Source organism: Enhydra lutris, unplaced genomic scaffold (assembly GCF_002288905.1).
Source record: "Enhydra lutris kenyoni isolate GAN:26980312 unplaced genomic scaffold, ASM228890v2 scaffoldscaffold9, whole genome shotgun sequence".
Taxonomy (NCBI): Eukaryota; Metazoa; Chordata; class Mammalia; order Carnivora; family Mustelidae; genus Enhydra; species Enhydra lutris.
In genome coordinates this window covers 45,627,012-45,699,100 of record NW_019154093.1, presented here as the reverse complement: position 1 = coordinate 45,699,100, position 72,089 = coordinate 45,627,012, and the positions used below count along the sequence as shown (strand labels likewise).

The following is a 72,089-nucleotide window of genomic DNA, read 5'->3' as shown; positions in this document are numbered from 1 at the left end:
GTCACTCTGTTGGGGCCTGAGAGGCTGCTTCACTCTCTACTTACTACTCTAGGGAAGCCCATGCTTAACTCTTTGAAGACCTTGGAAGGCAAACTATCGTCAATCTCTTTAATTCACACCAGTAAATTTTCTGGGTGTTTTGCAATCTCTTTAATGTTGAGGAAAACAAGCTCTCTCTTTTTCTGGGTGGAGTCAAGATAGCATACCGCTGATGGAAGTGGGACCTGGCGTCACAGCGCCGAGGGCCCCTTGCTCACTCAATTTCTCATTGGTGGACTGAAGACAACAGGAACACTGACCTCATAAGTTTGCTGTGAAGATTTAATGAGATAATAGATGTAAAAATTTGCTAGCAGTGGGAAAACAAAGAACCACAAACTGGGGGGTCGGGGAGGTGTTATACAACATTATTTTCTCACAGTTCTGGGGCCTACAACTCCAGAATCAGGGTGGTCCCTTCTGAAGGCTGTGAGGGAAGAATCTGTCCCAGGACCCTCTCTGCAGCTCTATAGATGGCTGTCTTCTCCCTGGGTCTTCACATCATCCTCTTTCTATAGATGTCTCTTCCTGCCCACGTGGCATTCTTTTTAGAAGGACGCTAGTCCTATTGGGTTAGGGGACCGTCCCGAATTACCTCGTCTTAATTAATTACATCTGCAATGACCTTATCTTTAAGTAAGGTCACATTTTGAAGTACTGGGGTTTAGAACTTCAACATACAGATTTTGTGGAGATAAAATTCAACTCACAGCAATATATATAAAGTGCCTGATTCATAATTAAACCCCATTAAACATTAGGTACTTAAATTTTTAGTATCTCTCTCTAGCCAATAGGTTCTATAAAGTGTGGGTTATAAAAGCTATCAACATTCCTCATTACTCTTCTTTGAGGTCCACAGGACATCGATTCTTCTCTCCAATAGATTTTCAGTCAGCAATTCAGAAAGTAAGAACTAGAAAAGTTTGAATCTAATCATAATATTTTATCAGTTGCTCTGAAGTCAGGCAATTGAGAAAAAAAGTGTAGGGCACCATATTCTCTCTGTGTAGACTATGGATGTGTGTGTGTATCTATACATATATACGTAGTGTGCATGTGCATCCATGTTGTATGGACAATGTGTTGGGTTCACCATCAGGCTGACCTGTGCTCAAATCCTGGCTACCTGATTTTTAATTTTTTTCAGTGTCAGGTTCATCATCTGTAAACTGCTCAACAATCCCTATCTCAGGGTGTTGCTTTAAGTATTAAATGAAATAAAATATCTAAAATACCAGCAAAGTTCTGGTGAAGATGAAGCCACTCGTTAAATGGAACCTACACTAAGATAATTATTAATATTACTTCAATGGGAGCACCTGGGGGCTCAGTCCGTGAAGCTTCTGACTCTTGATTTCAGTTCAGGTCAGGATCTCAGGGTCGCAAGATCCTGCCCCCACATCAGGCTCCATGCTGGGTGTGAAGCCTGCTTAAGATTCTCTCTCTCTCTCCCTCTTCCTCTGCCCCCACCATAAATAAACAAATAAATAAGAAAGTATTTAATTGGAGTCACATCATTTGAACAGTTAACCTGAGATTGAACTGCCTGCTTGGTAAAAAAAAAAAAAAAAAAAGTGAGAAAAAGTGTGTAAATAGTGATGAGGATTATTCTGCCTATTAGTCTTCTTTATTCTGTAGTTCTATATTCATGATATATACATATTACACTGTATTGTTGTATACACAAAACCTCATATACTGGGCTTCATAAATGATACAACACTTTGTCAGGAATAATTCTCCCTCATTACCACATGGGCTGACTTCAGAAACTAACCAGCCCTTCCCGAGCCACCACTTCATGTTATTACCATCATGATATCAGACTCTGTGCCATTGTTTGCCAAGTCTCTGAGTTTTCTCCCCATTTGAGAGTAAACACTTAAAGAAATAAGGAATAATCCTGGACTTGGTTTACATTTTGCTCACTCCTGCCTTTCACTGGAGTCTTAAATATCATCAAATTTGGTGAAAGCCCTGAATTAACATAATCCCCAACACTGGTTGAGGTAAGGCACTCTCCTTTTCTGCTTTAAGTCCTATTTCTCTCACCTTCGTTAATTTGTGCTGAGGGGGGTGTCCTCATCACTCCTTCTGGGGCCCAGACTGTCCTCCCAGAGCACAGATAGGTTGAATTCTTTAATCTGCTGGATTTATGGAATTTTCCACATACTTGAATTTGATACATTTCTGTGTTAATTTCAGAGATGGTTCCAGTTCTAGCTTTGCAGACACAAGATCCTAAACCGTAATTTAAGATTTAATAAACACTTATGTTTATCCAAACAGCTTGAGTTTCTCCCACCTGCAACAGCATCCCTGGCCTAAACTGTTAAATAATTATTATTCTTTAGTTTTTATTTATCTTATCAATGCACAAGACTGCCAGTTTGTAAATAAAAACATATTTCAAATGAATTTGCTGCCTTCAATCCCACTTTTAAGATTTTCCACATTGATTTCTAAAGTTCTCAGTATGATATTTTCTACCTAGTGAGTTCTGTAATGCACTGGGATGATTAATTGATATTGAAGAGGTACACACCAACAAAATTGGGTTGATTTTATTACTGATTAACGTACTCAGTTACTCTGTAAAGCATACGCCTGCTGGGACCCTGATATTTTTAAAACTTCTTCAAAACATCACAAGCATAGTCAATATCTCAAAAATACCAACAACTGTGATTCCAAGAACATATTACTGAGACATTTAACAGATGAGTGGCCAATGACTAAAAATCTTTAACAAAATATCCTCCATAACAGGTTGTATTTAGCCAACTCCAGGACACAAGGGAGAAAAAAAAATCTTCTGTTTGCCAAAAGCGTCTCATAAAGTCAATTGCCTTAAAAGTTCATGACAAAAACTGTAAGACTAAAGCAGATTTTCTTCAAATATTATTTGCAGGATAAACAGGCTGTAAGAGTCGAAGAAATAACGTGTTTAACCACACAATGCAGTTTTTTTCTTTCTCCTAGCAATGTACATTATCTGAGGATTCAACCAAGACCAAAAAAGGTATTTTAAGGAAAATGAAGAGGGAGGGTATAAAAAAAGAAAGATACAAAAAGAGAACAAGGAGGCAGTTTTGTTTTTCTTCTAGAGTAAGAGGGGGTAAAGAAAGCAGAAAGGCTGAAAAGTTGGAAATAGGTAATGGGCAGACCAAGGTCGTCGGAACAGGGCCCCTCACCATGCAAGTCAAACAGGTCAGGCCAAAAGCAACATTCTAGCTGCAGCCCAGCTTCAATCCTGGAATCTTGTAAATCTGAAATTTTTTTCATCCTTTGTTTTTATTTCACTTGATATCCCATCAACCTTCTTACTTCACTGATTCTTCCAGTATCTTTGACAAGTACCAGGCTTTTTTCCTCAAACTACGAATATCTTTTGAATGGTAGATTTGATTTCTGTGAATTCATTTTTCAGTAAAAGCATTTGTCTATATTCTTTCTAGAAAGAGGAAAAAATTACTAGTTCATTGATACTATTGAATCTTCTGGTAAATATCTCTGCCCAGACACCTGGTGCCTTGATATCCATGCAGACGTTTTGCTTTCTACTTCACGGGAGGCGTGGGAACGACATGATAGCTAATCGTGTTTCCAGGAAAATTCTGAAACCCTAACTCAGAATCTTTCAATCCATGGAGGACTATCTTGTGTTTTAGCAAAGATACCCTTCCCCTGCAGTTTCTCCTTTGCAAATTCCCATGACCCATACAACAACGCAAAATTGCGGCTATAGTCACCCTGCACCCTACTAACCAGACATGACTCTAGTTGAAATCTTTGTTTGAAGTATGGGTTAAGTTGTGTTTTAAAATGTTCTGTCATGAGTCAATAAAGTCACTATTCCTTCAAAACTCCTCTGTGACTCGTATTGAGCAACAGCAGTGTGAGGTACTGTGGAATTACTGGTAGACCACCACAACTGGAAGACAAACGCCCTTATCTTTCAGTCACAAAGAAACCTACTCCAATTGTTGACTGAAATTTCCCACTGGGTAGGGAAAAATTTTCCTCATCTTCAGTCATCATTGGACAAGTGACTCACTTCTGAAACTCTCAGTCCCATGGGTTTACCCATCAATGTCATGACGACACTGTATCCATTCCCATTTTCTCTTTCTGCTTCAGCCTCATGGAGCAGAGTCAGTGATTAAGTCAGAAACAGCAATAACCATTTCTAGGAAACAGTGCAGAACTTCCTTCAAAAACCTCAAGTGATACAATAGGCTCCAATCCGCCATTCCACGGTTCTAAGTAACTGAGATAGCAACATGACAAATTACAATCAAGATGGAGATTTTATTTTGTCTGCTCTAGATGATTTTCACACATTTCCAACATCCGGTAAAATTTAATCTGCAATATCTCCAGGGATTCATATCCTAAAAGAAATAAAATAGGCCTATAAGAGAAACCAGTTAGCCTGAGAGAAACATATTACACCCAAAATACTCTTCCCATTTCCTTTGTTCTACTTGCTATTTTATTGGTTAAAGACACATTGAATACCCTGCACTTTTCTGCTGGGCTATCCTTGGTTATGACTAATCTTAAGAACCTGATTTCATGGACTAATTCTACATTTCTCACTGTTAACTAATGCTTGCATTTACTTTGCTGTAGGAAGAACACTGGAAGAATTAGGGATGGCTAAGAGTCAACCATGGATTGTACAGATTTGGTACTGGATAAAAATGTGCTGCAGGCCAGAAGAAATTTCTTAAATCCATGTCAAACTTTTTCTTCTCAGCTAACTTCTATTTAACACCTTCTCACTTAGTTAATAACTGTCTGAGACATTAAAGGATGAAACCATATCAAACATTACTTTGGAATGTGACAGCAGAAATATCTCTATCTTGGAACAAGCAAGTAAACACTGGAAAATAAGGAAACCATGAAAGCATTACTTCATCTAAGGGACTACACTTGATCCTTTCTAGTCATCTTCCTTTACAATAAATATGAATGTTCAGAAGTCAGTAAGCCATCTGATTTATTATATAAAAGATCAAGAATACATAGTAGTGGGGCACCTGGGTGGTACAGTCCGTTAAGCATCCAACTCTTGATTTTGACTCAGGTCATGATCTCTGGATCGTGAGATTGAGCCCTGAGTCGGGCTCTGTGTTCTCTGCTTAAGAATCCTCCTTTCTCTCTCTCTCTGTCTCTCTCTGCCCCTCCTCCTGCATGCACAAACATGTTCTCTCTAAAAATAAATAAATAAATCTTTTTTTTTTAAAAGAGAGAATACATAGTAGTATTGATGATTCTTGGAATTTTTATTTTATAGCTTTCTGCTCTAGAATTTTCCTTATGTAATTAATATCTAAGCTAATAGGACTCAGAGGAAGATCACAAAGTATAGCTAAGAATAGCAAGAAACTTTGTTCTTCTTATCAAAAACCGTGCTTTTCAAAATGGTTTCAAGGGGTTCCTGTAAGATTCCATGCAGTTTTTGTCCTAGCTAATACATTTTTAAAACCATTAAACTAATTAAATAGGTTTTTAATCTTATTGTAGATTTTGGCATGCCTTGGAAAAGATTTAGAATAGGTTTCTCAAATGCATTCGACCAAGGAAAACTTTGTTTAAGCAATATCAATTAACAGTTGATCTGTTATACATTACAGTTTTGAAAGAAGTTGGTACAGGAATACGGAAATCCTGAAGGTACAAAATACCAAAGTCAAAGAGAAAACATAACTATTGCACCACAGCCCTATTCTAGTGTACCAAAAACTTCCCAAATGTATAGCATGGAGTGATTTCCTGCGGTTGTATCTTCTGCTGCCTGCCCCAGTGCGGAACTAATCCGTTCTTCCTGATTTTTCCTTAGATGACCTTCTTTATCTACACCAGAGAAAGAAAGTGATACAGATAACTGGTAAAACTGAGGGTTTAACAATTTCTAGGATCACATTTGCTTGCCACAGTTTGGCAATTCTCAGAGTAAAATCATTTCACATTCCCATGACCAAAATGAAACTTAGATCTCACCGGAGATGGACTGTCTTAGATTTTCTCTTCTCCTGCCAACCAACACCCTATCAGAGCAATTGTCCTAACAGATTTTTTTAGATTTGGGTGGGTTTTTTTTCCTAACATAATCCTCTACAACATTTAATATTTAACAGTATGGTTGTGATATGATAAACAAAGCCTTTTAGAAATCTACAAAGTGCTTTTTCTTTACTTTGGTTTCATTGTAAAATAATGATAACAATATACACCTCATGGGGTTTCTTGAAGATTCAGAAATGTGTATCAAGTACAATGACTAGGATAGAGTACGCTCAAAAAATGTATTTCCCCTTTTCTGCCCAATTGATGCATATATTCCTCCTTTCCCAGCTGGTCTTTTGCAACTGGTGTAGAAATACATGAGCATCAGGAATGCCAAATGACTGTATTGCCCCCCCCCAATTTTTTAAACCCAATTATCAATTGGAAATAAATATTTCTTTCTAAAATTTACATTCATTCTGAGTATTCATTTATTAAATATACTCAAAATCAAAATATAAATGGTTAGGCATGGTTCTGGAAAAACAAAAACATTATTTTTTTAAGATTGATTTATTTTAAGAGAGGTGGAGACAGTTTGTGCATGCATGCGTGAGCAGGGGAAGGAACAGAGGAAGAGGAAGAGAGAATCTTCAAGTGGACTTCCTACTGAGTGTGGAACCTGACATAGGGCTTAATCTCATGACCCTCAGATCATGACCTGAGCCAAAACCAAGAGTCCAGACACCCAACCAACTGAGCCACCCAAGTTTCCCAAAACAAAAATTTAATGAGTAGTATTTGGGATAGATACACAAAACATAGAATTTTTTTTTTTTACTGTTTTTTAAAATTTTGTTACTTTAAGTTTTTATTTTAATTCCAGTTAGTTCACATACAGTGTTATATTAGTTTCAGGTGTACAATATGGTGACTCAACCCTTCCGTACAATATCCGGAGCTCATCTCAGCAAGTGCCCTCCTTTATCCCCATCAGCTATTCTAGACATCCTCCCACCCCGCTCCCCTCTCAAAATCATCAGTTTGTTCTCTTTAATTAAGAGCCTGTCTCTTGATTTCTCTCTCTCTCTTTCTCACGTTTTCCCCCTTTGCTCATTTGCTTTGTTTCTTAAATTCCACATACATATTTCACTTAGCATTATACTTTTTAGCTCCATCCATGTCATCTCAAATGGCAAGATTTTATTCTTTCTATGGCTGGGTCATATTCTATTGTGTATGTATGTACACATCTTCTTTATCCATTCATCAATCAGTGAATACTTGGGCTGCCTCCATATCTTGGTTACTGTAAATAATGCTGTTATAAACATAAGGGTGCATGCATCCCTTAGGATTAGTGATTTTGTATTTTTGGGGTAAATACCCAGTAGTGTGATTGCCAGATCATAGAGTAGATCTAATTTTAATTTTTTGAGGAACCCCCATACTAGTTCCTCAGTGACTACACCAGTTTGTATACCACCAACAAGGTAAGAGGGTTCCTTTTTCTCCACATTCTCACCAATACTTGTTGCTTCTTGCATTTTTATTTTAACCATTCTAACAGGGGTGAAGTGATATCTCATTGTGATTTGATTTGCATCTCCCTGATGTTGAGTGATCTTGAGCATCTTTCATGTGTCCGTTGACCATCTGGATGTCTTCTTTGGAGAAATGTCTGTTCATGTTCCTTTAATCACTGTTAAATAATATTAGACAAATGGCATTCTCACTAATGATTATGTCCAGTCTTTCAAATTAGGTAATCTATGTGGAATTGTAATTATACAAATGCATTTAAAATTTTTCTCATGGCAGCAATGTAACCTGGATTATGAGAGACCGGTGTTTTAATCCTCTCTATGAGCTTTTTTTTTTTTTTAAGATTTTAGTTATTTATTTGTCAGAGAGAGAGAGAGACAGAGGCAGGCAGGGGGAGAAGTAGGCTCCCTGCCAAACAAGGAGCTTGATGGGGGACTCAGTCCCAGGACCCTGGGATCATGACCTGAGCTGAAGGTGGACACTTAACCAGCTGAGCCACCCAGGCATCCCTGTCTATGGGCTTTTAAGCAAATAGCTTCTTCAAACTATAGATTGTGTCTATTTAAAATAATATAATAATATAATGGAATAATAATATCACAGTAAGGATCAAATTATATAATTAATAAGCTCCATGAATCTAAAAATTCCACTCAAAAGAATCTGGCTTTCACAACTTGATAAAGAGAACTACTCATGGTGAAATACAGTAGTTCTTAAGATACAAACATAGTTATTGGTAAATAAGTGCCCTTGATAATGATAGAAGGAGATTTAGAAATCTCCAAGAATGGAGGATAGAATGCTGCTCAGACTTTCGAGAGAAGATCCACCACAGACAAGACAATGAAGACCTTTGTCATGCTGAATAGTTTGGATCTGATTTTGTTTTTTTGTTTTTGTTTTTGTATTATGTTAGTCACCATACAGTACATCATTAGTTTTTGATGTAGTGTTCCATGATTCATTGTTTGCGTATAACTCCCAGTGCTCCATGCAATACCTGCCCTCCTTAATATCCATCAATAGACTCACCCTTCCTCCCATACCTCTCCCTTCTAAAACTCTCAGTTTGTTATCCCTCAGTCCATAGTCTCTCAAGGTTCATCTCCCACTCCAGTTTCCACCCCCTTCATTTTTCCCTTCCTTCTCCTAATGTCCTCCATGTTATTCCTTATGTTCCACAAATAAGTGAAACCATGTGATAATTGACTTTCTCTGTTTGACTTATTTCACTCAGCATTATCTCCTCCAGTCCCACACATGTTGATACAAAAGTTGGGTATTCAACCTTTCTTTTTTTTTTTTTTTTTTTTTTTAGATTTTATTTATTTATTTGACAGAGATCAAAAGTAGGCAAGAGAGGCTGGGCAGGGGTGGGAGGAGGCTCCCTGCTGAGCAGAGAGCCCAATGCAGAGCTCTATCCCAGGACCCTGGGATCATGACCTTAGCTGAAAGCAGAGACCTCAACCAACAGAGCCACCCAGGCGTCCCGGGTATTCAACCTTTCTGATGGCTGAGTACTATTCCATTGTGTATATGGACCACATCTTCTTTATCCATTCATCCAATGAAGGGCATCTCACCTCTTTCCATATAGTTTGGCTATTGTGGACATTGCTGCTATGAACATTGGGGTGCCTATGGCCCTTCTTTTCACTACGTCTGTACCTTTGGGGTAAATACCCAGTAGTGCAATTGCTGGGTCATAGGGTAACTCAATTTTTAATTTTTCGAGGAACATCCACACTGTTTTCCAAAGTAGTTGTGCCAACCTGAATTCCCACCAACAGTGTAAGAGGGTTCCCCTTTTGCCACCACTTCTTCAACACTTGTAGTTTCTTGCCTTGTCAATTTTTGCTGTTCTAATTGGTGTATGATGGTATCTCAGTGTGGTTTGATTTGAATTTCCCTTAATGCTAATGATGATGAATATTTTTTTCATATGTTATTATTGACAGCTATACAACAATAAATTTAGCAACCTGAAAGAAATGGATGCATTCCTGGAAACCTATAAACTACCAAGTCTGAAACAGGAAAAAATTGACAACCTGAATAGACCAATAACCAGTAATGAGATTGAAGCAGTGATCAAAAACCTCCCAAAAAACAAGACTCCAGGGCCTGATGGATTCCCTGAAGAATTCTACCAAACATTCAAAGAAGAAATAATACCTATTCTTCTGAAACTGTTTCAAAAAATAGAAACAGGAAGGAAACTTCCAGACTCTTTCTATGAGGCCAGCATTACCTTGATCCCAAAACCAGGCAAAGACCCCATCAAAAAGGAGCACTTCACACCAATATCCATGATGAATGTGGATGTTAAAATTCTCAACAAGATCTTGGCTAATAGGATCCAACAGTAAATTAAAAGGATTATTCACCACGACCAGGTGGGATTTATCCCTGGGATGCAAAAGTGGTTCAACATTCGCAAATCAATCTGTGTGATAGAAGACATAAATAAGAGAAGAGACAAGACCACATGGTCCTTTCAACTGATGCGGAAAAAGCATTTGACTAAATATAGCATCTTTTCCTGATTAAAACTCTTCAGAGTATAGGGATAGAGGAAACAGTCCTCAATTTCATAAAATCCATCTATGAAAAACCCACAGTGAATATCATTCTCAATGGGGAAAGGTGAGAGCCTTTCCCTTAAGATCAGGAACATGACAAAGATGATCCTCTCACCACTATTGTTCAACATAGTACTGATTTTGAAGGCAATAAGGAAAGGAATAATTTGAAAGCAGGTACATAAATTCATCATAACTATTTTTTAGGAAGAAAATTACAAATTCATTATAAAGAGACAAAATGGTGACCCTTTGCTAAACAAAGTGGTGAAAAAGAAAACACTTAAGCAGCTACACATCAGGAAAAGCTGATGATGCTTGACCTGCAGTGGCAATTACAAAGAACAGCAAAAATATTAAGTTTACACACTGGGACTCAACAGCCATGTGCCATCTCTTAATCATCAGAGCAAGAAATGACTTCTATTCCATAAAAAAAAAAAAAGTGTCATTAAGCAAGTGAAGGTTAAACCACAAGCTTTTGCTCAGATGGTAGTAAGAGTTACAAATTTAATAATGACACTCTTACCTACTTGCAAAACTTACTCAGAATTCCAACTGAAATGTGGAATTTCAGAGTGTGGTTATAATCTTGTAAGGAATTACTGGTAATGCTTATGAGAGTTGAAGTATTTCCAAGAGCAATACTGTAGTGTGATGGTACATCATCTTCCATCCTTAAAATCTGCAGAGATCTTTCTTCTGAGGCTAGAGATGCTAAAATCATTCCCTCTTAATCCCACTCCATGATTACTCCTCACAAATCAGGAATGTGGAAAGTTCTTAAACACATGTACAAGTGAATGACAGAAGTGCCAGCCTGTAGGCTAGTCTTGATAATGCTTCATTAGGTCAACGTTAACTGCTACCTCCATTCTGGATTGAATCATGATCCACAATGGGTTCTTTTCACACATAAAGGCAAACTGGTCTAAAATACATTTATATTTTTGTTGGACATAAGCAGTAATGGGCATATAGGGGACCAACAACCTATCTTCACAGGCCTGAAAGATGGGCTAAATGTGTTGAGGGAATGTAGGAGACAGAAATCAGCTGATACCTGTTTATTATATAGCACAAAACCACAACTACCACACAAATTAAGCTCCTTTTCACCTCAAAACCTTGGCACATGGGGTTCTTCTTAGAAAATTCTTCCTGGTGATTATAAGTTGATGATTAGTGCAATTAATAAGGGCTTAGGGGGTGTGTACTACAAATCAGAAAAAGGGTAAAATCCAAAGAGCTATACCTAAATCTTCTGGAGAATTCTACCTCATGGAAAGTGCCATTATTTTCCAAGGCATCACTAGAAACATCACTACAGGACAATTTTAATATCAGCCTAACCACAATTTAGAAAGCAAATAGCTATGTAGTACTTCTAATTTTAGCTTCTTTAATTCTCAGAACATTTTTGAGCTCTCTGTTTTGCATTTTCTTGTGAGTATTGCTCTGAGGAAATCACTAATCTTATAAAACCATAATCGCAAGTGATGACAAATGTGACAATCATCAGGAAACTATATCCTGTTTCTGTTTTCAACTCTTCTAATAGTTGAAATTTTACAAACTGGTATACTTTACTCTGAGATTTCAGAACGATATATTTAAATAATTGACTACTTGGGTGCTGGGTGGCTCAGTCAGTTAAGTGCCTGCCTTTAGCTCAGGTCAAGATCCAAGAAGGAGCCCTGCATTGTGCTCCCTGCTTAGCGGGGAGTCTGCCTCTCCCTCTGGCCCAACCCCCTCTCATGCTCTCTCTCACTCATTCTCTCTCAAATAAATAAAATCTTTGATTTAAAAAAAATGATCAACTACTTACAACATTTTTATCTATGTTTATGTTTGATATTCTTTGTAAGCTTCCCAGAGACCAACAACACACTCTCCGTAAGAGGGAAAAGAATTTTCCTGAGTGAAACCATGTCTTGAAAAACCTCAGCCTGGGCTTTTTCTTCTGTAATTTTTTTTTTCCCCTGAACTTAGAAATGCCACTTACTTGGATTTATACAAAAGATGCTGTATTTTTAATGTCTTTAAGAATGAAATTTTGAGTTCAAGTATTTTTATTTAGTTTGGGTCCTTTTATTCTCTACTGTCATTCTAATTGTTTTGAATAAAATCCACTATAATAATTTACTTTTCCCAAAAGTATTAGTATTACATTTTATTTGGAAACTGAAAAAGTTGCACTACTCCCTCCTCCCCTTGGAAGCCAACAACCAACTCAAGATTTATTTTACTGAAGTAGGAAATTATTTTAAGACAAACTAGGCTCAAATAAGAATGGAAAACATAAGAATCAAAGAAGATTACAAATATTGGAAATGTAAGGGAGGAAAATGTAAAGTTAATCCAAACAGCCTTGTTCTTTTTCTTTAAAAAAAAAAAAAAAAAAGAGGTTTTGGTTAATGGTAACACATAAGCAGTATTTCCAGACTTCCATAGGAATGTTGTCTGTCTATATGACAACAAAAGTCTTTTAGACACCAGTAAGAGGTATGTGAGCAGCGAAACTCGAACCTCACTTACATCTGCTTTGTCTTTTTGTATGTGACTCTTACTGTCATTCTATAACATCCTGCATTCTAGTGTCTTCCTGAACAGCTCTGACATTTTTTAGGTCCAATTTGTTTCAGGTCGGAGCAAAAACAGTCCTTAGGGAAGTAATTAAATTGCCAACACCAAAATAGTGGTACAATTTTGTGTAGTGTAAAAGTTTCACTTTTCTTTGTATGTTTCATATCATGCCACCTGTGGCTGGTTAACAAGGTTGATTAATGGTTCTCAAAGTGTGTTCCTCAGATCGGCAGTGCCTGGGACCTTCCCTGGGACCTTGTTAGAAATACGAATTTTCCAACCCTACTTAAGACTGACTGACTCACTCCCTGCGGTGGGGCCCAGCAATCTCATTTAGCAAGTCTTTCATGTAAAACAGATGCATGGTAATATTTGAGAACCGCTGGATAATAAACCTGTGATAATAAGCTTAATCCCCGAATGGGTCAGTTACTCTAACTGTATCTCAGTATTTATCTCAGTATTGCAGACTACACTCTTGTTAAGGCTGAATCATGTCTCTCCAAAATTAATATGTTCAAGTCCTAATCCCCCAGTTCCACTGAAGGCCACTGGATTTAGAGATAGGGTCTTCAAGGGGCAATTAAGGTTAAAGGAGGTCACCCCTTTAACTCTTGTTATCACAACTCTTGGGCCTTTGTCCAGTGTGACTGGTGTCCTTATAAGAAGATGAGATTAGATATTGATGAAAGGCCAATTGAAGACAAAGGGAGAATACAGCCACCTAAAGACAGGGAGAAGGGCCTCAGAAGAAATAAACCTTACCACCATCTTGATTTCAGACTTCCAGCCTCCAAAATCGTGAGGAAATAAATCTCTGTTTTTTAAGCCTCCCAGCCTGTGGTACTTTGTTAGGGCAGCCCTAGCAGATTAATACAACACATAATTAACCCATTTAACCATCTGGAAACTGTTGGTCACAGCAGACATCTTGCAAAAAGGGAAATAGCATTACATAAAATTATGTGGCATACACATAAAACTTCTTTACTAAAAAAAAAGCATTTCAAATCCCGTGTCCTACTGGTGATAGGTCTTAGGGTCATTGGTGGGTCCCAGGAGTAGTATTACTTTTATAATTGTGTGGTGTAGACTAGTATTCCCAAACTGAATTAGTAACAGAGGCCAGGTGAGCTAAGCTCAATATTTCAAAAAGCCTAATATAGAGGTACCCCAGATAAGGTTCCAAGAATATAATGAAAAAAACTTTTTTGTAAAACTGCTGTCATGATGTTGGGTCTATTTGTTACACATTTGATATTAAAAAAAAAAAAAAGTTAGGTCCTTATCTTACATGGCACCAAAAAATAAATAAATTCCATGACAGCTACAATATCTAAAGTTAAAAAACAAAACTTTAAGTGTAGAAAATGACATGGGGGATATATTTGTAATCTTTGAAGACAGAAAGTCTTTCTAAACAAGAAACAAAATAAAGAACCCATTCAAAGTTATTTCTGCCTAAGTAAAAAAGTAGAACACATCTAATATGGTGAAAGATACCTTCAGCACAGAAGAAAATGGCAGCCTTGGAAGAAAATTATTTGTAACATTCATAAAAAATAAAGTCCGGTATGGACTGAATTGTGTCCCCCCTCAAAATTCATGTGTTTAAGCCCTATTCCTCAGTGTGATGGTATTTGAAGTTGGGATCTTTGGGAAGTAACTAGGTTTAGATGATATCTTGAGGGCTGAGATCTTCATGATGGGATTTGTGCCTTTGGGATGAAAGAGAGTTCTCTCTCTCATTCTCTCTCCTTTCCCCTCTATCTATTCCCCCTTCTTCACTCCCCATCCCCCATCTCTTTCTCCACCATGTGAGGAAACAGCTAGAAGAGGGCTATGAAGAGAGCTCTCACCAGGTACCTAATTGGCTGACACCTTGATCTTGGACTTCGAACCTCCAGGAACTTTGAGGCATCAATTTCTCTTGTTTAAGCACCCAGTCTGTGGTATTTTTTGATAGCAGCCCAAGCTAACTAAGACAATATCCTTAATATACACAGTCCTCCTGAAAGTCAGTAAGAAAAAATTAACATTAAAAATAGATAAAGGTCAGGAACAGAAAATTTACAAAGGAAGTGGAAATGACTAATAAAGGTATAAAAAGTTGCTCGGCCTCATTAGTGATGGGAAATACAAGTAACATAACAAAGCTGATATTAAATACAATTTATTTTGCCAATCATATGGCTCACAATAAAAAGATTGCTGAAATAAACACAGGAATAGGGTCTTTTCTTAAGAAGAGAAGCCAAGTACACATGTAACAATGGGGCAGTTTCTATGGATATTGAAAATGTGTGTGCCCTTAACCCAGCAATCTCACAGAACACAAGAAAGGATAAGGATGTGTATATTGAAATAACACAATTGGAAAGAGAGAAATGACCAAAAACAAAAACAGCTCTGCTTCGGTAGGAAAATTATTATTTAAATTATAGTACACTTCTTTTATGTAAGAGCATTTAGTTGTTAACAGGAATGCTCTGCATGTACCAATGTGGGTTATTGAAGAACGAAAGTTTTACAGCACAACAGTATGTCTAGTAGAATCTCCTTTTCTTAAACTAAAATTATTTCTGTGTATACTGGTATAGGATTGCCTTATTTAACACAGGAAAGTTAGCACTACACCAAGAGAAAGCATTTTGTTAATTTGGGGTTTTACCAATCAGATATGTAAAGAACTCAAATAGTATTAAATACAAAACTCTAAGAGTTCATATGCTTGTATAAGTGGAAATGTAAAGCACACTTTATTTTTTTTAAAGATTTTATTTATTTATTTGAGAGAGAAAGAGTATGAAAGGGAAGAAGGTCAGAGAGAGAAGCAGACTCCCCGAGGAGCTGGGAGCCCGATGTGGGACTTGATTTCGGGACTCCAGGATCATGAGCTGAGCTGAAGGCAGTTGCTTAACCAACTGAGCCACCCAGGAGCCAGTAAAGCACACTTTAAAGCCAAAACACAGTTCCTTTATATTTCAGTCATTCTGCCTCTACTTTGCTATGAATAAGGATATATATAAAATGCTATTTTCGGGGCACCTGGGTGGCATAGTTTAAGCATACAACTCTTAGTTTCAGCTCAGGTCGTGATCTCAGGGTTGTGAGACTGAGCCCCATGTCGGGATCGGTGTGGGCGCAGAGGCGGCTTGGGATCCTCCCCCTCTGCCCCTTCCCCTACTCATGTGTGCACGTGCTCTCTCCCTCTCTCAAATTAAAAAAAAAGAAAAAAGAGAACAAGTTTTTTCACTTCTTATTCTATATTGACTTTTTAATCTTCCAAAATTCCTATTAATTGCAAACAGCGTATGTGGCATTCATTCTGTCTTATAATCTTATCGATTATAGGCTAGTTAGAAAAATGAATTCTAAATGCTTTCATTCCATGATTTTCTTAAATAAATAAAAACTTTAAAAGAAAGAGTTCTAGTTTGAATTATGTTAGAAAGGCAAGCACGAAAATATTTGACCTAATAGGGAAATCTTTCATGCTGTCCACCAATTATTTTCAGTTCTCCTCGAAGGCATATCATAGTATTACACTAACCTGCTTCCTTGAAGGTAGTAGGCTATCGCTTGCTTTGGCCAGAGATGTGTGAGCAAAAGGAACACGTCTTACCTCCAGGTGGAAGCTCTAAGAGCCAGTTCATGATTTACCATGCTTTTTTTCCCTGTAGCAAGGCAAAGAGCAACATAGAAGACGGCAGCAGCTTTGTCACCTAAAGTCTGAGTGATTACAAGGGGCAGAGCTCCCCTTCTGAGTGGACATGAGCCATGGGTGAGACGTAAACCCTTTGAGGGTTCACGGCATGAAGACTTGGGCGGCCATTTTCACAGACATGTCTCTGCTATCCTGACACATCTAGGCCAGTGTGTTTTGGAAATTATCAGATTCCCATTAAAATTTACGACCTGCCTAGGTGAACCACAACAAAAACAAAAAAAAGAGGCAGGAAACAGATACCAAAGGTAATAAAAGAAAACAAGTGGAAATTCTTCCCACCAAAGAGATAAAAATGGAAGTTTATGTTTGAGTTCCAAGCTTTATATGACCTTCCTAAAAATAGCCACTCTTGGTAAATACTAGTCCAAGTTTATTGTAAATCATTTGTTGGAAGTTTTAAACTAGTCAAAACACTAAAATTCCATGAGTTGCACATGGATACAAGCCACAAAATATACATATCACTGTTTAATTTCATACAGTCCAGCAAGTATGAAGAACACAAAATATATTTATTCACATAACACATTGTATCTACCATTAAAATACCTCAGTAATAAGCTGAAGTCCAACATTATTTACCACGTGGTAAAATATTTGACACCCAGATGAAGAAGTGAGAAAATGTGTATTCCCATCCCATCTTTCATATTCTGACCTTTGTTTATTAATTTGTAGCAATGGTGGTGATACAGGCAAAGCTAGCAGCCAGTTTCAAAAAAGTTCATCTATGTGTTTAGCAAGTGCTCTTACCTGGGGTCTAAACTCAGATTAGACACAAAACTAAAGCAGGTTTTTCTTTTAAAGACTGAAAATGAGCAAACAAGACTATTTATTTCGTAAGACAGATGCGTGTGTGTGTGTGTGCGTGTGTGTGTGTGTGTGTGTATGAGTTAACTTTTAGGTATTTTGCACTTCAGCAATGCAAATAATTACATGGAACTTTCAGCCTTTAGGAAAAAATTTAGAATATTTGTGTCACTTAGTTAAATCCTCAGTAAAAAGTGTGAAACAGTAGGATGTACCTAGAACTAATTATGAGTCAGTTACCTGTCTTTGTTCATAATTCGTAAAAACCCATTTGCTGTTAGCTATTTTTTGTCTCAGTTTTTAAGTTCACCAACAAAAGAAAAACACCTGCATTTACAAGTCATTTGCCTAGAATAATCAATTTCCCCAGAAGTAATATGATCAGATAGTATGTGAAGTTGCTCAGATACTACTTTACCCAATGAAAAGGATAATTCAGTTGCTCGGATGGTCTAATTATAAATTTTAAACAGACCTTAAAATTCCAAAATTGGTTAACCTGGTGAACACTATTTGTACTACTTATTTCTAGTAATCGGAACAAAGTAATTTTCACTTTAAACATTTCTGTGAAATTTGTCGCTGGCGGCTACGTTCTATTATTCAACATACAACAAGATGCCAAACTACACTGAAATATATATAATAACAGAAATAAAATTCTGAAGTCAGATATATGTATATTGTGTTCACTTTATTTTCCTTGGACAAAAGGTCTAACACAAGAAGAAAACACATATTCTTCTACGACATTTTTTTTCAATTTTTGGTGTCTACTTGGGTTTAACCTCATTATAAAACCAACTTAGTTGCCCTAAACCTGTGCTCAGATAATGAAGTGAATCCTTCCAGGATATGCAGAGATTGACCGTCCTGTCGTTCCCTAATACCTTACATGCCCATGCATTCCCACATATGGTAAGGTCACAGTATCTCCTCGATATAGATGCTCATGGCCAGAGTGATGTCATAAAAACCATGACATCATGACATCAGAAAAACCATGATGCCATTTACCTAAAAGCCTTAAGGAGAAGAGACCTGGAGCCCTGAATGAGAGTTTCTCTGCACACCTCTCCCAGGTCACAGTACATGGAAATTTTGCTGCAACATCCTATCCAGCCTAAGGAGAAAGGATGAAGCTATGGTTCCTTGTGCCTCAGCTCCCAGGACACCAACACTCCCTTAAGTAGCTGTGGGAAATAAATGTCTCCTCTAAGCCAACTAAACGTTCTGGGCTTTAAGTGCCCTTGAAACACATGAGAGCATTCATGTAATGTAACAGCAATCAGAAATTGCAATGGCTTTTTTTTTAAGTATATACACTGGATATTTAAATATACATTTACACACATATACATATCAAAATAACCAATATGTAATTGCCATTTTAAATAAAAATGCACAAAACTTTGCAATTCCATGCTCATTTTGCACCAAAAAAAATCTTGTCTGTAACTCAATTTGGCAAGTATATCATGAGCATCTACTATGTGTTCTATATATGAGAATAACCTAACTTTGTGTGATTCATCATTTACTATTCTTAAATTAAGAATATCATGTGTCCCTGTGTGTGTCCCCTCTTTAAATTCACTGGGAAAAGTGTTTCCTTTAAAATCTTCAATAAGGTTATTTGCTTAACTTCTTTTCATTTGTTCATAAGAATTTACCAAAATTCACAAAAGTGGACAACTTCCAATATGTAATACCAGTCAAAAGCAAAAATTTGTGAATGTAATAATTTAAGTCTAGCTGAAACACAGAGATTTCCTGGAGAATGTGGAATCAGTCTCACAGAGAAGGTTAATTTTTTAAAATGGACCACAGGTAATGAAAGCAAAAATTCTTTTACAGAGGCAGAACTACCTACCCTATGTTCTGATGGCCCCAGGCCATTTTCAATGATCATGAAAATCGGGGCGTTGGATTATACAAAGAAGCAAAGAAGTCTAAAGTATTACTAGAAATTTGGGGAGAGATCATTATGCCCTGATCTCTTGGTTACCCATAATAATGATCGCCAAGTGCCTGACTAATTGCCAATTTTCCCCTTGACACAGGTAGCATAGGCTCTAGAAGATGCTGTCATACAGATTTAATGAACTAGCTTTCAATAGAAATTTTTGATATGCGTATGTGTCTATGCATGTGTGTGTATGCATGTGTGAAGAAACCACAAACACACTAGCTGCAGATAGTCTTGGAATATTATATATAGACTGTGTTTCTTTTGTTCTCTAATACAGCAATGGCAGTTCAGAGTAGAGCTCCTTTGCCAACATGCTTTGTACCTATCACAGGGGTTTAAGCTCTGTCTGTTCGCATTATCCTTGGCATGCTTCACAGGAACTGCTACCAGGCAAATCCCCCTATGTAGAGCTTTGGTTTCTCTAAAAATCATTTACTGAATTTTCAGAGGAAAAGATTATGTGAGAACGGTAAATCTATGACTCACACAAGGAAACCTTCAAATAATCTGCCATCACAATAATACAAGCAAGCAGTCATATTTGTCAAAATGACAAGAATAGGCTCATTCTAAGGAGGCTCGTGAGGTCAGGCAACCTGATGTCCACATCTGGTGTCATGGAGGTCATTGTAACAAGCCACAGTGAACCCCATGAGACAGGACCATTCATACATTGATTGAAGGCACATACTGAGTGGTGTAACAGACCAGACCCAACAGTGAGGCCACTCCCCTTCACTGAGCCTCATTTATCAGGAACAGCTGCAGAGCAGTGACCCCCAAACAGCTATTTCATTGTGCAGGTAAGTATTAAGATGCTGTTGGACAAATAAGACACACAAAGGCTTTAGGCTTCAACAGAGTCACTCATTCCAAAAGCGTGAATAACACAAAGAAGCCCAAAACACTTTTTCAGTGTGACTCCCATGCCATTATCATACTATGTTTACCTCCAGTTGAAAAAAAAAATAATAATAATAAGGGAAAAGATGCAATTGCACAGTGAATTTCACAAATTTCAACAGCTGAATCCGACAAAAGTGCCTCCAAACTAACTGCTGAGGTCTGAATTTTCCAGTTAGGCTTTCTGTTTCCATCCAATTAACTGAAATACTGACTAAACTTTCCTGAATGTTGATTGCCCTAGACCTACACTGCCTTACTGTCCTATTAAACCAGGTGCTGGCTGATTTATTTTCTCTGCAACTGGGGACTCAGAAATAGCAGCAACCTTTAAGGAATTTTTAATGGAGCTAAGCTCCCACATGTGCAAGCTAATGACATGGACCCCACAGCAGCGCCGAGAGAGTTTGTAGAGATTCTTCAGGACCGCCTTCCGAAGCAGAATATACACCCAGGGATCTAAGATTTGATTCCACGTTGCCATTCGGAGAGCGAAAATTGTTGTTTCACAGGTCTCCCGAGAATGATCTCCGTTTATTCCAATGTTGGCCATTGTCACCTGCAGAATAAGCAAGATAACAAAATCCATTGATACAGATAATTTCTCAGTCCTAGAGTTGTTTAACTTAACTAGCTAGGCTACAAGGTATCCATTTCACTTTCCACAAAGTGATGTTATTTTGCAAAACACTGACATAAAGAAATGAACAGTAGCAGCAACATTGACGTAGATATCTGGTTCTTTTGAGTTTATATTGACATTAAAACTACAAAAATTATAACTTATATGGCAAGTCAAATGTGCACAAATAGAATGACCCAAGAAAGGACAAACACTGATATAAGTAACTGATATTTTTCTTACTTTTGGGAATGGTAAATTCAAAGCCAACACACGTATGATGTTTCCATGAAAAAAAAAAAAAAAACTTAAGTTTATTTGTAAATAAAAGTACAGATAAACTATAGATAAGAGGTTTTTAGAATGAATTCAGAGTATCTGATACAATTTGCACATGGAAATGGTATTGTTCCAGAATGTTACTTTTAGAGTTTTCTGCTTGGTAACTACAATACCAGTTTCTTCTTATTTCATATTCCCTTCTCTGCATCCCTCACCCTTTCCTCAACTTGCCTAGAATATTCCAAAAATGCAATGGAATTTTCTAAGGGTTTTGAGGAAATGACTCCCCTTTATAGTACCCTGGAGTTAACAATAACAATGTATATTTTGGTCCCATGTATCCATTTCCTGACCACCCATGATGTTAAAAAGGAATAATTTTGTGGAATAAGTTCCGTAAAATGTCCCAGCTACAACTTAAAACTGGCTTAATCACTGAGCCTAGCTTTGTGAAAACAGTTGCAGAACAGACATACAAGAAGGCTTTGAAAACACCTTGGTTATTAAAAAAAAAAAAAAAAAAAGATAAGAATAAATGAACAAAAGGTGAAACTGAAAAATTAAGGGAGGTTTGGACCATTACACCACCAGCATTAAGAGAGGATATAACAGGGACGCCTGGGTGGCTCAGTTGGTTAAGCGGCTGCCTTCAGCTCAGGTCATGATCCCAGAGTCCTGGGATCGAGTCCCACATGGAGCTCCTTGCTCGGCAGGGAGCCTGCTTCTCCCTCTGCCTCTGCCTGCCACTCTATCTGCTTGTGCTCACTCTCGCTCTCTCTCTCTCTCTCTCTGACAAATAAATAAATAAAATCTTTAAAAAAAAAAAAAAAAAAAAAGAGAGGATATAACAAAGCCTAAAATCTAAAAGAAAAGAAAATCAAGTCTTTGTCTTCTTAATCGACCATTATCAGAAGGAAATGTCTTAATTTGGCCGGTTGATATTAATGGCTGAAGGATAAATGTCCCTTATCAAAACCTTCATTATCTACACAACAAAGTACCAGCTCCTTAGCTGGTTCCTGGATGACACATCTGAGGTCTGCCACAATCTCATCTCCCGGCACATACCCTATGCTCCAGCCTGCCCTGAAGGCCCTCACCTGTCCCAGTTGCACTGCGTCCTTCTCAGCTTTGGCTTTTTTTTGAATGCCTATTCCCCCTTCCTCTGCCTGGTAAATGCCTATCCATCCCTCAAGCCCCATGTAAAAATGGGTTCATCACCATGAAAGTTTCCCCAACTTTACCAACAGGGATTAGCAAGTTGCTCTCTCCTCTGTGTCACCACAGCCCCCTGTCCACAGCCAGTTACATCACATCCCACACCGTATGATAATTGTGCATTTGTCTCTATATCTATATGCATCTCTTTTTTTTCTAACATCCAGTACAAAAGTTGACACCTAGGATGTACTCAGTAAGTGTTGGAATGAATAAAACTATATTATTTTCTATTCATTGAGACTATTTCTAGAAGCATAGGAACTAGTCATCAGAGGAACATCTGATCATCCACCATAACTGTCTAATATTTTGAGGCTTAAAATGTTTCTGAAAGCTTTAATACAATGTCACCCACTAGTAAAGGATTCCAAAGTGGTTTATTATCACTCAAAAAAAAAAAAAACAAAACCAGGATCTTGCAATCCATGCAAATTCCTTGGGAAATGGTTCTTTGCTTCAGGGTTCATTTCCTAGGGAAATAATGTATCAAACTGCAGGTTGAAACATTCTGTAGCTCAGTAAAACCAACCAAGTTTCAACATAGAAAAAAAAAAAAAAAACACAGTCCTCACCCAATAGTACCTGGGTCAGGTATAGACACTATGTCCCTGTTCCCCAAGTTAACCATTAGGATAGAATAAATAAACCTATATGGCCCAGTTTCTCTTAGAAGAAAGCAGAGCCAAGACCCAATGGCAGTTGGAATGAGATATTTTCATTTTATATCTTTCTTTATTCATCAAATTTACTCATCAAATATATATTGATTATCTGCTATGTGCTAGGTAATGTGTTAAATGCTGAAGATATAATGGGAAACAAAGTAGGCATGTGCCTGCCCTCGAGTTACTGATAATCTATTTGCTGGGGTTAAGGGGGGAGATGGGGATTGAAGGATTCAAGGATGAATGAACAAGTATTTATCTTGCCTGGTGAGTATTAACATGAATGTATTTCCTATTAATGACTACATGTGTTTCTAGGAATCTCAGGCCCCAGCCAAGAACCTGCTCTGTATAGTTTGGAACAAAGATGCTTCCTGTAATTGCCTGGAACAGCTGGGCCTGGTTTAGAAACATGCAAATTAAAAACACCTGAGTTACATGGTGTGCACTTCTCTCTCCCTGCAAACAGCTGTGTGGTCACCAACTGTGCAAAAACATTGTGTCCTCTACAAGGGCAAATGTATTAGTATACTTTTTAGTATAGTACTGATAATGGTATATCATTGAAAATTCAGGACAACCTAAAGTATCCAACAAAAAATAAATTGTGGTAATTTCATGTAACGGAAAAGTATGTTAACATTAATGTTTGGATTGCTAAACTGAGTGATCCCAATTTTGGGGAAAAAAAACCCAAGTACATGATTTTGTGCATGTATAGAGAAAAGACTAGGGTATGTATCAGTAATTCAATTAGTTAACTCTAGACAGTAGAATTACAGAGGATTTTTATTTTCACCTTTGGTTTATCTCTAATTTACTAGTTTTTTTCAGATAGGTCATGCTTTGCTTTTATAATTAATGCATTTTTCCAAGTGATTTGTTGAAGTACTAAAGAATCAGAACTAATGTGGATTATTATGCGTGTCTGTGTGTATGTGAATGAGGTACCACAGAATTGCCTAAACAGTTTAAGCCCTTGATAAGACTGGCAGGAGAAATGTGGGGGCTGGGGTAAGAATGAGGAAGTCTGCCATTTTCCCTGGGCTCTGTCAACAGTCACCTCACAAGCCCTGAGAGCATTCTTCTCTGGTCAGCCTACCCAAACTTGGATTCCAAGGAGTTGTGTACAGATTTTCATCAGACACTCAGCCTTTTATCTATCTGGTTTCCAAGAGCTATCCAGCACATGGAACCAGAGAAATATTATGTGTTATTTTTTGAAAATATCTTCCTTTGGACCTTGGCATGTTACACTTGTTCATCCTGGCTAATGATTAGAATTCTAACTGAGAAATGCGCAGGACCAAGCATTTGGATATTCTATGGAAAAGTCAATTAATTAACCCGACACCTCTACACACTCAGCACTAAGATGAGAGAGAAATAATAAAGTCAAAGAAGTATATGGGATGAAGAGATTATGTTCATTGCTGGTCACAAAAAGCAAAATAGGTAGATGGTGAAATAAAATACCCATTCATTTGGGCCATCTGATACAATTATATCCATTGTTAAGGCCACCAAAATTAATAAATCTGCCAGGCTACTTGACTCATAGATAAGTTTTATTTTGGAAGTTATTCTATACATCCTCTACAATTAAGTCTATGTATATCTGTGGGCCACTGTCAGGAATCCAGTAACTGTCCACATTTAAAAGCAAGGATAATTTTAGGGATGCCTGGGTGGCTCAGTGGGTTAAAGCCTCTGCCTTCAGCTCAGGTCATGATCCCAGAGTCCTGGGATTGTATCCCGCATCAGGCTCTCTGCTCAGGAGGGAGCCTGCTTCCCTCTCTCTCTGCCTGCTGCTCTGCCTACTTGTGATCTCTCTATATATCAAATAAATAAATAAAATCTTTTAAAAAAATAAAAGCAATGATAATTTTAAAAATTATGCTTTTGTTCCTCTGCGTAATCATAAAAGTATATTAACCTACATCTCACTCATATGTGGGATCTAAAACAAACAACAACAAACTAAACTCACAGATACAGAGAACAGATTGCCGCTTGCCACAGGTAAGGGAACTTCGTGGTGACATTAACTAGACTTCTTGTGGTGATCATTTTGAAATGTACACAAATATCAAATCATTATGTTGTATACCTGAAAGTAAGATGATGTTATATGTCAATTTTATATCATAAATCAATCTAGCGGCGAGTAGCTTTTGAGTGTTTACTATATCCATGTATTGTGTTAGATACTAGTGAGGCAGAGGTGAATATTTAGAGAAATCTCATCTAATATATGATATATGTTGCTTGTTCTTATTTCTATCTCTCAGACTGAAATAGAATCTTCTTGAAAGCGTATATTTTCCTCTGATTGGTTCTCTGTTGTATCCCCAGCACCTGGCATAGAGTAGGGCAATCAATATTTGTTGAGTGAATTAAATGAATGAAGTTCCTATGAGGAAAGCCCAGTAAGAAGGTAGTTAAATGCTGTAGCATAAGACAGGCATGTAAAAGATGCCATAGGCCAAGCTATTTACTGACACATGATCTTAGGTGCAGTCATTGAAAATCTGAAGTTTTTGCAATTTTTCTATTATATCAAAACGTCAGTTATTCATACTTGACTAATTTTGAATTCATTGTGATTCTGCTGTAGTTTGTCTGAATTTTCCTTGGCACTATTTTTTTAAGGAAATTTAAATGAATACATGGTGAAAACTATTTCTGGTGGACTGTCCAACTTCTTTAGACACCAAATAATTTTCTAGAATTTTATCAACATCTATTTGCATACAAACAATATCTCTGACAATATCTCTGACTCGGTTCTCATCTAGTCACTGAAGCAGGTGCTTTCACATGTTGTTCTCTTATTCTAAGAAGCAGACCATTCCTTCCCTCCTTTCTGTCAACACAGAACAGTAGTACAGAGACATTGACTTTGGGGAATGATAGGGTACACAGAAGTACAATCCACTGATTTGCAAGTTACTGTCCCCTAGGATATTATCATCCAAATACTGATCTTTGAGTCTGACACATAAATAACCACAGAGATGGGGGCTAGTTGTAAATATGCAGTTACAACCTAGCCTTATTGGATGGTGAAAAAGTCCCACCTAGAACCTTTGCTAAGGAACTGTTCCTTTCCATCTCCACATTTGAGAAGTTAAACCTCTGTTTATTTGGATGACTGGTGACTAAGGAACTAGGTACAGATGATAGATTTTTAAATGCCATAGCACCTAAGAGTATTTGCAAATGAGAAATTTCATTTTGTTTTTTTAAGGAATTTATGTATTCATTTGAGAGAGAGAGAGAGCACATGAGCAAGGAGGTGGGGGTGGAAGAGGCAGAAGGAGAAGCAGACTCCCTGCTGAGCAGGGAGCATAACCTGGGACTCAGTCCCAGGACCCTGAGATGATGACCTGAGCCAAAGGCAGATGCTTAACCAACTGAGCCACCCAGGAGCCCTGAGAAATTCCATTTTAATTGAATTGCAATGGCAGTTTTGGAAAAGGAACCTTATGTAAGTTACTGAATCCATCTCCAATAAACAGGTGACTTTTAGAGTTAAATATATTTGTGGTGATTGAACCATACAGCGTTTGTGAAATAGAATATTTTATCTCTGCAATAGTGACTGCAAAAAAACTTCAGGAGAAAAAAATTACTCTTATGCAAATCCAAAAATATAGGTTTTAAAAAAACTGTAAAAATTGAAATATAGAGGCTCTAAGAGGATACTTCTTTATAACTATTTTTTCCATACTTAAATTGTATAAATGTCTACTCCATTAAATATAAGCGGTAACAATATTTCAGTCATTTTCCACTTACTGACTACTCATTAAGATTTTTAAAATAGTATTTTGAGCATGGTAGATGATTTAGAGATAAGTAAGACAAAAATACTACAATGGGAGGAAGACAAAAACGTATGGTATTTCTTGTACCCCAACTGTAGAAAAGCTGCAAAATATTGCCACAAAATACAAACATTTGTACAGAGTAACTTTTTATTTTCTACTGGATGTATTGATAGAAGACTAACCAATGACCCAGTTGACAGCACATTCCTGCCTCTGCTGAAAGACTCTCAGAGTTGCAAAGAAATGAGAAAAGTTGAAAGAAATGAGAAAATAGGACATGCTGGGTAGATTCCGTCCCCTTTGGAATGGGACAATCCCAACTATATGTGCATCTTTGCTCTTCACACCAGCTGAAGAAATGATGTGTAAAATGAGCAGTGGGGAAAATTTTAAACTAAACAGCACATAGAGAAGAAAAAATGTATTATACCTGAAAAACCAAAAAGTTCACCAGGATCAAGAAGGTTCATTCATAGAATCCATGTATTTTCATTTGCTAATCCAATCTCTTCCCCCAGGCCAGCATTGTTTTTGTTTTTGGGTTTGTTTTTTGGTTTTTTTTTAGTCTTTTTAGTGAGAAGATTTATGCCAGAACTCGTAGGAATAACCGTTCAGATGGTCCTCAGCTACTAGACTTACAAAATAATGTCGTAACTTCCTTTTCTGACACTTTTTAAGGGAATAAAATATAGTCATTTATTCCGAGATACCAAATATAACAAAATGTAAAATAAATAAAATGTATATATGTTATGTCACATGTGATCACTTCTTTAAGAAAAACTACAGAAAATGTAAAATAAATACAATCAAAAGATATACACTAGAGACCAAATAGAGAAAGTACTAAGTCACAATAAGATAAATTATTCCTAACTGAATGAGAAACTACACAGTTAAGAAAACATCCTTATGACAAACCACAGACCCCTCATAGAACTTGACCACTATGAAAACACAGGCCAGCATGAGTCCAGAGAACCGGTCATTCCCGCAGTTACGGGATCCTGAGTCATGTGAAAGGCAGAAAGTCTCCTGTAAACCAAAACATGTCACATGGGAGTGAGACACAGCCAATAATACTAACAACAGAAAATAGAGCTGAGTATTCCCTGTGCTAGGAAGCCTCTTCTTACCTGTAGGTCAAATAATCATCCTAGCAACGCTGGGACATTTGCATTGTTATCTGCATTGCAGATAAGCAAAGTCTGGTTCCGCAAGATAAGGGACCAGTCCTTGGGAAACATCAGAGCCTGTCCAGGGCCTGTCCTTCAAATGACTCCACTCTACTGCCTACAGGCCCTGCAGTGCTCAAACTTCCTACCAAATGACACCCAGAAAAGAGTAGAGAAAGCCTTCTGAGGAGTGGGAGACACTATGGGAAGCAGTTGCCTGAAGGAACAGAGACTTCAACAGCAACCACAACGAGGGAAGGACACCTTTAGAATCTGTTTCAGCACAAGAAAAGGGCATTTCCTGGCCCTGTTCTTGCCACTTCTCCTGCCAACATCCCCACCCACCCTGAGGCAATGCTGGGATGGAAAGAGAAAACAGTGCGGAATGGATGCCCTGTTCCCACCGTAAAAATGCCTGAAGAAGCCTTTCTCTTTCTCCCTTTAGATTAACACAGATACACATACCTTGCCCCTAAGACAGGCCAAGGATGACAAGACAGGGGCAACTAACGAGGATTTAGGACTGATGTCTCCTAGTCAGAGGGACCCAGGGAATTCTGTTCAAGTTTCTTAGCCCAAAGCTAGAGATGATATCAAGTAAACAATTATGTGTTCATGTGATCACTACTAACAAGATACAAGTTCATACCTCAGAAAGTGAAGCAGGAATGTAACTAAACAGATTCTAAGAGCAAAGGGAGACAAAATACGATTCACTTATCATGAACACACAGAAGTCCACATCGCCTCCTATGAGAAGACAGGATCACCATATCTTAGAGAAAGCAGGAAAGTTTCCATTACCCAGTCCAGTCCTCTTTATAAAACAGAATTCCTTACAGCTGTCTTTGTGTATCTGATGGAAAAGATTCAGCACGATCCATGGGACAATCTCTTCCATTTAAACTGTGTGAGTTATTGGGACGCCTGGATGGCCCCACCAGTTAAGCATCCAACTCTTGATTTCAGCTCCAGTCATGATCTCAGGGTCATGAGATCAAGCCCTGCGTCAGGCTCCGTGCTGATCATGGAACCTGCTTAATATTCTCTCCCTCCCTCTTCTCTGCCCCTCCCCTCCCCATGTCTGCAAACGCAATCTCTCTCTCTAAAAATAACTTAAAAACTGTATGAGTGGTTGAACATTCTCTAGTATTATGAGCTGAAATTTACATATTCTAGTTTCGGCCTCCAGAGCATCCTGGATTAAGTGCTGTAAGCTCTTCACATACTTTAAAAATAACACTAACTTCTATCTATTTCTCCATTTCTTCTACTGCTCGTCATAAAACATGGCTTGCAAATGCCTGGCTGTCCACTGGTTTCTTGATCTTCCTTTAAAAAATGCACTTGTCGGAAATAAAATTTACACTCTCTATATAGTCAAATAAGGACAGAGCTCAGTGAATAAATCATTGCTTAAAAGCCAGACAAACCGGGGCGCCTGGGTGGCTCAGTGGGTTAAGCCTCTGCCTTTGGCTCGGGTCATGATCCCAGAGTCCTGAGATCAAGCCCGGAGTCTGGCTTTCTGCTCAGCGAGGACCCTGTTTCCCCCACCCGCTTCTGCCTGCCTCTCTGCCTATTGTGATTTCTGTCAAACAAATAAATAAAATCTTTGAAAAAAAAAAAAATCCAGACAAACCACTCCTATCTGTGCCTCCAGAATTACCTCAGCTAGTTTCTCCTTTGAATAAGTCCTAGCTCCTAAGACATTATAGGAAATAAGCTTCTCACTTATGAGATGTACTTCTAGTGAAACAAGACAACCTTCACATTTCCCTGCTTTTTTCCAAAAATTTTTTTCCAAAAATTTTTTCCAAATTATTTACTTCCAAATAACTTCCAAATTATTCAGAATTATATGTATGGATATATAAATATTTAGACATAACTATGCATGGTTAAAGTCCCATATCTGTGGTTCGATCTTAATGGATTTGCATTGTGGTATAAATATCCAATTCTGGGGGTGCCTGGGTGGCTCAGTGGGTTAAGCCTCTGCCTTCAGCTCAGGTCGTGATCTCAGGGTCCTGGGATCGAGCCTCATGTCGGGCTCTCTGCTCAGCGGGGAGCCTGCTTCCCCATCTCTCCCTGCCTGCCTGCCTCTCTGCCTACTTGTAATCTCTCTCTCTCTGTCAAATAAATAAACAAAATGTTTTTAAAAATAAATAAATAAATAAATAAATATCCAATTCTGGAGCCTCAGATATGGAACCCAGGGCAAGACCCTGTACACTCTATCCACTCACAGGATGTCTCTTAAACCCACACCCTGTCCACCCAAGTTTGCTGTCTTATCACTTAAAAACCAGATCTATTCTATTACAGGCTCCTAACTGGTCCTCCAAATACAATATACTTATTCACTTCTCTTATTTCAACTTGTTCATTATATTTGTCAAATATTTCATAAGTGCCACAACATGTCATTTTCTCTGTCCTTTTCCTCGCCAGGAAGGACCTGTCTAAATCCTCTACCCTTCCCATCCTTTCTTCTCTAAGAGGCCTTCCCTAACCTCTCTATAGCTCATAATCTCTCATTCTACACTTCCATCACACTTGCCACCATTCCACTAGCATTGATAGACACCGTTATCAGTACCATGTGAAAAATATATTATAATGAAAAAATGTCAGCATAATAGTCCTTCATATTGTGAGTGCCTTCTGTCTTTACCTTCTTCAGATCTTTCTCCTTTACTTTTGACAGGATAATTGGAAAAGACTCCCACAGCTGACATGAGAAAGACAAGAACTAACAGGTAATTTCAAGCACAGAATTTTGGAGGGCTAAGCAGAAAGTAGGACAGACAGCCCCAGATTCAAGAAGTCAAGAATTCAAGGTGAAAAACAAGAGAAGTAAATAAAAGTTTATGTTAGCTCCTGTTTCAAAGACAGCCTCTGACTCTGAGACCATTCATCTCTAGACTGCCCAGAGTGCCTATGTACTTAAGATTAAAAGAACCTGCTACAATTAAAATTAGTTTAAAATTTTTAGTTTTTTAAGGTGATAAACATGTATTTTTACTGTTTACAGGGAAGGGTCCCTAGTCTGGTCAAAACTGAGAATCGTTGTGGATGATAAAGAACAAAGGCACAGATGCAGAGATTCTTACCTGGCCAGATCCCAGCAGGGCTTGGGGGCCTGGAAAGGGAAGAGGGCAGGGAAGAATAAGTCAAAATGCTACAACAGAGATTTCTCTGTCTTAGCAGCCCTAATCTCGGCTAAAGGGCTTCTTCCATCCCTGTACCTTTTGTATAATAAGTTGTTAGACTCAACAGCTAACACTGAATAGTCAGTGTGTTCGATTTGACTCTAGAAAAGTTTTGGCCTACCTACAGTTGGCCATTGACTATTCCTGTCAGTGTGTGACAGGTCCAGCCACAGAAGAGAGTCAGGAAGACCAGACCAGTCCACTGGGGTGACTTGGGCACTGTAGGAAAAATGGAATTCCTTTGCCCTAATGTGTCTTCAAGAAAGGAGAGAAAGGGAGGGAAAATGTTGGCATTTCATATCCTTTAACTATTTCATCCTCACAAAACTCCCAGGGGTAGTTACTATTTTTCTGATACTGCAGATAAGAAAACAAAATCACAAAGACATTAACTTGCCCAAGTTCCCACTGCTGGTAAGTGGCAAAGGTAGGATTTAAACCCATCTACCTGGCTTCAGAGCTTCTGATCTTAATGGTTTACTAAACCATTCCCAGTAATGAGACCAATAATCTTATGTTAGATTTATGAACAAGATAACAAGCAGAAAATAATAACAAGCATTTATGAGTACTTAGTATGTTCCAGATGCTGTTTTATTTATTTTTTAAAGATTTTACTTATTTATTTGACAGACAGAGAGAGCAAGCAGAAGCAGGGGGAGAGACAAAGGGAGAGGCAGAAGCAGGCTTCCCGCTGAGCAGGGAGCCCCATGCAGGACTCAACCCCAGAACCCTGGGATCATAACCTGAGCCAAAGGCAAACACTTAACAGACTAAGCCACCCAGGTCCCCCAGACACTATTTTAATATTTTACATCTATTATCGTATTTAATTCTGTTAACAACTCTTCGAGGAAAGCAGTACTTTGCCTCTGTCAGAAAGAAGGAGCTGAAGCATGGAGAAAGAAGTTAAGTAATTTTCCTGAGGTCATGGAACTAAAAAGTGGTGGGGTCAAGAGTTGAAGAGCTGGAGACAGTGAGTGAGGGTGCATGTATTGGCCTCCTTGGCATTAGTAGATCTCATTTTTAACTCACTAGGTTTTGTTTTTTGTTTTTGGTTGTTTTTTTTTGTTTGTTTTTTTAGATTGTATTTATTTATTTGACAGAGAGAGAGAGAGAGATCACAAGTAGGCAGAGAGGCAAGCAGGGGGCAGGGGGAAGCAGACTCCCTGCTGAGCAGAGAGCCCGATGTGGGGCTCTATCCCAGGACCCTGGAATCATGACCTGAGCTGAAGGCAGAGGCTTAACCCACTGAGCCACCTGGGCGCCCCAACTCACTAGGTTTTTGTTTCTTTCTGCCTATATCTGGTGTTCTTTCTAGCTGATTCTAGCACTTTTTCACCCAGTATTTCTATTAATGCACTTTCACTAAAATCTTTTGTTAAAATCAGGAATATATGCTATTAAATATGTGGCTCCAAATCTCTCGTGTCCATAACAACAGATTTAAGTGACAGGTCGGTCAGTTGGGTCAAGTACCACCCAGCTGAGGGGTCCTTCAGAAGCATGGCTGTCACAAAGACACAAGGGTAAAGGAAACCTACCTGTCCTGGAAGGGAAGGATTTCTTTATATTTACTAAAAGATAAAAAGTGATGCAGACAATAAGACAAAACTCAGCATCCTTTTATTTCTTTCTTCATATCTATCCCATGATGAATGGCATAATTTTCCTTTTAGTATCCTCTTTCATCATTTGACTGGTCTTCAGATGTCCTATTGGATCCTGTTTAATTTTTTTAATCCCCACTTGTAATTGTTACCCTTATTCCATCCTTTCTGTTCTGAGGAAAATAAGTGTTCTGCACTGATGAAAATAAAAAATCAATAGGCAGAATTGTTAGATCTTATAAGAAAACATGTGTATGAGAATATATGTGTTTGCTTATATGTCCTGCCTTGTTACAAAATAGTTTGAGGCATTTTACTTTGAACTATGCTTTTAACAGCACTATAAACTCTAGTTCTTTCTAGTTGTGGTTATCTATCACAAACCCATAGTTAAGCTAACAAAACATGGACTATGCCTTAAGCATTGGCAATGATAGATGCAGAAGACATTTTCATCCTAATCAAGAATTTTAACTTAACATGTCATATCTAAAGTAATTATTTGCAACTCTATGAGTTAGAGAGAAAAGACTTAGTTGGAAATTAGTCATGGTATTTGGGCCACCCTGTTTCAGGAACAAAAGACTACTTTGTTGGTGACACTGTTTCAACAGTAAAAGGAGACTGGGGAAGGTGTTTCAGTAAAACATCTGCTCTGAAACATACTATGTTTTTCCAAAGAGAAACTTCTTTAACTGGCAAAGTTCATTTATTATTACAAAAGTTCAGAAAGAATTTCTCAAGTATTCTCTACGTTCTAGGACAATAATTCGTTAGTTAATGAGAATCTTCAATGAAATGAGTGTCCCTTTAAAAATAAAAAGATAACCATGATCCATTCTTCAACTGTCTCAGCAGCAGATACCACAACTCCATAAACCCCATCAAGACTTTGTGTTGTGGCCTCCTTTATCCTCAGTGCCACGCTCCATACTTGGTACATAATAGGCACTCAATAAATACCAAATGAAGAAATAAATCAGTAAGGAGTTTTAGGGTCCATGGAGGCCACAAACCATGGCTATTGTTTTATACTGTGCGGGGCACGTGGTGGGTGCCTAACTATTAATTGGCATACAACCTTCTCTATAATGCATAAAACTATCCCAATTTACTTCAGTGGCCAATAGTCATCATAAATGAATAGCTTTCATCAAGTTCATGATACCATTATGTTCAACACCCAATAGAAGACAGATTTAATGGGTTGTGGGATCTTAAGTGGGAGTTAGGACATCTTTTCAAATTTATTTTACTTTAATTATTTACTTCTTTATTTTCGGTAAGAGACTAAGTTATTTAAAGTGGTAAACTTGGACCTTGAAAGTTTAGCATAAGCATACCACCGATGTATGTTTCTGGTATGATTTTAGGGATGCAATTATGATGGCATTTTTGAATTCCATTAATCATCACTTCCCTCAGGCTCCAAAAAGTCAATCAGATACTGTCATATCAGCATAATAATAATAATTTTAAAGATTTTTTTATTTATTCATTTGGCAGACAGAGATCACAAGCAGGCGGAGAGGCAGGCAGAGAGAGAGAGGAAGGGAAACAGGCTCCCTGCTAAGCAGAGAGCCTGATACGGGGCTCAATCCCAGGACCCTGGGATCATGACCCGAGCCAAAGGCAGAGGCTTTAACCCACTGAATCACCCAGGTGCCCCAATAATAATTTTAAAATAATAATAATAAGTTGCACTAAATCCTTTTGTTAGAGTTAAGACTGAAAGACCAGCAATTATTGTCTAAAAATCAATTTTATTAAAATACAAAAACTTACTACTTTATGCCATCTAAATTGCTAAATAAAGATCCCCATATCTTTTTTTTTAAATGATAAAAATCCAATTTTTAAATAAAAAGAGAATTTCTACAATGCAAATATATAGTTATCAGGTAGAGCTGATGTTCTTTCTGCAAAAAGTACTAATTGTCAGATTTCTTTTACCTAAGAACTCACAGTTGCTAATATGAATTATATCTGCTGTCACTGTAGCTGAAGCCTAGGGCTTACAGTAAAGCATAAGAAAACTTTTGAGAATGTTTCAAATGGTCCACTAGAGAAGATACATCAGCCATGCTATCATTTATCCTTAACAAAGGGTTCATGGTTCGGCCAGATCTGGCTTTTATGAAGCAGACTGAGTCCTCCATGTATTTTATGGATAAGTCGTGGTTATTTCTACAATGAACACAAGTTTACTCCATCCCTTTTAATAGGTTACTGTAACCCATCTATGAAATGTCCTCTGACTCACTACTGACCCCATAATTTTGCTTCACAGAAGGCACCTCATTCCCATTCCTCTCACAGGTCATGATGCCGATCATGAGTACTTCCGTGTCATGCTCCTGACTGAGCTATTGCTCATTGCCTCACGTGAAGCTTGCTGAACAATATGTGGTGATCCCATTCTTTTTTTTTTGTCCAATCTTGAGGAGCTCTATTACAAAAACCAATGGCCTGGCTTCCTTCCAAGCAATCACTGGTGTTCTTGTCCTGCACCTTGATGTTCTGGAAGATCTGCAGGTGAAACTGTTTGGGACCGGGAATATCTGGGGCAAAGGGAGTGCTCGGGCTATATAAGTTATACATGTCAATTGACACCACACACATCAATCATTCCTGCTGACAAATGACACCAAATAAAGCAAAAGGCAAAAAACACCAGCACATGCTTAATGAGCTTCAATCATCTCCTGCCGACTATCTTTAGAAAGATTCATGCCTATAGAGGAGGTTCAGGAATGCTCCTGCCCCCTGGGACTTCAGTATGGTGTTAAATTTGATGCTACATTAACCCTATACTTCAGTAGGCTCTCAGAAAAAAAGCCTTCCGTTTTCCGTCACTGCATAGGATATCACTGTGAAATAAAGGTCTAGCAATAACTTTTTAGCTCCAATGAGTAACTTAAATTGTGTATAGTTCTTGCTAGTTCTTGCAGTACAGTGGAGGACCTCAGTGGGTTTTGTTTGTTTGTTTGTTTGTTTTTTAAAGGCAAATTATCCATCAGGCATAAACAAGTTTTATTATCAGGGCACTTGGGTGGCTCAGTCTGTCAAGCATTGGACTCTTGATTGCGACTCAGGTCATGATCTCAGGGTTGTGAGATTGAGCCCCATATTAAGTTCTGTGCTATCCATCCACCCCTCTCTCTCTCTCTTTAAAACTAATAATAATAGTCTCAGTAACAAACCAATGTCAACTACAGTTCTTCTCAGTATAATAATTATGTGACAAATTATTATATAAGCATATTACCAATTCCAGAAGACTGCTTCCAATTTTTAACAACTGAATTGGAACAGTTTCTAAGATTTCAAAGCAACACACAAAATATTGTTATATGACTTTTTATATTGTGGTATAATAAGGAATTTGGCTGACCATTGTCCCTGATTCCTGGGAGGGAAACTCTAAACCCTTGGAATTTCTTAAATGACGGGTTTGTCTTTATTACTCATGGTGGGCCCCTGGAATCATGGGCATTTGTGCTAATAAGGTGATTTCTGGTAAACCCCTAGGTAATTTCACGATGGGGGCAGGCCAAGGTGGAAAACCCAGTCATATAATTACAGATGGTCCCTAACTTACGATGGTTCAACTTGGGATTCTTCAACTTTATGATAATATAAAAGCTGTACATTCAGCGGAAACCATACTTCAAATTTTGAATGTTAATCTTTTCCCAGGCCAGCCATATGCAGTGTGATCCTGTCCCATGTTCTGGGCAGCAAGTGGCAATGAGACAAAGTTCCCAGGTAGCCGGTCAATCACCAAGGTAAACAAATGATACACTTATAACTACCCATACAGTTGTTCTGCTTTTCACTTTCAGTATAGTAGTCAATAAACTACATGAGACATTGAACACTTGATTATAAAATGGGCTATGTGTTAGATGATTCTACCCAACTGTAGGCTAATGTAAGTATTCTGAGCATGTTTAAGGTAGGTTAGGCCAATTAGGTCAGTAGGTTAGATGTATTAAAAGCATCTTTGACTTATGATATTCTCAACTTAACAATGGGTTTATCAGGACATAATCCCATCGTGAAGTCAGGAAGATCTGTGATGGGTTGGGGTTTTGAGCCAGGAGGTGTTGGCATGAACTCCTGGAGACTGACATGGTCAACAATTGAATCAATTGTACGTAGGTAATGAAACCCAATAAAAACTCTGGACACTCAAAGCTACTCAAAGCTCAGGTGAGCTTTCCTGGTTGCTGCTACAGACTGATGAACTGGGAGGGTGAAAACATCATGAAGACATGGAAGCTTGGTATTGGGGACCCTCCCAGATCTCACCCCATGCGTCTCTTCTTTTGGCTAGCCTGATGGGTATCTTTTATAATAAAGCTGTAATCATAAGGACAGCATTTTCCTGCATTCTGAGAGTCATTCTAGAGAATTAACAAACATGAAGAAGTAGTGGGAACTCCTGATTTTGTAGCCAGTTGGTCAGAAAAGCAAGGATCCTGGGAATCCTCAGGCTTGCAGTGAGAGTCTGGAGTGAGGGCAGTCTTGAGACGGTGCCCCTAATCTGTGAAATGTGAAATAACTCCAGGCATTTAGCATCAGAATTGCATTGCAGGTGGCTTGTTACATCTTTGAACATGTCAGAGTAATAAAGGTGACGTAAAGCTGGAAGTACTGCCATAGCCCTGGACAGCTTCAGTTTAGGCATCCTGATACTGATCTTGCATGGTGGGACTGAATGCTATTTTCATACCATTAAGACGCACTTGGGAGGACAGACATGAACTTTTCAATTAAGCGTGATGGTTATCCCAGGTATAATGAGCAGTAGAAAATTTTCAGCGTTTTGTTCAAAGTGTAGAGTTTTGAGTGGAGTTATAACACAGTCCCACCGATTGACATTGAAAACAAATATTCTATTATAGAAAAGATTAAATGTTGGAACTGGAAACGACCTTAAAAATCATGACGCCTAATTTGTTCCTATCACAGGGAAGAAAACAGCCAAGGCCAGGGAGATCAGTGATTTGCCCAATAGCTACTTAACATCTGAGCTGGGACAAGAGAAGATCTGTAATATCTAAAATCATACTGTGATTCTCATGCTCCTTGTGGTAAGAAACTGCTCAGGAACTAAAGCAGATAAATTCTAGTCAGGCTGTCTTGCCACTGAGAGAGGCAGCAAAAAATGGCATTCAGGATATGATCAAATGTCTTGTCTTCTATTGATCATTAGAGTAACACTTTCAATGCCTTCTTATATTTCTGCTGACAAAACATAATAAAAGGGTAGCCAATGCAGATATTCATCATTCTAGAAGCATTTATAAAGCATCTATTATAAATCAGTACAAGGTATTTAGAGATGTCAAGATGAACTATTAGGCTCCCCTTTTCTAGTGGGAGGATCTTCATCCTTCATAAAAACATAAATGCAACAGTTTGAGTTCTGTGATCAAGGCCACCAGGGAGCACTGTGAAGAAAGCTGTGAGTATTGTGGAAGGGACTTCTCTGCCTAACTAAGGAATTTGGACCTTATTCTGCAGACATGTCAAGTCATTAAAAGTTTTTAGGTAATGAAAGGAAACCAAACTTCCCCGTTACATACATGGGACATGACCTTGCCAACTTGCTTAAAGCTCTTGAAAGGAAGGTTTATCCTGTTGTTTTCCTCTCTACGTGGCTCCATGCCAACAGTGACTTTTCCAAAGCTATGAAGAAGGTATAGCCCTAACTTTGTATTCTTCAGCCTTTATTATAGAAGTCTTATGATAAAGAATGTAGAATTGATTCCTCATCTGAACAATGAAAACTCAGTGCTGTCATTCCTGGCTCAAGTGAGGAGAATGAAGAAACTTGAACCACAGAGAGAGAATCAGGCACCCACAGCTGAGACGTAAGCACTTTCAAGGACAACGCCTCACACTTCCAGCCCCTTGAGTGGCCAAGGCACTGTCTGGAGGGAAAAGCAAGTAAGAGACCCTGACTGCAGAAGTCCTTCCAACCCGAGGCTCTCCAGTTCTATAAGGAACAGCAGAGGGTGATGCTGTTGCTTGTACAAACTTCTGCTTCTCAGGATTCCAGGGACTCAAACTGATATACTCCATCAAAACATGCAAATGTAAACTAATCATACAAAAATAATATATTCATCTAGAAAATACAACAAAATCTTTGTTGAGAGGTCTGGCAGTTAAGAATATCAGTTTTATTATCAGACAAAGCCAAATTAAGGGGCACCCTACAAAATAAAGCAAGAAGTGTCAAGGTCATGACAGGCAAGGAAAGACCAAGGAGACATGAACTGTCATGTCCATACAATGCCGTCATGACCATATATTGCCGGATCTTGAATTGGACACTGGAACAGGAAAAAGACATAAGTAGAAAAGCTGGTGATCTAAATAAAGTCTTTACCTAGGTTAATTACCCTGTTCTAACGTGATCTTTTCATTTTGATAATTGTACTACAGTAAGACAAAATGTTAGTATGAGAAGAAAGTGAGTGAAGGATATCTGGGAACTCTCCACAGTAATTCTGCAAACTCTTTGGTACATCTAAAATTGCTTTTTAAAAAATTTAAAACATATATTTTTTTAAAGAAATACAGATTTTAGAGTCAGAGTCCTGGGTTTAAAACATGGCTCTATCACTTTCTAGCCATATGACCTTGGCAAATTCCTTAATCTCTCTGTGCCTTACTTTCTGCCAGTAAAATGAGAATTTAAAACAATTTTATAAATGAGTAAGATAAAGAAAAATGTTGTATCTAAATCCTCAGTATTGTGTCAGATACATAATAAGTCCCTGAAAAATTATATCTAGTATTTGCTTATGAACATTACCGTAATTATTATAGTTGTCATTACTATAGTTATTATTATTATTAGGATTTTCTGGTTCTGGAGTCACTTCAAGAACTAATAAAAGCTCAACACTACTGTAGATAGTATGCATTTATCCTTTTCTTCGTTTCATTAGAGACAGACGGAGTAACCCTGCTCTAGTACATTTTGGGACTAACTAAATCAACCAGTCTTGGGTGTGTACAGTTTGCTGAGTGTGGGGTGAGTGATATTTTGAAATATCACTCATTTATAAGTTACCATTTAGAGTGCAGAATACAGCTAGCTCACCATAATGTAGCGTCTACTTATGGTGTAAGCTAATTTAAAATATTGTACCACTGACATAAAAAAAATTAACTGAAGTGAAATCCTGTTGCAATATTAGCAAACCTCACAAAAAAAAAAAAGTTGTTTTCTAAATTGAACTTTATATCACATCTGAATGCTACGTAGAGTTCCAATTTCTGGAATACCTATTTCCTTGTTAGTCCAAAGGTACTCACACTTCTCTTTCACATTCTCATTTCACATTTACCCCCAAACCTGCTCTCCAAATCAGACTTCTAATCATGACCACTCCCCATGAGTTTTGAATCGAACTATTTCTCCTCCTTCCGCTGCTCTAACAGACTTACCCCTAGGACTCACCCTCTAACAGCATTATTGCATAATTTAAAAAGTGAAATTTCTGGGAGGAAGTTCAGTCTTTTTGCAGGGCAATGTGGTAAAATACATCACAAGCCTGCATCAGGTAGTTGCTCTTCAAAGTACCAATTCCATGTCTATGAATCGATTCTCATCAAGTAAATAGAAATAGTGGGCAAAAATCCACAGGATGTTCATCTCAGTGTCGTTTATAAAACAGGAAGTAGAAGCAACCCCTAACAATATTGGTTATAGTACACCTACACAATGGAATAGGGGACCTCAGATCCGCAGGATTCTGCCAACAACCTGAGTAAATGTTGAAAAGGATTCTTCTCCTAAACCTCTAGGTTAGGGCCCCAGCCTGCTCATACTTTGTTTTCATTTACCTGAGCAGAGAACCCAGCTGAACACACCCAGACTTCTGACCTACAGAACTATGATATTTTATTATTTTTTTAAGATTTTATTTATTTGAGAGAGAGAGACACAGAGAGAGAGAACACGAACAAGGTGAGGGACAGAGGGAGAAGCAGACTCCCCTGCTGAGCAGGGAGCCCGACTCCCCTATCAGCCTCGATCCTGGGATTCCAGGTTTATGACCTGAGCTGAAGGCAGACACTTAACTGACTGAGCCAACCAGGTGCCCCAGAACTATGATATTTTAAAGTGGGTGAGACAGCACTTTTGTTATGTATAATAAAATGCTAACACAGTATTTATGAAGGGCTTAAAATTAGGAAAAGTTCTTCATCTGATTTCAGAAGTCTACAACAGCCATTACACTTAATGGAGAAAATATAGATACATTTTAAGGTCTGGAACAAGACACCAATACCCATTAATACTACCACTGCTTAACATAACATGGCAATTCCTGGCTAATGTTTTGAGGAGAAAATGAGGCATATAAGAATCAGAAGAAAAGAGATAAACTTTTATTATCTAGAAATGGTTAGAATCAATAAATGATTAAAACCAATCGAAGAGTTCAACAAGTTACTGAATATATGACCAACTTAGACAAATCAGACACTTCTCTAACTAACATTACCAACCACAGAACATAATAAACATACCATTCAAAACAGCATATGGGGTGCCTTCAGCTCGGGTCATGATCTCAGGGTCCTGGGATCGAGTCCCGCATCGGGCTCTCTGCTCGGCAGGGAACCTGCTTCCTCCTCTCTCTCTCTCTCTCTCTCTACCTGCCTCCCTGTCTAATTGTGATCTCTCTCTGTCAAATAAATAAATAAAATCTTAAAAAAAATAGCACAGAAATTACAAAGGGTCGAGGAATGTACTTAAGAAATAAACAAGACCTTCTAGAGGCTTATATTTTTAATTTGTCTTTTTCTGTATTTTTCCAATTTAATATAATAAAGATATATTACTTTGCTAATAAAAATATACCATATCAATGATGATATTCAAAATAGGTAGACCATTGGAACCAATCAATCAGAATGGCACTGTCAATAAATAAGCAGTTCAGCTTTGTACCTTATAATTGCTAATTAAGTGATTATTATATTTCTCTCTCTGAATTGGCTGGGAAGACAGAGTACAGGCTTCTACCTTCTCCAAGGTTTTTCCTCTCAATTATTTCTCCTATAATCAGGAAAAGGGAACAGAGCACAATTAGATCAAGAAGGCAAGATCGTTTACTGAAAAGATTGCAGGCAGCAAAAAACAGCTGGCATGGAAAGGAGAAGGACTTGTCTCTTAGGCTGGAGGATAGAAAAGCAAAGGGAATTAGCCCATGTGGTCTGCACCTGACCATTCCAGCCTGCCTGAGGAGACAGAACAAAAAAGTACGTGTAGCTCAGACTGCATCTCTCTGCGTGATCTCTGTTCTTCCAAGAATGAGAATGCTGGGGACCCTGCCATCACCTGCTTTCAAATTATGAAATGAGGAGGTTAAATGTCAAGGTTATGACATGGCAAGGTTAAAAATCCCTCATGGAGTTTGATTCTCAGACACCAGAGGTAATTCAAAGATAATGATTAATGCACAACATACTTAATAAGTACCTTTATAAAATCCACCAGAGCACTGTGTAAATTTAATATTAAAAAAAAACAGCTTAAGAGGTTAAATTATTTTCACTTTGTAAACATAATCAAGGTAAGCAATGGAGACACCATCTGTATACTTTAACCATGATCAATCCCACATTGGAGGCAAATCAACACAAATTGCACAAATGATTCACACACATCACTAAGAAAGGTCTAAGTAACCCAATGAGTTGGTCTGAAAATAATCACCAAAAGCACCAAGACTATTCTCCTTCCCCTAGGAGACCATAGCAAAAGCCCAGGAAATTTCTTCCTTGCATACTATAAAACTGTGGCTCCAATTCCACTTCCTTCTTCCAATATAAATCATGTTATTTTTTCCATCAAACCACCAAGTCCTGTGCTATTGTTTGCAATACCAGAAAGCCAAGTCCTTCCTCCATGGTTGTTACAGAAGACATTGTATTCTTAAAAGGTTTTGCACATAATACCACAAAAATGGCCTCACTTAAAAGAACATGATTTTTCCCAGAAATAAACAAGAAGTAACAAAATAGGTAATCAACAAGAAATTAGGCTTTGCATTCAGGTGAGTGATTTGATAAAGGAAATGGGCTTAACTAGCCTTCAGATTTCCCTGGTTGGATTAACCAGTGAAAGACGCAAGAGCCAAGACCTCTCTAGCCCTGAAGGTAAAGGTTCAAAATCCCAAAAGGTAAAAAAGTGTCTGGTTGGCATCTTAAAGAAGAACTGCCCTTATTAAACACATTCATATGAAGAGGCATATCATGAAAAGAAAGGCAGAGGTATAAACCTAAAAGGGCATTTATTACAAGTCTATGGAAAAGAAATCAGTGAGGAAAAAGATGATGCCATTTAATCCAAGGAAGAAAACAGAAAGTTTATAAACCAACAATTAAATCAAAAGACAAGAAATGCATTCCTAGGCGAGAACTCAGTCTCATGACTGATGGTTAAGAGCCTATTTCACTAAATCCAAAGACCATCAGAGACCACATGGAACCTGAACTCAAGGGGGCTTTGGTCAAGAACTCACTGCCCTTCGTCTCCTAGTGGAGACTAAACATAGGCAAAGCTTCTCAGCAAAGCTGCTCCTTGGAAGGCCATGGGCACTTGCTCACACTAGTTCTTCTGTAATAGAGCTGGTTCTGCTCATGCCTCCCCAAATAAACTACAAATTCCTTTGAAGTTAGGATCCCATTTTAGTCATGTTTATATATCCATGTAGCACATGCACAAATGCCCATGCTAGGCACTCAATAAATGTTTTTCAAATTGCCACTGGGTTTTACTATGGTACCAAATAGAACAATGGTCATAACCGTAATTATAACCATCACAGAACATTTTACTGGATGCTTACCAGGTATCATGTGGAAATTCATGTTACTTGATTAAATCAGTGATGTAGTCAGTATTATTACTCATATTTTACAGAAGTTGAAATGAGGCACACAAAGATTCTTAGTAATTTTCTGAAGGACATGTGGCTGGTCTGTCCAAACTCAGATAGTGAGAAATGCCTACACCACATTGGGCTACAGGAGCTCCCCTAATTAGAAGTAGAGACTCAAGGGGAGGCTAAGGAACTTCAGTAGAGTCCTATGCTGTGGAGACAATGCTGATGAAGATACTCATTGGTACAGACAACGTAAACTGAGAGATCTTTGCATGTAATGGGTACTTGCTAAATATCTGGTTGGCAGGGGTGCCTGGGTGGCTCAGTGAGTTAAGCCTCTGCCTTCAGCTTAGGTAATGATCTCAGTGTCCTGGAATGGAGCCCAGCATCAGGCTCTCTGCTCATCAGGGAGCCTGCTTCCCCCGCCCCGCCCCCCACTGCCTGCCTCTCTGCCTACTTGTGATTTCTCTCTCTTTCTGTCAAATAAATAAATAAAATCTTAAAAAAAAAAAAAGAAAAACGGGTCGGTGAGTGCAGCCCTGAAGTTGGAAACTCCACCAGTTTTCCAAGTTAGGGAATCCTACTGAGATCCTAATTATGCCATTCAGCTGGGAACGAAGGCTGATTCTTCCTCCCAAGTAACAGAAGGTAGAGAATAGTAGTTAAGCACCTTGACTCAGAAAGCACAGCCTCTTCTCAAGTCAGGATTTGCTAAAGTTTGTTATTTGGGGCCAGCTGTCTTTCTCTTCCCAGCAAAATTCACTTCTGCAGGGTACTCAAGGTTTAGAATATTTTAGGACCCTACAGAAAAACTCTATAGAATAAAATCATAGGCCTTTTTCATATTTGATACAGTTTAAATGGTGGGAACCGTGGTATTAAAATCAATAGCAAAAAAAAAAAAAAAAAAAAAAGGCTTTTATTCCAAAATCAAACCCTAAATAAACGCCAAAAAAGGAATGTATAAACTCTTGGTACATGGTCCCTGTGGCACGTAATACACACTTTCCTATAAATGTGTGTGTGTGTGTCCTTCGTATTATAATCACATACGCAGTGAGTCAAGAAACAGAAAACCATTTGTAACTAAAACCTGAAGCTACCTAATTTTGTGTGCATATGTGTGTGATGCTATGCAAAACCAGAACCAAAAATTAATAATAATAAAAAGAATTAAAAGGGAACCAAATAACTTCATCTCAAGAGCAAAACGCAGATGGATAACTACATATTCTCAACCAAATTAATGCCCATCAAAGTGCTCTTTGCTAAACCAGCAGAGAAGATATATTGAAGTTATTAATCAAGCATAATAGATATGGTATAATTAAATGTTTCCTTTATAATTATACTTTAAGCCTTAAGGAGAATTACTTTGAAAGTGTTTCCTTTGTTGCTCACAAGTTAATCTTTATTTAATTGTGATTTATTATTTGCTTTACTTCCCCATATAAATTCTAGAAAAGTAATTTATCCATTACTTATGTGTCAAATAAAATTTCAAGCCAACAACTTTCTGCTATAGTTCTTCTCTATTGCAATCTATTTTTCATCTGGCAGCCGAAGTCATCTTTTTAAACCATGTGTCAGATCATACCTTTCCCTTGTTAAGAAACTCTCCAAAGGGGGCACCCAGGTGGCTTAGTCGTTAAGCATCTGCCTTCGGCTCAGGTCATGATCTCAGGTCCTGGAATCGAGCCACACATAGGGCTCCTTGCTCAGCAGGGAGCCTGCTTCTTCCTGTCCCTCTGCTGCCCCCCATTTGTATTCCTCTCTCACTGTCTCTGTCAAATAAATAAATAAAAATCTTAAAAAACAACAACAACAACAACAACAAAAACCTCTCCAAAGGTTTCCCACTGAATTTCAATCTAAAGACAACATGGGCCATAAGACAATCTGACCCCTGCCTTCGTCTCCATCCTCAAATCCTACCACCTTCACCAGCGCTCCCTTGGTCCAGGGAATGGCCTTTGTTTTGTCCCTCATTACAACAGCTCAACCCCACCACTGGGTTTTTGTGCTGACTGTTCCCCCTGCCTGACCACCATGCCCACATATCTCCCAATTCCTGGCTCCTTTTTTTCACTCAGGGCTAACCTCAGAGCGAGGCCTTCCTTAACCAACCAACCTAAGAGTCCTAGCCCCCACTTCAGTGACAGGACTTACCACTATTTAAAATCATCGCAATAATTTATATACTTATTATCTCTCCCTCTTTCTCTCTCTCTCCAAACAGCCCCTAATCTTTGGCAACCACCACTGGAAAAGAATATAACCTTCATGAGAGAGGGAATATCGCTTGTCATGTCCAGCACCATAGCCTCATATCTGGAGCAGTATGTGACACTTGGAAGGCACTAAGAAAAATATTTATTGAATAAATGAATGAGCATTTCTAAACATATTATATTTATAGATGTGTTTTAATTGCTCTTTTATAGCAAATTCTCACAAAGGCCATATCTTTGGCTCTCTTCAAAAATCAAGGACTATGGCATTCTCCGGCTACAAACATGCCTGGGTATGATTGCAAACAGTAGTGTCCTGATACCAAAACCATCAGGTTTTGCAAGACATTTGGAATAAACAGGCTGTTCAGTGAAAGACGAACATATTTTCAACATAAAAGTTTGTTTTGTTGTAATCCTCATGTCACCCTCTGGTTTTAATCAAAGCCTCACTGGTCCCTCAAACATTCAGCAAAGATTTCTTTCTCCTGGAAGGGGCTTTACCCTTTCAATGACAGAAGAGAAGAAAAAGAACACTTCTCAAAGGGTAAAAAATTTCTGCCAAAATCCAGGTTATTTTTAATACTCAATATCAACTAACAAAGCTACCATATTTGTTTTCATTTGGAATTTTTAATTTACACAGATAAATTAGGATGTCTTTAGGTTGGGGACAGGGGCAGGTAGGAGACTAAGGACATTGTCAACGCTCTAGAAGGGAGAAGAGAAGAAAAAAAAAGTTTTTTTCAATTTTTTGAAGGCAGTCTTTTTAGCAAATTTGTTCAAAGATTTACTTTCAATTAGGTCTATGTCAGTACAACAATAAGAGTACAAAAATAATCCTCCTTTTAATCATGTTTATGTTTTCTCCACAAATCAAGTAGAGACATTAAGACATTAAGGACATCACTTTAATATCTTTGAATGGTCTTCGTATCAGAGCTCTTTCCCACGAATCTTGACTTAAATCTGAAGACATTTTGATTTTAACTAAAATTTCAGTTATAATGCACAACCAAGGCAGCTGTGTAACTGCTTTGGATCCTAAATGCAAGTAATATCAAGCCTTCTATGATTGCATCCCTTGGGTGAACCCACTGCACATGCAAAGTCATGTCTTAGAAAATACGCAAGTGAAAATATAATAAGGTTTCAATGGGTTAAGATTGGTAGAATACTGAGAGCATTGTGTCTGGAATATTGTAGGAGTTACCGATGAAATTTTTAAATTAATTAATCCTTATACTACAAAACAAAATTTCTAAGCAAGAATGAACTTTACATTTAAAATGATCATCGTGAGTGGCTCAGTTGGCTAAGCAGCTGCCTTGGGCTCGGATCATGATTCCAGGGTCCTGGGATCGAGCCCTGCATGGGCTCCCTGCTCAGCAGGGAGCCTGCTTCTCTCTCTCTCCTTCTGCCTGCCACTCTGCTTACTTGAGCTCTCTCTCTATCTCTGTGCCAAATAAATAAATCAAATATTTTTTAAATAAAATGAAATAAAATGATCATCACAATTAGAGTTGTATAATTATATTTCCAAAACTTAACTCTTTTTTTAAATAACATTTAAAAAATGAAATCCTTATGTGACATTGGTATGTATTTAATAACCATAGCTATAAAGATGTTGTTTCATCAGTAATTTCATTTGTGACTAAAGAATTCTAGAGATGAGCTGCATTTTCCTTGAGCCTTTCCAAGAAGTATACCAGACATCACAGGAAACAGAGCAGAAACACATGACATTGACTCTGTCACTAATGAGCTCCCTATCCAGTTAAGAGATTAGATAATCACAAAGCAAACAGTGGGAATTTTATGATTATATAGAATTAGATGCTGTATTTTATCCATAGAAAGAGAGACAAATGTGGACTAGAATAATCAGAATGGGTCTCATGGGGAAAATTATTACAAATGTAAACAAAACAATGAATTTCAGAATTATAATTCCTCTAATAAAAAGAAAATCAGATTTGAATCAGTGTAATGTGCTACAGTAACATATTCCTACAGAGATCATTTTAGCCACCAGGCACACACACATTTGACTACACTTCATTCATGCTAAACTATGTAACTTTGGCAGTTTTTTTATGAAACAGCCTTTCTTCAAGCCAGTTTGAAAGGAAAAATACTCAGTTACTCAATTAGCCTTTGTATATGAGCATTCTGACTTTAATTATAAAACATTATTCAATGAACAGTATGTACCTATTACTAAAGCCACAGCATATTCATCCCTCCTCCCCTCCTCAGGCTGGGTGGGATAGTAGGTCTGTCACTGAGCAGGAAGGCCTAAGGCTGCATTTGTTCCTCCATCCACCACAAAGAGGGGCCTTCAGTAGACAGGAAAAATGAAGGTAGTTCCAAAGTAGAGATCTCCCACTTTCAAGCTAAAACATTTTTTAGTGTTTTGGCCTGACCAGGGAAGGGGTAGGGAAGGGAGGGGAGCAGAAATTCCTCAGGACTCTTTGGGTTCTATTATTTTGCTCAGTACCTGAATACACAGGGCATCCCTCAGAATTCCACTGTGAGGCATGATTTTTAATTGACTGCTTGGTTGTCTTTTTATACTCTTCTGCAGATAAATAATCTCTGCGCGAGTCAGGCAAGTTTGAACTTGAGATTTTGGCAACCATATAAAACAAACCAAGAAATTCAAAAGAAGGATAGCACCAACAATGTGGCTTACATCCTAAAGTTAATTCATACATGGCAGGGGGGCGGGGAGGTGTTAGAGGCAAGGGCGCCAATATAGGTAAAAGAGTTTATCCATTCATCTTTCCAGCCAAATATAAATGGTGTGCTAAATGGACCGTGTGGAAATCCACATCAATCTGAAACTATCTAAATAAGCAGAATGGCTTTGTATTACTATCGTTTAGCTTATACAGATAAACCTAAAGCATGCAATTAGAAGAAGGTCAATAGCACACAGAGGAAATTATTCCTAGAGAGACTACTGGATTTGCCAACATCCAGGAGAGCATTTAGCAAACTGGCTTCAGCACCTGTATCCACAGATCAGCCTGCTATAAGCTTTGAGGGATGAACTAAAATAACTAAGATGTCTTCCAACTGCCATGCATTTAGAACTGCTTGGTATGTTTCTTCTTTTGTCTTTTCTCAGCAATTCTTCATACTCCTTTGAAATGAGAAACAGTCTGCCTTAGCTATCTTTGGACTTTTCAGGAGAGAAAAGAATCACCACACACTTAGAATCATTTCAAAACCCCCTCACACTATCAAAGTTTATTAAGAGTCTGGAACTGGGGCGCCTGGGTGGCTCCGTGGGTTAAAGCCTCTGGCCTTCGGCTCAGGTCATGATCCCAGGGTCCTGGGATCCAGACCCGCATCAGGCTCTCTGCTCAGTGGGGAGCCTGCTTCCTCCTCTCTCTCTGCCTGCCTCTCTGCCTACTTGTGATCTCTGTCTGTCAAATAAATAAAAATAAAATCTTTAAAAAAAAAAAAAGACTCTGGAACTTTAAAAATTTTTTCAGTATTTCAGGTAGTTTTTCAATTCAGAAATAGTGTACGAGAGAAATACTGCAAGTGTCTGTGGCAAAAATATGTAGTTATAAAAGCACATAAAGGTTAAACTATATCAGAAACTAATTCTCCATGTACCCAATGAACAAAGCATAATGATAAACATATCTGCTGCTACTTTTGTGTTGCAATTTGGAAACAAACTTTTATGTTAGGAAACAAGGAGTAAGAAGGCATTCACACAGTTCTTTCTTTCTATATGCAGTTCTAGTCCAGCTTTTCTCCAAAGAATGCATCTGTAGTGTCAACAGACCCAGAGAGCATGCTAGGTTGCTGGAACATTCTCCGAAGTTTCTTCCTGGTGCACAGGTGTTGGCCAATTCTAAATGGAAACCTCAAGCAGAATTGGATGAAGGATAGCCCAATTATAGATGCTGATGACCAGGGTTGTCAGGAGCAAATTCCTAGAACTAATCAGAATCAATCTGCTTTCTGAGCTGCAAATTTAACCATGTTCTTCCATTCCCTTCTGGTTTAACTTCATACTTCCTGTATCAGCAAAACTAAAGCTGCTATCAAAATACTAGTAGCCAAATATAAGAAGAAAATGTACTTCTCACATTTTTTTTTTCAATGTCAGAATTCTGGAGCCCAACCAAGAGGTATGGGAGTATGACAGAGAGGGGAAAAAAAATTCTACCCATTTTATTTGAATGTTATGATGATACTGTATTCTAATCATAAGAATGGCACTAAAAGTTCCTTAGACTGCATCGATAATAGTAAATGCACAATGGAATCCAGAATATTCAAAAAGTCTATTGCTCTTACTGTAATAATAATTGCTTATCTTAAGAAAAATAAGAAAATAGAATTTTATAAATAATAATCTTGATTCAATACCTATGTATTGAATTTTATCACTGAAAGAAAAAGAACACAGATTGTTTTCAAATGACCAAGAAGCATTTAAAGAATCTTATAGTAAGAAGTTAACTAATTTGAAAACATTAAGATTTACAAGTTGGTATAAGAAATTTTTAAACTATTAAACCAGACAGCTCTCGGGGCACCTGGGTGGCTCGGTGGGTTAAACCAGACAGCCCTCTAAAAATCTTAATTTAAAAAGAAAAAAATGCAAATATTATAAAAATATTGATAAAATAAACAGATATAAATGTATACTTAATTTTATATGCATGATAAATATAAATTAATAAGTAATAATATCTTCAATTATAAATTCTCAGTACAAAAATGTGATACTAAATTCATACTCTCAATGAAATTGGCTAAATTATACTAAAATATCAATGTTGGCTCAAGACAAAGTAGAAAACTCAAGCCAAAAATCAGAAAATAAAACTCTGAGGCACATGTACCCCAATGTTTATAGCAGCACTATCCACAATAGCCAAAACATGGAAAGAGCCCAAATACCCCTCAACTGATGAATGGATAAAGAAGATGTGGTGTGCATATATATAATGGAATATATGGTGGAATATTAGCCAACAATCAAAAAGAATGAAATCTTGCCATTTCCAATGACATGGGTGGAACTAGAGTATATCACACTAAGCAAAATATGTCAGAGAAAGACAGACACCATATGATTTCACTCATTTGTGGAATTTAAGAAACAAAACAGACGAACATAGGGGAAAGGAAGGAAAAATCAAATAAGATAAAGACAGAGAGAGAGGCAAACCATAAGAGACTCTTAAATATAAGGAACAAACTGGGGGTTGCTGGAGGGGAATTGTATGGGGGGTGGGGTAATTAGATGATGGGTATTAAGGAGGGCACTTGATGGAATGAGCACTGGGTGTTAAATGCAACTGATGAATCACTAAATTCTACTCCTGAAACTAATACTGCACTATATGTGAACTAACTTGAATATAAATAAAATCTTGAAAGAAAGAAAAAAAAACTCTAAAACTCTATCAAAAAACACTGAAATGATGCCAAATCATCACAAAACAGCTCACATCCACATTATTTAAATTATTGAAGTACATAGAGATAGAATTTCCCATTTGTTTTTTTAAACTAGCACAATTCTAATATTAAAAGCAGAATACAATAAAAGAAGGAAATTATAGACCCATATAACTTTTTTAGATATAAAAATATGCACAAAAGACTTCCCTGCAAAATACACAAATGCTCATCATCATTAGTCAGAAAGGAAATGCAAATCAAAACTATAATGAACTACCACTGGATATCCACTGAAACAGCCATAATACAAGAAAAATGTTCCAGAAGAAAATAACAAGTGTTGGCAAAAATAAAGAGATATTGGAACCCTCATACATTGCTGATTGGAAGGTATAATGGTGCAGCCATCATGGAAAGCAGATTGGTGTTACCACAAAAAGCTAAACATAATATTACTATGTGACCCAGCAAACTTCACTCCTAGTTATACACCCACAAGAACTGAAAACAGTGTTCAAACAAAACCTTGTATACAAATGTTCATAACAGCACTTTTCACAATAGCCAAAGGTGGAAACAACCCAAATGTCCATCAACTAATGAGTATATAAACAAAATGAGCTGTATCCATAGAAATGAATATTATTCAACTACAAAAAAAAGAATGATGTATGGATACATACCACTACATACATGAACCTTGAAAACATTATGCTAAGTGAAAGAAGCCAAACACAAAAGGCCACATATTTTAAGATTCCATTTATATGAAATATCCAACATAAGCAAATCCATGAAGACAAGAGACTAGTGGTTGCCAGGGACCTCAGGGAGTGGGAAGCAGGGAATGGGGGATGATTGCTTAATGAGTGTGGGGTTTCCTTTTAGGATGATGAAAATGTTCTAGACAAGATAGTGGTGATGGTTACACAACATTTTGAATGTAAAAAGCGTCATGGAATTGTACCCTTTAAAATGGTTAAATCACGAATTTTATGTTGTGTGAATTTTGTCACAATAAAAATAAATTATTACTCAAAAAATGATTTCAATTATGGGAAAGCATGGTCATGAAAGGGAACACTCTACATTGTAACTGACAGACTGAATGCACGTCTAAATAAAATGTGAAGAAGATGGTAGTTGTACATAAAGTTAAAGACAGATCAGTAGGGTGAAATAAAAGGTCCAGAAAGAGAGGTGCCTGGATGGCTCAGTGGGTTAAAGCTTCTGCCTTCGGCTCAGGTCATGATCCCAGGGTCCTGGGATCCAGACCCGCATCAGTCTCTCTGCTCAGTGGGGAGCCTGCTTCCTCCTCTCTCTCTGCCTACCTCTCTGCCTACTTGTGATCTCTGTCTGTCAAATAAATAAATAAAATCTTTAAAAAAAAAAAAAAAAAAGGTCCAGAAAGAGCCAAACACACTTAACAATCTCATACATACAAAGGGTAGAATTTTAAAGAGTTACAGAAAGATCATTCAATAAACTATTTTGGGCCAGCTAGCTAACCATTCAAAAGAAAATTCGTGTTATTAACTTGCAAACAAAATAAACTATAAATGTATTAAAAACATAAATACAAAAAATGAAAAAGCAAAAGTGCTAGGAAAAAAGAGAGAAATACCAATATCATCTCAGCCTGAGAAAAGTATTTTTGAACATGAAAGCAGTAACTACAAAAAAACTTATTGATTCATTCACTACTTTTATAAATTAAAATACTAAATAAAAAGGCTAACAATGAACATGGAAAAACAATTGCTTTTATAACAACTGATTTTATAGCTGTTTTTATATATTAGCATTATCTGTTCTTTGTTATCCAAAGAGTTCTTGAAAATCATTTACAGAAACCTACATATTCACAAAAAAAGAAGATAATGCCCAATTATATAAGAAAAAGAAAGTTTATTCTATTAATCAAAGAAATTAAACCAATATATTTTCCCTATCAGATGAGTAAAAGTATGCACTCAGAATGCTAATAGTGGTAATCTCCAGAGAGTGGGATTTGGAAGATATTTTTCCTAATTTGAATGTGTAGTTTACTGTATCTTTTTTACAATACAATTTTCTACTTAGAGAAAACATTGCATTTTTTAAAGTAGATCGAGAGGACAGGATACACAAATTTAATGTTCCTTAGTAAGGAAAAGATACCTATGGAAATAAAGAGAGGCCTTCCTTTCCAGTGGAGTTCCTAGGACACAGGAGTGTCTCTCTCCTCACGTGCTACTCCTACACCTGGCTTCCTGCTTTCCACTTCCGTCCTTGCCTTGTCCCTGCTCCTCCCTGCTCTCCACTCCTGGATGTCTCCCAGTCCTTCCTGGGCATTCCTGTGGGTTTTATTTTCCTTGTTTTCCTCCACTATTTACTAAAGAAATTCATACAGCAATTAACACTTTGCCCTGCTCCCAGACAAGGCCAAAATATGCAAACAGTTATATTTATTCCACATTAAAAGTGGAAAGAGAGGGGCACCTGGATGGCTCAGTTGGTTAAGCATCCACTCGTAAATTCGGCTCAAGCTATGATCTCAGGGTTGTGAGATGGAGCTCACTTAAAAGTCTTTCTTTTCCTCTCCCTCTGACCTCCTCTTCTCTCTCCTTCTCTCAAAAATTTTTTAAAAAATTAAAGTTTAAAAAATAAAAGTAGAAAGAGAAGGAAGAGTATGAATTAGGGGTTGGAGAGGAGTGTGAAGACCATGGATAAAATGAAGAAGCTAAAAGGATGATTGCTAGAAGGGGCCTCAGGAATATTTTCCCAGGTCAAGACTCTGTCTCTGCTTCACTGTCCACCTAGAGAGACACCGAATGTTCTACCCAGCAGAAGTCTGCCAAATGAGTAAATCAATGAGTAAATTAGCAAGTACATCTAAGCGTAAGTGATTTTATTTTCTTCATTTCTATTATCAATGTTTATGGTAATCTGTTTTTCTCTATTTTCAGTCCTTTCCAGCACTTTCTTAAATAAATTCTTGGAAAGACTTGGTGGTTCTTGTAATGCTTCATTTCACCCACATTTATTTCTGTTCTATATCCTGAGTCACTTTTCTTACCAATAGACAGTACAAAATACTGATTTGAATTATTAAATTATCTTATCTTATGATTTAATTTTCTGCTACTCATGTGTCATTATTTGAAAATTCTCCTAGCTTTTAATATTAATTTATCATGACCTGCTGTGTTCTAATACGGTAAAAGTCTGTCCTAAATACTAAGTTTCTTATTCGTACATTTTTGTATCTCTAGGAATTATATACATTATTATCTCTTTACTCCTTGGTTTTTACATTACTTCACTTAGGATCCCATTTATTTCCAGTAATTTTTCCTCCTAAATAATGTACTACAGAAATTTTTACTTTTATGTTATCAAAAGTCATCTCATCCACATATATTCACAAAAGAATACCTGTTATTCTCTTATAACATAAATGTAATCAAATATCTTCGTATTTCAATTTCCTACACATGCCTTCCCTTGTCTTCTAGGAGTATCGTTTCTTACAGCATAGATATTGTGAACACTTAAATCAGTGATTGTTACTGCAGTATCTAAAACACTGCCTTGCACAATAGTAGGGTGCTCAATAAATATTTGTCAAACCTATAGACAAGTAATAATTGTGGGCCACCAAATCAGAAGGGACTGCCATCTACTAGAACATCCATTACTCCTTTAATAACTAATTAAAAAGTGCCTTCAATTGTCTCATTGACAAAGGTATTGTCTGGCTGCAGTAATATTTAATAGTAACAGCGACAAAGATGATAATGTATAATCACTGACACATACGATACTACGTCAGGCACTATTTTAACTTACATATATGAATTTATTTAGTCCTCCCAACAACCCAATGAAACATTACAATACTCATCTTACATATGAACAGACAGGCACAGAGTGGTTATTGTCACAGAGCCAGGAGGTGGAATAAACAGGATTCTTCTTAGCTCTCAGACAGGGTATGCCTTTCACTTCCACTAAGTTACAAGCTCTTTGAGGGAAGAGCTTTATCTCACTCCTTGGAACTACTCACAACCCAAGCATAGCGCAGTATATGTAACAGTCTCAATAAATGGGAGCTAATTTTAACCTGATCCCAGTAATTTATAGATTAATACCTTATGAATGATTATCATCATAAAATATTGGAGTATTTGAATTCAAATTATGCAGATCTGCAGACAACATCTTTATTACTGGCGAGACAGTGAAATAAGGAAGGGTAACTCGAAACTTCAGGTGGAAATGTCCAAGAAAACTTTTCTGAAGCTTCAAGCTCCCTCTGCTCCTTTCCACAGCAACCAAACCTTCTTAATAGAGGAGGACACGGTAAACATCTGACTAAACACAGATGACAGATTTTCTAATTGAGATGATGGGTAGTGGTAAAAGCAATAGACTTTTTGAGGATTTTGGATTTTAGATTTACTACTGGCCACCTACTGTATTATGAGATGTAGGGAGGTCAGATCACTTTTTCTGATAGTACTTTTAGGTAAGTCATATTATTATAATCAGTTCACAGAGGTAAAAAAATTGGCTTAGAGTCACTCCCTGTTATAGCCAAGAGGTGGTTGGGATAGGACCCTATCTCCCTGCCTGTACTTGAATAATTACAGCATCTTAAAGAGAAGGCTAGATTTGGAACTGTGCACAAAATCTAAAATAAATCCTTTTATGTTACTCAATTGACTCTGTCTCCTCATCATCACACTACAGCTACTCCATGGTGGTGTTCTACCATCAGGAGGAGTGAGAAAAAACAGCCTCCCTCTCTGTATGAAACCACAATTGTACCCACTCTTCTGTGGCATTACCATCTTTACACTCAGGAGAGGATGGACAGAAAGACAGGTTTACACAAGCTTTGAAAAGTAATACTTGCAAATGTGAAAAGATCGTTTTCTCCTATTGGGTGAAGTCTTCTCTAAATATAGAAAAATGGCATTGATGTACCAGGTAAAATTTGGTGTGGCGAGAAATGCCTTCCAAAGCAAATACAATGGAAGTTATTTTATATACCTCCTGTAAGGATAAGGCTAAACAAAGTTGGAGCGCCTGGATGGCTCAGTTAGTTAAGTATCTGCCTTCAGCTCGTGTCATAATCCTGGGGTCCTGGGATCAAACCCCGCATTAGGCTCCCTGCTCAGTGAGAAGCCTGCTTCTCCCTCTCCCTGTGCTGCTCCGCCTGCTTGTGTGCTCACTCTCTCTCTCTCTCTCTCTCTCTCTGTCAAATAAGTAAGTAAGAAAAACTAAACAAAGTTAAAACTGGCAACCTTGAGAGATTCTGGGCACATTAACAATCTTGAATTGTTCTTTAAATGTTTTGGAGCTTAATAAAAACCTCAAGACACATTAAGCCAGAAGATTTCTATATCCAAGAGGGTATAAATCTAATCCACATGTTTCTGATTCATTTACTTTTGAATCATTCAAGCAATGTTTTTAAGTGCCCTCCCAATGTCTATGGTATCTTTGGGCATTTTTATAACTCTTTTGCCTTAAAAACAGGAAATCTTGTTTTGCCAAGAGTAAATTAACTTAAAATACCAAAAGTATTCCAACCACTATACACATCTAAAGCAACAGAATTTTACGAAAATTCTCAACTTAGCAATGTCTCTTTTAATTGACTGACGTTTGCTGAACCAATCTTACACCATACACTTTCATGGAGTGAGATAATAAATGCAAAGGAATTCAACTCCAAAGGTCTGTATGTAGCTCAATATGTTCATCAGATCACACCTATCTGTAATATAGTTTATATTTTGGTAATGTATAAATGACTGGACTTCTGATAGACTGTGCTAAGGAAAGAGACTTTGTATCCCCACATCTACCCATCACTGCACACAGAGTGACCAAAAGGGGGGAGCCATGGTCAAGGCAGCTTCCTTTAGGAGGGTAAATTCCCCAAGAGCAAGGCTCTCATCATTTGCCATAAGCCCTCTAAGACCTGTTCATTTTGATGCCAATACCTGTAGTAATTCGGTCGAACTTCAATCGGCTACCCAACATTTTTAATTATCGCTGACAAACATCTTAGTGACTAAATGTTTAACTACACTGGCTAGAAACACTAGCATTAGGAGTAAATAATCTTAAAAAAAATCAAGTTCAAATTTTATATATGCAAGGGAACACATTTCTTGGATAAACTCATCTATATAAGAAATCTATTTACTTTTCATAGGCTTTACTCTTCTTTTCCCAAATCAAAATTATCCTCTGCCCCTGAAGTAAAAGTGAACAAATGTATGTCCTTCTAGTAAAAGATTGCTGAAGTTTAATAGTGTCTACAGGTGCTGACTTAGGGAACAGATTAAAAATTACCATTTGGTTTCAGCATTTGCCTAATTAACTCTTACCTACAAAACCGAGAATCCACATTCTGGTCAATCATTTGCAATCTCTGGACATTCATACTACTTAAGTTACAGTCAACCAGTCAACAACTATTTATCGCTCTGCTAAACTGATGAAATAAGCATAGCAATAATAATAAGTTTCTTTCAGGGTTACGTATTCTAGAACGGAACATTAAAAAGAATAATTATTTGTATAAAAACAAAAATAATATCAAGAAAATGTTTCTTGAAGGGCTGATAAATGGGCTTTTTTCCCCTCACCCTAGAAACATCAAAAGAATGTCTTCAAGATTTACTTATTAAGGAATGGGGACTCACTTAGGATACACAGAAGACAATTGTATAGTTGCCATTTGTCTCTTAAATATTATTGTATTAATCTGTTGCTAAATGAAATTGTAAACTAGTCAGTGACCCTTGTAGTTTCCTGTATTTTTCAGTTGGGATTATAATTGAATGAATTTATATGAGTCCCCAGGTTTAAAACTATAAAATCCAGATATTGTAAAAGTTTAAATTTTATTGAGCTATAGTTTGAATTAATATTATATTTGTACTACATTTCTAAATCTTAATTCCTGAAAACACACACTTCCTCCTTTGGAAAAATAATACATTATATTTTAAAAATTTTTAAAAAACACTACAGGGGATTTTAGGGCAACGAAATTATTCTGTATGATACTCCAATGATGGACACATGTCCATATTAATTTATCCAAGCTCACACAATGTACAACATTATGGAAAAACACTACAGACTTCAGTCAGTAAGAATGGGGCATGAATTGTGCTAAATGTACCACACCAGAGGACTTACTAATAAGGAAGGGTAACAAAGAGGTCAGGGGGCACATGAGAGAATGTAAATGTAAATGTAAAATCTGTGCTTGTCACTCATTTCCCTGTAAACCTAAAACTACTCAAGAAAAAACAAAGTCTACTAAATAGAGGAAGAGAAAACTCAAACAACATGATCATCTCACCTGTGTATTGGTTGAACTAGATCATCGAAATTAATAAAGCACTCCCTTTGTCATCAGCTACAAATTTAAATAGTTTTAGAAATTATGCCACAATCGCCAAGTTTCAACACAATGAATCTTAACAAGCACAACCGCTGTCATCTGCATTATTTGTCTGTTCCATTTAGTGGTGCGCCTGTAACTTTGTTCCAGTTTGAGGCTTGAAACTGACAGTGAAAATAGGTCAAAAATCGGGCACAAGTGTTCAACCAGATCATAAATCCAACAATTTATATTCATCAATCAAAGAAAGAAGGCACATGATGTAAAGTAGGGCATTGGGGGAAGCTATCAATATTATAGGACAACTATGGGAATCCAGAAGCTTGATTTCAGAGATATTTTTAAAACTTCTTGGTTTTTTAAAAATACAGGGTGGAGAGTGATGGCTCAGTCATTAACACCCATGCAATTTTTCCTAAGCATTTAAGGAAAAAATGGAGAAATATTTCAAATGAGATGCTAGCACTGGGTGTTATTTGGCATTCCCAAACCTGAGTGTTTTTTTTTTTTTTAACTAGGGTTCCATTTAGAGCTGACTGGTGGCCTTACCCTAATGCCAAAGGCACGTGTGTCCGGACCACAGAAGTTATGAATCTCTTAGTCAGAATTTGCTATAAAGACCTAAGTCTTCACAAGAGAAACCAAGAATGCAAAGAATGCTTCAAATAAAATATCAATCCATCAGCAAGTGTTGGTGGCATATCCATTATGCATCTAACAGAGAAATAATTCTTACGCTAAGAGGCATTTTAGAAATATTGATCCACTGGTGTCATAGGTGTGTTGATAATTCATAAACAGAACATAGACCTGGAAAATGTTGCACAAAAATAAAACTGTGCTCCCAGTAGAAATATGTTCAAAATAGGAACTAAATTGTAATATCTATTTCAACAGTGAAGGAAACCAAAAATTCAGGAAGAGAAATTAGAGAAAAACATAAATTCAAAATATCCATGATGAGCATGAAATCTTGCTACCTTCCACAGTCTCACAGCAGTCAACCTATCTGTCACTCCTCTCTCTCAGTCAAAAGCCATAACTAAGCAGAATTTTAAAGGTGACTGAGAACAAACAGAAACAAAAGCACCAGTGATCACCTTGGTTGCCCTGACCACCTGTCTCTCCTTGCACACCGTATCCCATTGTTTTCAGGTTCTCTCCAGAGCTACGACTTTCATTTAAAATGTTTCTTTAACTATTTTCAGGTACCTCTTTCCTCACCTTCCTCATATTCTCTTTCCAACCCCCAATTAATTTCAGTGCTACTCACACTCACTTCTGATTTTGGAAAAGCTACTCTATTTCAAAGTTTAAGGGGAAAAAAGGAGTCTCCTTTGAAGGGAATTCCCTTTGTAAGGTGGCATAAATAAAACTTCAAGAATGAACGCTGAAGTGATTCCAAGTATTGACAGAACTGTTCTCTGCTTCAGGTTCAAATAACTAGACTATGAGCACAGATCAAATCCTGGCTTGGTTTCACCTCAGGCCTACTAAAATGATAACAGGCAGGTCTCAAAAGGTTGACTTACCACTGACAGACCCAACCTAGCCTCCCTGGGCTTGGGCTCCGAGGACCAATTCGAGACAATTCAAGTAAGCTAAACTGAGACTGTGAGGACATAATATAAATAAAGAAATCTTCAAAAAGCAGAAATCCTTTTGTAAAATAAAATCAGCTGTCAGGGGATCTGTCTGCAACAGCAGGTCTCACAAACTTTCTTGTGCATCAGGATCATCAAGATTGTTTATTAAAACTCCACTAGCAACAATGTTTAGACATGGGCCTGCTAGGGGTTTGGGAAAACTGCATCAGTAACAAGCACCTTTATAGGACCAGGCAAGGGTGCATTCCATCTACCTTCATCTCCCCTACCTGTGGCTCCCCTGTATTACTATCTCTAGCCTATTTGTTCACCATTACCGAAAAAGGAATGAAAATCATCTTTACTGCCATCACTAGCTGTGTACGGAGGATTCTTTTTCGAATTCATGGCATGTTGTTACTCTTCCCATCATAAAGTAAAATGATGAAGGGAGTTATGGCCATACTTAAAAATCATATGTATTTTTTTCTTCCATCTAGAAGATACTATAAATGACTGATGTTTGTTGTTAATTCCTTAACCTTAGTTTTCATTTCCAAATAAAAATCAAACATAGCTACTGGCTACATTTAAAAATTTTTTTTCCTTAAAGGAATGGAATGATAAGGGAATGATCCCTGGTTTTCCTACCAATCACACCTCTCCCTGAACTATGAGCATTGTTCTTGGGTTGGTGAACTAGTGATTTCTTCACCTAACCTATCCATAGAGTTCACCTCAACTATCCAACTATCTCAACTCATCACCTCCCTTTGTAAGCCAAGACCTAGTCCTGTGTGTTTACAAGAACCCAGGAGCTAATATGCCTTTTAGATAAATTAAAAGTCTGTGTGACTTTCTTCTACTAAGACTTAAGTTGAGTCCATTACAATACTGTATTATAGTTGGCCAGTTTTTTTCACATTTTGACACTAATCCTATTAAGTATATTAAAACTATGTTGCTCTGTTAAAATTACTTTATCCTCCTCTGCAAGCAGGTTACACTATAGTTAGAATTGTTTAGCAAGACATTTCTTTCAACTCAGGACTTGTAGGAAAATAACCATGGGTACCATAAATAGCTTAATCCTGAGCCAGAGCTGGGTGTTAAAGTAAGTTTTGAGTAGGAATAAACTCCAGCATTTAAAAGATTGAACAGTGCTGCCTCAAGACCACAACTTTGAAAAAAACAACAAACCTCATATTCAACAGGGAAAAACAAAAGAAAGCAGAAATTGTCAAAATGTTAGGCTCTTACCAGAAATGGACTCCAGCAAATGCAGGAGACACACATAATAGCCAGGAGCTGGATGACCATTTCAAAATGATGAGACCTGCCTTGTCGGTGCTGCTGACTTTTAAATTTAACTCTTAAAAGTGTAATTCCTGTGATGGCATTGCACAAGAATGAAACGCCAAGGGCTAAGAGCCCCAGAAAAGAAAAGAGTAGAAGGTAAAACCTATCTTCCCAGTCTTTGATGTGCTCTGTTTTGTAGAAACACCAGGTCCTCGATGCTTGAATTTTATAGTTTCGATGCCCAAGGATGGGTAGCAAAGCTATGAAAACAGCAAACAAGCACACTCCACTCAACATCATTTTCACATGTTTGGATGTGATTTTCGTAGAATGAAATATTGGCTTGGTGACTCCAATACATCGCTCAATGGCCATCACACTGCCTAGAAAAAGAGGACATAGACCAGAGAATACCATGCAGATACCAAAAATACTGCAAAGGATGTTCGACTGGTCAAAGCGGATCCAGTCTTTATCAGAAGCATACACAAAGACTGCTATAGCTCCATTGATGAGGTGGCCAAAGAAGTCTGTGATTACCAGGGCACTGGCCAAAAGTAGAAACGATGCCTTGGACTTCTGTCTAAATCTCTGATAGGCCTTCATGAGAATAGCAATGGCAAGGCTGTTTGATAAAATTCCCACTGTCATGAAGATGATTGAAAAAAATACCGAAAACCGGTTGTCCGTCTGGCAAGTTGTATTGGAAAGGAGCCCAGCTGCAGGAGATACTGGCTGTTTGGAATTGTTCATAGACATTGTTGTGGAGCTTAAAAAAAAAAAAAAAAAGATGCTGGCCACTCAAGTCATCTCTCTCTCAGCACAGTGCAGGCTTGCAGTCCGGACATCTGTAGCATAAAGACAGAGGAAGTGTGAGGACAGCATAAACTGCTCATCTGGCTTTTAAGACTGACGCGCCCCAGCACCCCGTGGTGGGACTCAGATGTATCTGGCCTATCATAAGCAAGGTTGCATCATACCACAGCAGCACACATCTGCCTGCCTTTCCACATTTCACTTCCAAGGCAAAGAAGCTGCCAAAATTGAGACCCCTTCGGTTCACTCTGTGGCCCCTCTGCAAATGGGTACCCCCAATACCTCCCCCTGACGCCTCACAGGCACCTTAAAACTTGTAAAGTTGACAAAATCTCTACCAAGATTCGATTTAAACCCCATGAAGTTTTTTAAAAGCGTATTCGTCTATTTAAATAACGAGGTGACATTTAGAGTTTCTGCTTTTTTCTTGGATGGGCTTTGTCCCCAAACTGCAGATTATTCTTTAAGTGAGCCACCTGTTTGTCAGGAAGATGAGACAATCTTCTTCAAGAGGACAGAGTGGACCAGCAAGCTCACTGATGTTAAACGGGGCTTCTCTCAATACGTTCTAAAACCGTTCGATTTAGATCAAATTTCAGCAAACCACACGCAAGTGGGACCCATGGAAGGTCGAGGGGTGAGTCTCTAAGAAGCGTCTCTGGTCCAGCGAGCACCGGTGCAGAAATCCCGGCTCACGATAAGTAAGGAGGCAGTTCGTCGCGCTCCCCGAGACATCTGCCCATATGCTGTTAACCAAGTCACAGCTGCAGGGTAGCAACGTCTCACACGTTTATCGTTCTTTCCGTGGTGTGTCGAGGCCTGAGTCATAGACCCTGCATACCCACGACCACAGCCACACGCCTCGAGCTAATTCGATGGAGGTTTCCCCGGAGCAGCTTTCCGGGAGGCTGGGAATTACCGAGACAGCCTTTCTTGGGCCGGGCCGGAGTGGAGCCGCCCGGCCTGCGCGAGGACGGCTCCTGCTCCGGGTCTTAGAGCTCAGAGTTCGCCCTTACTGTCCCATGGCCCCTCTAAGCCTCTGCTTGCAACATCCTTCCCCCAAACCTAACTTGCTGAAACTTTCTACTATTGCTCAAACGCCCTGGGGTCGGTTTCCCTCCCTCTCTGGGGGGCGCCAAATGCCTGCTCTGGCCCGGGTGCGGGACTCCCAGAGTCCCCGGCCGGAAACCACCGGACGGGCAGGGATCTCTCCGTGGTCCCATTCCCTCCCCGGGAAGCCTTTCTACACGCTCCCTACGCGCGCAGCTCAGAATCAGTTCGGGTCGGCAGAACTAGCTCCGCCGCTCGGGCATCTGGTCCAAACTTGCCAAGCTCAGACTAAGGTGCCCTCCAGTGCAGCCGGGCGAGGTTCCACCTCGGTGGGGTGGAGCATCCCGAGGCCGACCCGTGGGAAAGCAGCCGCTGGAGGGCTGGTTACCTTGGCATCCCCGGCCGCCGGTAGGGCTCTCCGGGGAGAAGGGCGCCCCGTTCCGAGTGCCATCGTGCTCCGGGCTCCGGGCTCCGCTCCGCCGCCAACGCGGGCTCCTCCCGCGCAGCGCAGCGCCGCGCCCCCGCTCCCGCTCGGGCTCTGCTGGGCCCAGCGGCGCGTCCCTCCGCGCGCTCTCCCAGCTGGAACCTGCGGGCGTGCTGGGCTCCTCCGGTCGCTCAGCACCCCGCGGCGCTCGCAGCCTGGAGAGCGCGGGTGACCTCCGCCCCCCCAACCCCCGCCCTCTCCTCTCTCTTCTCCGCCCCCTTTGCCAGGAGCCCAGAGCCGGACGGGGAGAGACCAGGGCTCCGCACTCTCGGATGCTGCGGCATCTCCATCAACATCCGAGCGGCAGGCCCACCACCTGGGAAAAAGTTTTGTTTCAAACTCAAGTTCAATGCGCCATCTCTAAAGCTGCAAAATAGGAATCCGCGGAACTGAGGAAAGAACAGACAGCTGTCGGGGCGGCGTGCTGGACTGTCCCATTGCAGTCTGCAGACGGAATCCGCCCCAAATCCCAGCTCGAGAAGGAGAAAGAAATCAGGCAGAAAGAAAGAGATGGTGTATTTGAGGAAAGGGCTTAGCGGCCGATATCCCCAGGGAGTTAAAAACAAGCATTTAAGCCACATGCTGTAAATCAGAGTCACTGCCTGGGGGTTCACTATCAGAGGACGGGACTATGTTTCTAACTTTCTGAGGAATGTGAGAAGGCAGAGGGACGAGAAGTATTCTCGAAGGACACCTGCAAATAAGATATTAGTAACATTTTAATGATTTTTTAAAAGCCCAATGTTGACAGTATTTCTAATCGTATGTTTACTCAGAGTTGTGAATCTAAATTTTGGGGAGATCATTTCATTATCAGGTGAAGAAATACCCACTACTTCATTAGGAATTATGATTTGGGTCATTTTAATACCGTAACTGATTTTTACTAATATTGTTTTAATCCATACCTGCTGTGTCTCATTCTTCCAGCTAAACACTTACAGGAATCTATTAGTGACCTTTGTTCTTTTTATTTTAGTAAAGTTTTGCCACCACCTATGTGAAAAAATCAGTACCACATAGAAATAAACCCTCTTTACTCTGTTCTAAAGTCAGAAGGGGCCTCTAAATTCCTGGAAATTGAAAAGGATAGTAAAATGCTAAAGTGAGATAAAATAAATTAGCCATTAACTATAGAAAAGATTGATTGCACAGTTTTCCCCTGTGGTAAATATTGAGGGGTTTTTTAATGATATGATCGTGATCTATAAAATAAACTGTTACTCAGGTATGGTCAGGGAATTGAACAATTTGATTAATCAAATATTCTGGTTAGTAAAGGAATCTTATATCTGGAGGAGCCAGTGTCCAAAGAACAACTCTGTAATAAACTACGCAGAAAACGTGAATGCCATAAAGCACTATCCTTTCCCTCAACAATTAAGAAGACTTAATCACATTACATTGCAATTACCTGCTTATTTATGTCTCTCTCACTGAAATGAATTACTGCAGAGGTCTTGTTCCTTTCTCCACCCTCACCTAGGACTGTGCCTGGTCATTTATCAAATGTTGTTTGAATTCATCAATGGTACCATCAACATTGTCAGTATTATAGTTTGAGATCTTGAAAACTCTCCATCTCTCACTTGAGCACCTCACTAACATCAGCTTCTCTATCTACTGGTTGCTTGTGCTCACTCTCGCTCTCTCTCTCTCTCTCTCTGACAAATAAATAAATAAAATCTTAAAAAAAAAAAAAAAAAAAAAGAGAGGATATAACAAAGCCTAAAATCTAAAAGAAAAGAAAATCAAGTCTTTGTCTTCTTAATCGACCATTATCAGAAGGAAATGTCTTAATTTGGCCGGTTGATATTAATGGCTGAAGGATAAATGTCCCTTATCAAAACCTTCATTATCTACACAACAAAGTACCAGCTCCTTAGCTGGTTCCTGGATGACACATCTGAGGTCTGCCACAATCTCATCTCCCGGCACATACCCTATGCTCCAGCCTGCCCTGAAGGCCCTCACCTGTCCCAGTTGCACTGCGTCCTTCTCAGCTTTGGCTTTTTTTTGAATGCCTATTCCCCCTTCCTCTGCCTGGTAAATGCCTATCCATCCCTCAAGCCCCATGTAAAAATGGGTTCATCACCATGAAAGTTTCCCCAACTTTACCAACAGGGATTAGCAAGTTGCTCTCTCCTCTGTGTCACCACAGCCCCCTGTCCACAGCCAGTTACATCACATCCCACACCGTATGATAATTGTGCATTTGTCTCTATATCTATATGCATCTCTTTTTTTTCTAACATCCAGTACAAAAGTTGACACCTAGGATGTACTCAGTAAGTGTTGGAATGAATAAAACTATATTATTTTCTATTCATTGAGACTATTTCTAGAAGCATAGGAACTAGTCATCAGAGGAACATCTGATCATCCACCATAACTGTCTAATATTTTGAGGCTTAAAATGTTTCTGAAAGCTTTAATACAATGTCACCCACTAGTAAAGGATTCCAAAGTGGTTTATTATCACTCAAAAAAAAAAAAAACAAAACCAGGATCTTGCAATCCATGCAAATTCCTTGGGAAATGGTTCTTTGCTTCAGGGTTCATTTCCTAGGGAAATAATGTATCAAACTGCAGGTTGAAACATTCTGTAGCTCAGTAAAACCAACCAAGTTTCAACATAGAAAAAAAAAAAAAAAACACAGTCCTCACCCAATAGTACCTGGGTCAGGTATAGACACTATGTCCCTGTTCCCCAAGTTAACCATTAGGATAGAATAAATAAACCTATATGGCCCAGTTTCTCTTAGAAGAAAGCAGAGCCAAGACCCAATGGCAGTTGGAATGAGATATTTTCATTTTATATCTTTCTTTATTCATCAAATTTACTCATCAAATATATATTGATTATCTGCTATGTGCTAGGTAATGTGTTAAATGCTGAAGATATAATGGGAAACAAAGTAGGCATGTGCCTGCCCTCGAGTTACTGATAATCTATTTGCTGGGGTTAAGGGGGGAGATGGGGATTGAAGGATTCAAGGATGAATGAACAAGTATTTATCTTGCCTGGTGAGTATTAACATGAATGTATTTCCTATTAATGACTACATGTGTTTCTAGGAATCTCAGGCCCCAGCCAAGAACCTGCTCTGTATAGTTTGGAACAAAGATGCTTCCTGTAATTGCCTGGAACAGCTGGGCCTGGTTTAGAAACATGCAAATTAAAAACACCTGAGTTACATGGTGTGCACTTCTCTCTCCCTGCAAACAGCTGTGTGGTCACCAACTGTGCAAAAACATTGTGTCCTCTACAAGGGCAAATGTATTAGTATACTTTTTAGTATAGTACTGATAATGGTATATCATTGAAAATTCAGGACAACCTAAAGTATCCAACAAAAAATAAATTGTGGTAATTTCATGTAACGGAAAAGTATGTTAACATTAATGTTTGGATTGCTAAACTGAGTGATCCCAATTTTGGGGAAAAAAAACCCAAGTACATGATTTTGTGCATGTATAGAGAAAAGACTAGGGTATGTATCAGTAATTCAATTAGTTAACTCTAGACAGTAGAATTACAGAGGATTTTTATTTTCACCTTTGGTTTATCTCTAATTTACTAGTTTTTTTCAGATAGGTCATGCTTTGCTTTTATAATTAATGCATTTTTCCAAGTGATTTGTTGAAGTACTAAAGAATCAGAACTAATGTGGATTATTATGCGTGTCTGTGTGTATGTGAATGAGGTACCACAGAATTGCCTAAACAGTTTAAGCCCTTGATAAGACTGGCAGGAGAAATGTGGGGGCTGGGGTAAGAATGAGGAAGTCTGCCATTTTCCCTGGGCTCTGTCAACAGTCACCTCACAAGCCCTGAGAGCATTCTTCTCTGGTCAGCCTACCCAAACTTGGATTCCAAGGAGTTGTGTACAGATTTTCATCAGACACTCAGCCTTTTATCTATCTGGTTTCCAAGAGCTATCCAGCACATGGAACCAGAGAAATATTATGTGTTATTTTTTGAAAATATCTTCCTTTGGACCTTGGCATGTTACACTTGTTCATCCTGGCTAATGATTAGAATTCTAACTGAGAAATGCGCAGGACCAAGCATTTGGATATTCTATGGAAAAGTCAATTAATTAACCCGACACCTCTACACACTCAGCACTAAGATGAGAGAGAAATAATAAAGTCAAAGAAGTATATGGGATGAAGAGATTATGTTCATTGCTGGTCACAAAAAGCAAAATAGGTAGATGGTGAAATAAAATACCCATTCATTTGGGCCATCTGATACAATTATATCCATTGTTAAGGCCACCAAAATTAATAAATCTGCCAGGCTACTTGACTCATAGATAAGTTTTATTTTGGAAGTTATTCTATACATCCTCTACAATTAAGTCTATGTATATCTGTGGGCCACTGTCAGGAATCCAGTAACTGTCCACATTTAAAAGCAAGGATAATTTTAGGGATGCCTGGGTGGCTCAGTGGGTTAAAGCCTCTGCCTTCAGCTCAGGTCATGATCCCAGAGTCCTGGGATTGTATCCCGCATCAGGCTCTCTGCTCAGGAGGGAGCCTGCTTCCCTCTCTCTCTGCCTGCTGCTCTGCCTACTTGTGATCTCTCTATATATCAAATAAATAAATAAAATCTTTTAAAAAAATAAAAGCAATGATAATTTTAAAAATTATGCTTTTGTTCCTCTGCGTAATCATAAAAGTATATTAACCTACATCTCACTCATATGTGGGATCTAAAACAAACAACAACAAACTAAACTCACAGATACAGAGAACAGATTGCCGCTTGCCACAGGTAAGGGAACTTCGTGGTGACATTAACTAGACTTCTTGTGGTGATCATTTTGAAATGTACACAAATATCAAATCATTATGTTGTATACCTGAAAGTAAGATGATGTTATATGTCAATTTTATATCATAAATCAATCTAGCGGCGAGTAGCTTTTGAGTGTTTACTATATCCATGTATTGTGTTAGATACTAGTGAGGCAGAGGTGAATATTTAGAGAAATCTCATCTAATATATGATATATGTTGCTTGTTCTTATTTCTATCTCTCAGACTGAAATAGAATCTTCTTGAAAGCGTATATTTTCCTCTGATTGGTTCTCTGTTGTATCCCCAGCACCTGGCATAGAGTAGGGCAATCAATATTTGTTGAGTGAATTAAATGAATGAAGTTCCTATGAGGAAAGCCCAGTAAGAAGGTAGTTAAATGCTGTAGCATAAGACAGGCATGTAAAAGATGCCATAGGCCAAGCTATTTACTGACACATGATCTTAGGTGCAGTCATTGAAAATCTGAAGTTTTTGCAATTTTTCTATTATATCAAAACGTCAGTTATTCATACTTGACTAATTTTGAATTCATTGTGATTCTGCTGTAGTTTGTCTGAATTTTCCTTGGCACTATTTTTTTAAGGAAATTTAAATGAATACATGGTGAAAACTATTTCTGGTGGACTGTCCAACTTCTTTAGACACCAAATAATTTTCTAGAATTTTATCAACATCTATTTGCATACAAACAATATCTCTGACAATATCTCTGACTCGGTTCTCATCTAGTCACTGAAGCAGGTGCTTTCACATGTTGTTCTCTTATTCTAAGAAGCAGACCATTCCTTCCCTCCTTTCTGTCAACACAGAACAGTAGTACAGAGACATTGACTTTGGGGAATGATAGGGTACACAGAAGTACAATCCACTGATTTGCAAGTTACTGTCCCCTAGGATATTATCATCCAAATACTGATCTTTGAGTCTGACACATAAATAACCACAGAGATGGGGGCTAGTTGTAAATATGCAGTTACAACCTAGCCTTATTGGATGGTGAAAAAGTCCCACCTAGAACCTTTGCTAAGGAACTGTTCCTTTCCATCTCCACATTTGAGAAGTTAAACCTCTGTTTATTTGGATGACTGGTGACTAAGGAACTAGGTACAGATGATAGATTTTTAAATGCCATAGCACCTAAGAGTATTTGCAAATGAGAAATTTCATTTTGTTTTTTTAAGGAATTTATGTATTCATTTGAGAGAGAGAGAGAGCACATGAGCAAGGAGGTGGGGGTGGAAGAGGCAGAAGGAGAAGCAGACTCCCTGCTGAGCAGGGAGCATAACCTGGGACTCAGTCCCAGGACCCTGAGATGATGACCTGAGCCAAAGGCAGATGCTTAACCAACTGAGCCACCCAGGAGCCCTGAGAAATTCCATTTTAATTGAATTGCAATGGCAGTTTTGGAAAAGGAACCTTATGTAAGTTACTGAATCCATCTCCAATAAACAGGTGACTTTTAGAGTTAAATATATTTGTGGTGATTGAACCATACAGCGTTTGTGAAATAGAATATTTTATCTCTGCAATAGTGACTGCAAAAAAACTTCAGGAGAAAAAAATTACTCTTATGCAAATCCAAAAATATAGGTTTTAAAAAAACTGTAAAAATTGAAATATAGAGGCTCTAAGAGGATACTTCTTTATAACTATTTTTTCCATACTTAAATTGTATAAATGTCTACTCCATTAAATATAAGCGGTAACAATATTTCAGTCATTTTCCACTTACTGACTACTCATTAAGATTTTTAAAATAGTATTTTGAGCATGGTAGATGATTTAGAGATAAGTAAGACAAAAATACTACAATGGGAGGAAGACAAAAACGTATGGTATTTCTTGTACCCCAACTGTAGAAAAGCTGCAAAATATTGCCACAAAATACAAACATTTGTACAGAGTAACTTTTTATTTTCTACTGGATGTATTGATAGAAGACTAACCAATGACCCAGTTGACAGCACATTCCTGCCTCTGCTGAAAGACTCTCAGAGTTGCAAAGAAATGAGAAAAGTTGAAAGAAATGAGAAAATAGGACATGCTGGGTAGATTCCGTCCCCTTTGGAATGGGACAATCCCAACTATATGTGCATCTTTGCTCTTCACACCAGCTGAAGAAATGATGTGTAAAATGAGCAGTGGGGAAAATTTTAAACTAAACAGCACATAGAGAAGAAAAAATGTATTATACCTGAAAAACCAAAAAGTTCACCAGGATCAAGAAGGTTCATTCATAGAATCCATGTATTTTCATTTGCTAATCCAATCTCTTCCCCCAGGCCAGCATTGTTTTTGTTTTTGGGTTTGTTTTTTGGTTTTTTTTTAGTCTTTTTAGTGAGAAGATTTATGCCAGAACTCGTAGGAATAACCGTTCAGATGGTCCTCAGCTACTAGACTTACAAAATAATGTCGTAACTTCCTTTTCTGACACTTTTTAAGGGAATAAAATATAGTCATTTATTCCGAGATACCAAATATAACAAAATGTAAAATAAATAAAATGTATATATGTTATGTCACATGTGATCACTTCTTTAAGAAAAACTACAGAAAATGTAAAATAAATACAATCAAAAGATATACACTAGAGACCAAATAGAGAAAGTACTAAGTCACAATAAGATAAATTATTCCTAACTGAATGAGAAACTACACAGTTAAGAAAACATCCTTATGACAAACCACAGACCCCTCATAGAACTTGACCACTATGAAAACACAGGCCAGCATGAGTCCAGAGAACCGGTCATTCCCGCAGTTACGGGATCCTGAGTCATGTGAAAGGCAGAAAGTCTCCTGTAAACCAAAACATGTCACATGGGAGTGAGACACAGCCAATAATACTAACAACAGAAAATAGAGCTGAGTATTCCCTGTGCTAGGAAGCCTCTTCTTACCTGTAGGTCAAATAATCATCCTAGCAACGCTGGGACATTTGCATTGTTATCTGCATTGCAGATAAGCAAAGTCTGGTTCCGCAAGATAAGGGACCAGTCCTTGGGAAACATCAGAGCCTGTCCAGGGCCTGTCCTTCAAATGACTCCACTCTACTGCCTACAGGCCCTGCAGTGCTCAAACTTCCTACCAAATGACACCCAGAAAAGAGTAGAGAAAGCCTTCTGAGGAGTGGGAGACACTATGGGAAGCAGTTGCCTGAAGGAACAGAGACTTCAACAGCAACCACAACGAGGGAAGGACACCT

At 38.2% G+C, this 72,089-nt stretch overlaps 1 protein-coding gene across 2 annotated transcripts; it reads right to left on the bottom strand.

Moving 5' to 3' along the window:
- Positions 1-20,248: 20,248 nt before the first annotated feature.
- On the bottom strand, positions 20,249-62,551 carry LOC111143398 (prostaglandin F receptor). 2 transcript variants are annotated; one of them, XM_022497104.1, is made up of 2 exons: positions 61,667-62,551; positions 20,249-20,750 (listed from the first exon to the last, which is right to left on the bottom strand). In XM_022497104.1, exons 1-2 carry the CDS (start codon positions 62,462-62,464, stop codon positions 20,448-20,450), a joined length of 1,101 nt encoding a protein of 366 aa, XP_022352812.1. In that variant the 5' UTR covers positions 62,465-62,551; the 3' UTR covers positions 20,249-20,447. The 2 variants fall into 2 exon arrangements, with proteins under 2 accessions (XP_022352812.1, XP_022352814.1); XM_022497106.1 differs by lacking the exon at positions 20,249-20,750 and adding an exon at positions 57,605-57,658.
- Between the last annotated feature and the right edge of the window lie 9,538 nt (positions 62,552-72,089).

Bases quoted from the DNA above. Each gene is read 5' to 3' on its own strand.
- LOC111143398 (XM_022497104.1), bottom strand. From the start codon at position 62,464: ATGTCTATGAACAATTCCAAACAGCCAGTATCTCCTGCAGCTGGGCTC. The intron at 20,751-61,666 runs GTAAGAGCCTAA...CTTATTCTGCAG, and splicing joins TTTGCTGGAGTCCATTTCTG to GTGACAATGGCCAACATTGG.